The sequence below is a fragment of the Primulina eburnea genome, chromosome 2 (assembly GCF_022965805.1).
Source record: "Primulina eburnea isolate SZY01 chromosome 2, ASM2296580v1, whole genome shotgun sequence".
Lineage (NCBI taxonomy): Eukaryota > Viridiplantae > Streptophyta > Magnoliopsida > Lamiales > Gesneriaceae > Primulina > Primulina eburnea.
In genome coordinates this window covers 14,373,250-14,445,338 of record NC_133102.1, presented here as the reverse complement: position 1 = coordinate 14,445,338, position 72,089 = coordinate 14,373,250, and the positions used below count along the sequence as shown (strand labels likewise).

At 37.7% G+C, this 72,089-nt stretch overlaps 1 protein-coding gene and 1 pseudogene across 1 annotated transcript; both read left to right on the top strand.

Moving 5' to 3' along the window:
- The first annotated feature begins 35,949 nt into the window (after nucleotides 1-35,949).
- LOC140822984 (protein transport protein SEC13 homolog B-like) lies at nucleotides 35,950-37,429 on the top strand (annotated as a pseudogene).
- An 18,071-nt stretch (nucleotides 37,430-55,500) lies between these two features.
- LOC140822983 (GATA transcription factor 9-like) lies at nucleotides 55,501-57,040 on the top strand. Its single transcript, XM_073184032.1, has 2 exons — nucleotides 55,501-55,917; nucleotides 56,181-57,040. Exons 1-2 carry the CDS (start codon nucleotides 55,624-55,626, stop codon nucleotides 56,838-56,840), a joined length of 954 nt encoding a protein of 317 aa, XP_073040133.1. The 5' UTR covers nucleotides 55,501-55,623; the 3' UTR covers nucleotides 56,841-57,040.
- The last annotated feature ends 15,049 nt before the right edge of the window (nucleotides 57,041-72,089 follow it).

Below are 72,089 nucleotides of genomic sequence, written 5' to 3'. Positions count from 1 at the left end.
GAACTGATATTGTACAAAAACGCCAGTGATGATTCAACAGAATTGTTGTATTAACATTAACATCAAGAAAATTGGTCATTTATTCTATAAAATTAATGTCGCCCGTTGCATCATCTTAAGTCCCATACTCTGTATGCATCAAGTATGATAAGAAACTCACTAAGACTCTAAATTTGAGTTGTTCCTGTGGATAGGTAAGTATGTTTCCATCAAGAAGTAGAATGTCATCCTAGGCATCAAACTCATCTAGAAGCAAGGGACGAACACTAACAAGAAAAACTTTCAGATGAGCTCACACCAGAGCTAATTAATGTTCACAACATCATGTAATCACAAATTCATATTACAGAGGCTAAGAGATGCATTCTACAGAAAATTATTGTCAATCCAAATTTACAGCAAGCACGGTGATGAAGGAAAAATTCTGCACCAAAAAATAAAGGATTCTGGAAATTTTGGAAAAAAACAATGCTCCAAATAAGAAAAATGCGAAACTGCAACCCAAGGAAATGGAATTCCTCGAGATAGATTTACACCAGAAAGATGTAGAGCTTGAATAAAAGGTAATCTTAGAATATATCAAGAGAATGATCAAAGAAAATACAATGAGAATCCCTTTGCATGGTGGAAAAGGAACCAACTCCAACACTGCCTTAAAACAAAGGAAGACAAAGAATATGAGTTATTCAGATGCAAGCCTATCCCATGAACAAAGTTGATAAAAAACATATGAAGATTATTATTAAGGAACACTTGGACCTTGGTTTAATCAAAGCATGAATATTATCATCACAGGTTTTTTAGTAAGAAATCATGGTGAAGAAAACAACTCATGTTAGTAATTAATTATCAAGAAATTAATAAAATCTTGGAGTTTGATAGGTATTTTATACATAGTATAGATCATTTAATTAGTTTTATATGCAAAGCAAAATATTCTATAAATTTCATTGTAAGTCTGGATTCTATCAGATTTGAAGAAATCCACAGCTTTCTCCACACCACAAGGTTATTATATTTGGAAAGTATTATAAATTAGATTAAGTAATGCATCTCATATATTTCAAAGAAAGATAGATAATCTATTTCAAGATTATCTTGAGTTTATGTTTGTATATTTTGATGATATTTTTATTGCATCTAAAAGTATGGATGAACATATTAAACATTTAGAGATTTTCTCTCAAGTTTCTAAGCAGTAAAGACTTGTACTATCTGAAAACAAGACAGACCTTGCTAGAAGGAAAATTTATTTTCTTAGATTATAAATAGATTAGTCATGAATAATTATGCAATAACATATTGTGTAAAATGTAGAATCCGGTAAATCAGACTACGTATAAGCGATGCATAATAACTATTATTTAAATTAAAAATTATTTATTTTATATTATGGAGTGTTTAAGGCATTTTAAAATATTTTAAGTCATGATCATTTATTTTAAATTGCAGAAGTTTAGTTTTATATTTTCGGTTAATTACACGAGGCCTGACTGGAGTTGCAGTATTGAGATAAAACTTAATGATAAGAAAATATCCCTAAATTTAATTTCAGCCAAGGAATAATTTATTTTAATGATAAAGAAGGTTTTAAAATTTATTTAGATTAAGTGTATTTAAGTTAGTAAATAAGTTCTTTTATGTCAAATAATTAATTAAAAGCCTAAATTAAAATGTGTAACCAAATGGAATAAATTAATCTAAGCCTAAAATATTCAAGAAATTATAACCTACCATTTTGTTAATTAACTTTTAGACTAAGCCACGCCATGCAAGAAATTGATACTCTAATTTAATTTATTAAGTAACTAAAATATATAATGGGTGATTAAAACTTTAAGAATTTAAAATTCATTGCATCTACACTTAAAATTTCGGTCATCACACTCTCCAATTCCCCCACTCATTTCGTTCAAGACTAGAAGGAAAATGAAACATTTCCTTTACCATTCCACCTCCTCTTATGCAACTTCCTTCTTAATGCATTCTTGACCCACTTAACTTGCAACCTTCCCCTTCACTTCCTTAGCATTCTCCCCACCCATTCCTTCAAAAATATCAGTAAAAAACAGGTGCTGAAATCGTGAGTAGCAACAAGAGAAACAAGAGACAAAATAAGAAAGAAAACTCCGTCTCCGTCGCGCCGTGTTCGTCGTCTTGTTTGTTTTCTTCAAAACAAAAATCTCAGGCATGTTTATATTGTTCTTTGCTCTTCAATAAAGTCCTATAGGTATTTTAAAACATCACATGTTCATGATTTTAATAGAAAAAGCGAAACATGACAGCAACATTTCATAAAAACTGCCCAGCCCCTCTCGGCCACTTCCTTGTGCTTCATGGTTTGTGTGTTTTTTATTATTACAGGGAGTCGATCGGTTCCAGGCGCTCCAAGCTGCATCTAGGAATGTACTAGGGTTGTTTAGAGTCATGTTGGTTCATCGTTTCCAGCCCATGCACGCAAGGAAGAGACTTGACAGCAACTTCTTCCATAGTTGCGAGTTTGAGTCTATATTCTTGATTCTTGTTTGTCTAAGGCGAGGGTTCGAATCTTGGTTGGTCTAAAGCCTGTAACCATGGTTAGAACCTTCCCGTAGCATGTCGAGGACATGACCAAAACGGCCTTTCAAGACTTGGTTTACGGGTACCTCAAAATTGTTTAGACAATAACACAAGTGCCCCTTCGATTTTTTTATTCCCTGCGTGAGTGAAGCTTCGGCTCCTTAGTGTTGGGTGGATTGTGGTTGGCTTCTAGCCCATAGCCATAGTTCATACAACACTTCTTTATGTCTAGATCGACCCTTGGTTGATTATATGGCCATTAGAACGATGCAAAATAGCAGACTTTTCGAGACACCACAGTACCAAAATTTTAGGTGATCTCGGTTTGAGTTTTGTGTTGTCCTAGGGATTTGCTTCGATTTTGTTTGGCCTATGGCCCTTAGCCATGGTTCAAGCCATGTCTTAGGATGTTGGTAAGAGACTTTGGTCGGTGGTTCAAGCCCCCAATGGCCATTGGTTTCATAAAATGATCAAACAAACACAGCTGCTGCCACTGTGTTATGACAGCAGTACGGCTACGGTTCAGAGGTGGTGTTCGATTTCTTGGTTGGCTTTTAGCCTATGGCCTTGGACTTGACAGTACCACAATTAGTTAGGAATTTTTTCATGTTGTTGGCCGTTCATGATTTGGTTAAGTTTAGCAGTCGTACGAGAATTTACGGTGCAATGTGCCAAAATAACTCTCGAAAGAGCGTTTCATGATTTTGCCCTCCATTCACATTTTCGTGTATTACAGCCCTAGGTATATATTTTCCATAGTTTTATTTGTATTTTAATCATGGCTAAATGATGGTTCAATGTTGGTTCGGGTTGGTACGAAGTCATGGTTGGATACTAAGTTGTTGGCCGTAATTGCCTCGTTTTTTGGTTCGGTTATGAAGTGTTTGTCAAGTTGAGAGTATTTGCATGTTCTCATATTAGGATTAGGTCGCAGCGAGCCTGGAAACGATCCAACTCATTCGGTAAAAACAGGGTTATAAATTATATTACGTGCATAAAATATAAAATGTTTGTTTTTTGAGATATATGCGATATGTCTTGTGGCCACATCACGCTTATGGGATCTCTACATGGTGACTTACGACCGGTTCAGGTTCATGTATGGGTACGGACATCCAGTCCAAGGGTTGTGGTGATCTATACCGTCCAGTATACTGTGGTTTAGTCTGATCAAACGCTCATGTTATGTTGCCGGCCACTTGCGTAGAAACATTATCTCTACCAAAAATTATGATATGATATGTTATGACAGAGCTCTATCGAGCAAAGCTTTTACGTATGATTTTCAGATATGCACGTACGATACGATATTTTTACGTTACATGAAACTTTATGATATATTTACTTGTTATTCACGATATATGCATGCTGAGTCTTTAGACTCACTAGACTTGATTGTTGTAGGTATTGATGAGGTCGAGACTGAGGGCGGGGACCAGTGAGCTTGCTTGGGTCAGCAGTAGTAGGAACCCGAGGGCCTCATATTTCAGTTTATTCACATTTTATGTTCAAAATCAGTTTTATTATGTTGAATTATTTTTAAGTTGTTGTTTTGAAACACAATATTTACTTCCGCTGTTACTTTTAAGTTAAATCTATTTATCAGTTTATTTTATAAATGATGCACGTTATTTATTTAAAGAGGAAAATTTTTAATAATTCCGCAAAATTACGAAAATGAAATACGGGCCTCTACAGTTAGTATCAGAGCCTATGTTCTTGTAAAGGGTTGTACTACTACTGACCTCGAGAAGCTCCTGAAGTCACGTCTTCGGTCTGTAAGTTTTACGTTTACGCATTTCGTTTAAAGCATGAAATATTTTAACAGTATGTTTTCATGAAATGTTTTATGTCACGATTATGATTATGCAGTATTTCTCTAAATTTAAAGGAATAATGGAATTATGCATGTTGGTTACGTATGGGTTGTATGTATGGAACAGTATCCCTCCTAGACGTATACCTGAGCGCATGAGAGATGATGAGCATCGTCATGAGGACGGTGAGGATCATAGGCAGAAGAGAGATTTACCACCACCCCCTCCACCGGACATGAACACCCAGATGTTAGCCGGAATGACTCAGTTCTTCGCACAGTTTGCGGAGAACAATGCTGGGGCAGCCTGGCAGGCGGGGCCTGAGGCTACCTATGAGCGGTTCTTGAAGATGAGACCGAAGGAGTTCTCAGGGACGGCAGATCCTATGCTTGCCGAGGGCTGGATTAAATCCCTTGAGGTTATCTTCGAATTTATGGAGCTTGGAGATGACGATAGGGTTCGTTGTGCGACCTATCTGTTTGGAGGAGACGCCCGCTTGTGGTGGGAAGGAGCATCCGTAGCCTTGAATTTGGCAACTCTGAGCTGGACGTGCTTTACAGAGGTATTCCACTCTAAATATTTTACTGACGAGGTTCGTTCCAGGTTGACCAGGGAGTTTATGACCTTGAGGCAGGGAGACATGACTGTTACGGAGTTTATCCGTAAGTTTGAGAGGGGTTGCCATTTTGTGCCTCTGATTGCCAATGATGTTGGTGCCAAGTTGAGACATTTTCTGGATGGTCTACGGCCGATCTTGCGCTGTGATGTTATGGTGGCTGGCCCTACTATCTATGACGTCGCTATCTCCAGAGCTCTAGCCGCATAGCAGGATCAGAATGACATCGAGAGAGACCGCCAGGGCAAGCGACCAGTCCAAGTGCCGCACCGCCCTCCTCATCAACAGCATTAGAGTAAGAAGCCTTTCCACGGCCCACCCAGGAACCGAGGATAGCAGCAGCAGGGACGTGTAGTCCCGAGAGCCCCGGAGTATCCCGTTTGTGCCATGTGCTCACTCCGCCATACTAGAGTTTGTAGATATGGTTCGGGGAAGTGCTACAAGTGTGGTAGTCCTGACCACTTACTGAAGGAGTGCCCTCAGGGGAGTCTGCCTACCCAAGGTAGATTTTTTTCCCTCCATGCAGAGGAGACGAACCCAGAGACAATGCTCATGACAGGCATCTTAAGGCTTTAAGTTGTATTTGCAATTTAATGTTTTGGGTTGAGATCTTGAACTTAGGAATTGTGAAAGGATTACATGTTCTAATCAGTGTTATTTTCGTGAATTTAGGTGAGGAGAACTTTGACCTTCGCATGTCTATAAGTTTAGTTCTTGTAATTATTGTGTTCAGCTTGATGTTCAAACCTTTCAGGGAGAATTTTTATAATTGGTTCAGCTACGAATGCCTTGATAGATTCAGGGGCTACTCATTCGTTCATTTTTTAATATCACCTTTTTAATTTTCCTCAAGGTCAACACCATCGGGCTAGACATAGAATATTCCGTAGTACTGCCTTCTGGAGAGGAGCTGACAGCTACTAATGTGGTCCGAGACATAGACCTCGAACTTCATGGTAATCTTTTCTATGCATATCTGATCATACTGCCGATGCCAGAGTTTGATATCATTCTGGGTATGGACTGGCTATTAAAGAATAGGGTTTAGATTGATTTCCAGCGGAGATCTGTGCTAGTCCGGCCGCTTGGGAGAGAACAGTTCTTATTCGAGCTCGACAGGTACTTTCATTTACCGCGTATGATATCTTGAGGCTAGAAAGCTCATGCATAGAGGGTGTCGAGCGTTTTTAGGGACTTTTGTGTCTATTCCCGAAGCACCCAGTCAGTCAGCCTCCGGTGTCGCGATTGTTAGGGACTTTTCAAACATTTTTCCTGACGACGTCTCTGGTATGCCACCTGTGCGAGAGGTGGAGTTTTCTATTGAGTTTATGCCAGGTACGACACCTATATCAAAAGCACCGTACCGATTAGCACCGACAGAGATGGCAGAACTCAAGAAGCAGATTCAGGAACTTCTCGACAAGGAGTTCATTCGCCCGAGTTTTTCACCATGGGGCACGCCAGTCTTATTTGTGATGAAGAAGGATGGTTCGATTAGGCTCTGCATTGATTACCGGGAGTTGAACAGGTTACAGTAAAGAACAAATACCTACTCCCGAGGATTGAAGATTTATTTGATCAGTTGCAGGGAGCTTCAGTATTCTCGAAGATTGATCTGCTTTCTGGTTATCACCAGTTGAGGGTGAAAGATGCCAATGTTCTCAAGACTGCTTTTAGGACTCGTCACGGCCACTTCGAGTTCTTTGTGATGCCGTTGGTTTGACGAATACGCCAGAGATCTTCATGGATCTCATGAATCACGTATTTCAGCCGTACCTTGATCAGTTCGTGATAGTATTCATAGACGACATTCTCGTCTACTCAAATAATCATGAGGAGCACAACAGACATCTGACCGCAGTTTTGCAGACCTTACAGAAGCACAAGCTATTCGCAAAGTTCAGTAAGTGCGAGTTATGGTTAGAGAAGGTGGCTTTCTTAGTCCACATCGTTTCTAGCAGCGGTATCGAGGTAGACCCAGCGAAAGTTGCAGTAGTCAGAGATTGGGTAATACCACAGAATGCATTAGAGATCTGTAGTTTCCTTGGGCTAGCAGGATATTATCGGAAGTTTATTCAAGGATTCTCCTCTATCGCAGTTCCAATCACGTCATTGACATAGAAGAATGCGAAATTTGTGTGGAGCGATGAGTGTTAAAAGAGCTTCGATACTTTGAAGCAAGCTCTTATCTCACCACCAGTATTGGCCATGCCATCAGGGCCCGGAGACTTTGTTTTGTATACCGATGCTTCGAAGCTCGGTTTAGGCACAGTTTTGATGTAGCATGGGAAGGTGATAGCGTATGCTTCTCGCCAGTTGAAAATCCATGAGAAGAATTACCCTACCCATGATCTAGGGTTGGCAACCGTAGTTTTTTCCTTGAAGATTTGGAGGCATTATTTGTACGGAGAGAAGTGCCAGATCTTTACCGACCATAAGAGTCTCAATTACTTCTTTAGGCAGAAGGAGCTAAATATGCGTCGGAGGAGTTGGTTGGAGCTAGTGAAGGACTATGACTGTGACATTAGCTACCACCTGGGCAAGGATAATGTAGTTGCGGATGCATTTAGCAGAAAAGTCGCAGTGATGGCTCATATGGCGATTCCGAGACCTCTTCAGTTTGAGATGCAGATGTTTGATCTATAGACATATCCTCGAGGTAGAGTTCTCCGTCCAGCTACGTTAACGATTCAGTCTTCTCTTCTAGACCGTATTCGCAGTGGACAGTCAGCAGATGACAGTTGGAGAAGTGGAGGCAGAGAGATGAGGCCAAGGGCAGTATTTTGTATACAGTTAGCGACGGTATTGTGAGATATCGAAACAAAATGTGGGTTCCTAGCAGCAGTTCTATTCGAGCAGATATTTTATCTGAGGTACACATGTCGTCGTACTCTATTCATCCTAAGAGTACGAAGATGTACAAAGACCTGCAGTTGTTGTATTGGTGGCCCGGGATGAAGAAGGATATCAAACGTTTTGTATCCGAGTGTCTGACGTGTCAGCTAGTGAAAGCGGAACATCAGAGACCAGCAGGTATGCTCAAGCCTCTTCCTATTTCCGAGTGGAAGTAGGAGAATGTTGCCATGGACTTCGTTGTCGGTCTGCAGAAGTCAGTCAGAGGATCAAATGCTATCTGGATGATTGTTGATCGTCTTACCAAATCAGCGCACTTCTTGCCTATTGAGACGACTTTCACCATGATTCAGTATGCAAAGTTGTATATCCAAGAGATAGTCAGACTTCATGGTATTCCCGTTTCTATAGTATCTGACCGAGATCCTAGATTCACTTCCTGTTTTTGGAAGAGTTTGCATTCAGCTGTGGGTACGAAGTTGATGTTTAGCAGAGCCTTCCATCCTCAGACGGATGGTCAGTCAGAGAGAGTTATCCGGAGTTTGGAGGATCTTCTGCGTGCCTGTGTCATCGATTTCTCCGGGAGTTGGGAGTCAAAGTTGCCATTGGTGGAGTTCACCTATAACAACAGTTTTCAGTCGTCTATAGATATGGCTCCATATGAAGCACTGTATGGTTGTAAGTGTAGATCGCCTATTCATTGGGATGAAGTATGGGAGAGATCAAAATTGGGTTCGGAGATTTTTCAGCAGACTATCGACGTAGTAGTCAAGATCCGTGGTAGGTTAACGACTGCTCAGAGTCGACAGAAGAGTTATGCGGATCAGAGGAGGAGAGATCTAGAGTTTGCCGTTGACGACCATGTTTTCGTGAAGATAGCACCTATGAAATGTGTCATGCGGTTCGGGAAGAAAGGAAAGCTCAGTCCGAGATGCATCGGACCATTTGAGATCCTCGACAAGGTTGGGACGTTAGCTTATCGTGTTGCTCTTCTGCCGAATCTGGCCGGAGTACAAAATGTGTTCCATGTCTCTATGCCGAGGAAGTATATGGCGAATCCTTAGCATGTCTTGAATTTCAAACCGTTGCAGCTCACTCCGAGCATGTCTTATGAAGAAAGACCAGTGCAAATCTTAGACAGACAGGAGAAGAAGCTTCGTAAAAAACAGGTAAAGCTAGTGAAAGTCAAATGGCTTAATCATTCGAAGGAAGAAGCTACGTGGAAATCTGAGCCAGAAATGAGGAGTCAGTATCCCGAGTTATTCGGTAAGTTTTAATTTCGAGGACGAAATTTTTTTTAAGGGGGGAGAGTTGTAGAACCCGGTAAATCTGACTACGTATAAGCCATGCATAATTACTATTATTTAAATTAAAAATGATTTCTTTTATATTTATGGAAAGTTTAAGGCAATTTTAAAATTTGTTAAGTCATGCTCATTTATTTTAAATCGCAGAAGTTTAGTTTTATCTTTTCGGTTAATTACACAAGGCCGGATTGGAGTTGGAGTATTGAGATAAAGTTTAATAATAAGAAAATATCCCTAAATTTATTTTAAGCCGAGGAATAATTTATTTTAATGATAAAAAAGTTTTTAAGATTTACTTAGATTAAGTGGATTTAAGTTAGTAAATAAGTTCTTTTATGTCAAATAATTAATTAAAAGCCTAAATTAAAATGTGTAACCAATTGGAATAAATTAATCTAGGCCTAAAATATTCAAGAAATTATAACCTACCATTTTTTTAATTAACTTTTAGACTAAGCCACGCCATGCAAGAAATTGATACTCTAATTTAATTTATAAAGTAACTAAAATATATAATGGATGATTAAAACTTTAAGAATTTAAAATTCATGAATTAAGCAATATTTCACCTTTCTCTAGACTTAAAATTTCGGTCATCACACTCCCCAACTCCCCCACTCATTTCATTCAAGACTAGAAGGAAAATGAAACATTTCCTTTACCATTCCACCTCCTCTTATGCAACTTCCTTCTTAATGCATTCTTGACCCACTTAACTTGCAACCTTCCCCTTCACTTCCTTAGCATTCTCCCCACCCATTCCTTCAAAAATATCAGTAGAAAATAGGTGCTGAAATCGTCAATAGCAACAAGAGAAACAAGAGACAAAATAAGAAAGAAAACTCCGTCTCCGTCGCGCAGTGTTCGTCGTGTTGTTTGTTTTCTTCAAAACAAAAATCTCAGGCATGTTTATATTGTTCTTTGCTCTTCAATAAAGTCCTATAGGTATTTTAAAACATCACATGTTCATCATTTTAATAGCAAAACCGAAACATGACAGCAACATTTCATAAAAACTGCACAGCCCCTCTCGGCCACTTCCTCGTGCCTCACGGTTTGTGTGTTTTTTATGATTACAGGGAGTCGATCAGTTCCAGGTGCTCCAAGCTTCATCTAGGCATGTACTAGGATGGGTTAGAGTCATGTTGGTTCATCGGTTCCAGCCATTCACGCAAAGAAGAGACTTGACAGCAACTTCTTCCATAGTTGCGAGTTTGAGTCTCGATTCTTGATTCTTGTTTGTCTAAGGCGAGGGTTCGAATCTTGGTTGGTCTAAGGCCTATAAACATGGTTAGAACCTTCCTGTATCATGTCTAGGACGTGACCAAGACGGCCTTTCAAGACTTGGTTCATGGATACCTCAAAATTGTTAGACAACAACACAAGTGCCCCTTCGATTTTTTAAATTCCCTGCGTGAGTGAAGCTTCGGATCCTTCGTGTTGGGTGGATTTTGGTTGGCTTCTAGCCCATAGCCATAGTTCATACAACACTTTATTATGTCTAGATGGAGCCTTGGTTGATTATATGGCCATTGAAACCATTCAAACCAGCAGACTTTTCGAGACACCACAGTACCGAAATTTTAGGTGACCTCAGTTTGAGCTTTGTGTTGTCCTAGGTATTTTCTTGGTATTTTTTTGCCTATGGACCTTAGCCATGGTTCAAGCCATGCCATAGGATGTTGTTAAGAGACTTTGGTCGGTGGTTCAAGCCCCAATGGCCATTGGTTTCATAAAATGATCAAAAAAGCATAGCTGATGCCACTGTGTTATGACAGCAGCACGGCTTCGGTTCAGAGGTGGTGTTCGATTTCTTGGTTGGCTTTTAGCCTATAGCCTTGGACTGGACAGCACCTCAATGAGTTAGAAAGGTCATGTTGTTGTCCGTTTGTGATTTGGTTAAGTTTATAAGTCGTACGAGAATTTACGGTGCAATGTGCCAAAATGACTCTCGAAAGAGCGTTTCACCATTCACATATTTCGTGTATTAAAGCCGCAGGTACATATTTTCCATCATTTTAGGTGTATTTTAATCGTGTCTAAACGATGGTTCAATGTTGATTCGGGTTGGTACGAAGCCATGGTTGGATACTAAGTTGTTGGGCGTAATTGCCTCGTTTTTTGGTTCGGGTATGAAGTGTTAGTCAAGTTGAGACTATTTGCATGTTCTCATGTTAGGATTAGGTCGCAGTGAGCCTGGGAACGATCAAACTCATTCGGTAAAAACAGGGTTATAAATTATATTACGTGTATAAAATATAAATGTTTATTTTTGAGATATATGCGATATGTCTTGTGTCCACCTCACGCTTATGGGATCTCTACCTGGTGACTTACGACCGGTTCATGTTCATGTATGGGTACGGACATCCAGTCCAAGGGCTGTGGTGATCTATACTGCCCAGTATACTGTGGTTTAGTCTGATCAGACACTCATGTTATGTTACGGGCCACTTGCGTAGAAACATTATCTCTACCAAAAATTACGATATGATATGTTATGACAGAGCTCTATCTAGCAAAGCTTTTACGTATGAGTTTTAGATATGCACGAATTTATAATTACTCAAGACATGGATTTCACCTTACGCTTTACGATACGATATTTTTACGTAACATGAAACTCTATGATATATTTACTTGTTATTCACGATATATGCATGCTGAGTCTTTAGACTCACTAATCTTGATTGTTGTAGGTACTGATGAGGTCGAGACAGAGGGCGAGGACCACTGAGCTAGCTTGGGTCAGCAGTAGTAAGAACCCGAGGACCTCATGTTTAAGTTTATTCACATTTTATGTTCAAACTCAGTTTTATCATATTGAATTATTTTTAAGTTGTTGTTTGGAAACACAATATTTACTTTCGGTGTTACTTTTAAGTTATATCTATTTATCAGTTTGTTTTATAAATGATGCATGTTATTTATTTAAAGAGGAAAATTTTTAATATTTCCGCAAAATTACAAATACGAAATACTGGCTTCTACATAAAAGATGCAAAATTTTGCAGAAAGACTTGAAGACAAGAGATAACTCCAAAGTTTCTTAGGAGTTTTTAACATAGCTATAATATTCATAAAGAATCTTCCAAAAGACAAAAAAATGTTTAGTCCATTATTAAAGAAGATGCAAGATTCGTATAGACATAAGGATACACTAAAAGACTAAGTCAACTAAAAGAGATTTGCAAAAATATTCCAAAAACGGTTTTTCCTCAACACGAAAATGAACTGATATTATACAAATATGCCAGTGATGATTCAACAAAAGAGTTGTATTAACGTTAACATCAAGAAAATTGGTCATTTATTCTATAAAATTAATGTCACCCATTGCATCATCTTAAGTCCCCTACTCTGTAAGCGATCAAGCACGATAAGAAACTCACTAAGACTCTAAATTTGAGTTGTTCCTGTGGATAGGTAAGTATGTTTCCATCAATAAGTAGAATGTCATCCTAGGCATCAAACTCATCTAGAAGCTCGGGACGAACACCAACAAGAAAAACTTTCAGATGAGCTCACACCAGAGCTAATTAATGTTCACAACATCATGTAATCACAAAATCATAGTACAGAGGCTAAGAGATGCATTCTACAGAAAATTATTGTCAATCCAATTTTACAGCAAGCGCGGTGATGAAGGAAAAATTCTGCACCAAAAAATAAAGGATTCTGGAAATTTTGGAAAAAAACAATGCTCCAAATATGAAAAATGCGAAACTCCAACCAGAGGAAATGGAATTCCTCGAGATAGATTTACACCAGAAAGATGTAGAGCTTGAATAAAAGGTAATCTTAGAATATGTCAAGAGAATGATCAAAGAAAAATACAATGAGAATCCCTTTGCATGGTGGAAAAGGAACCAACTCCAACACTACCTTAAAAAAAAGGAAGACAAAGAATATGAGTTATTCAAATGCAAGCCTATCCCATGAACAAAGTTGATCAAAAACATATGAATATTATTATTAAGGAACACTTGGACCTTGGTTTAATCAAAGCATGAATATTATCATCACAGGTTTTCTAGTAAGAAATCATGGTGAAGAAAACAACTCATGTTAGTAATTACTTATCAAGAAATTAATAAAATCTTGGAGTTTGATAGGTATTTTATACATATAGATCATTTAATTAGTTTTATATGCAAAGCAAAATATTCTCTAAATTTCATTGTAAGTCTGGATTCTATCAGATTTGAAGAAATCCACAGCTTTCTCCGCACCACAAGGTTATTATATTTGGATAGTATTATAAATGAGATTAAGTAATGCATCTCATATATTTCAAAGAAAGATAGATAATATATTTCAAGATTATCTTGAGTTTATGTTTTTCTATTTTGATGATATTTTTATTGCATCTAAAAGTACGGATGAACATTTTAAACATTTAGAGATTTTCTCTAAAGTTTCTAAGCTGTAAGGACTTGTCCTATCTGAAAACAAGGAAGGCCTTGCTAGAAGGAAAATTGAATTTCTTACATTATAAATATATAGTCATGAATAATTCTACAATAACATATTGTGTAAAAGATGCAGAATTCTGCAGAAATACTTGAAGACAAGAGACAACTTCAAAGTTTCTTAGGAGTTTTTAACTTAGCTAAAATATTCATAAAGAATCTACCAAAAGACAAAAAATTGTTTAGTCCATTATTAAAGAAGATGCAAGATTCATATGGACATACGGATACGCTAAGAAACTAAGCCAACTAAAAGATATTTGCAAAAATATTCCAAAAACGGTTTTTCCTCAACACGAAAATGAACTGATATTATACAAGGATGCCAGTGATGATTCAACAGAAGAGTTGTATTAACATTAACATCAAGAATATTGGTCATTTATTATATAAAATTAATGTCGCCCATTGCATCATCTTAAGTCCCCCCTACTCTGTATGGGATCAAGCATGATAAGAAACTCAATAAGACTCTAAATTTGAGTTGTTCCTGGGATACGTAAGTATGTTTCTATTAATAAGTTAATTCTTTCATGTTAGGAGCAAACTTATCCTAAAATAGCGTTGTGTATCCATTCATTCCGTAAAACGGAAGGAAAGGCTCTCAATGTAGTTGTAATGTAAGGAAATATTGGTTGGCAGCAATTCTTACAAAGATCATATCTCAAGGAGAACAACTATGCAAATATTGAGTTTATTATTCTCGGATGCAGAAGTCATATGATGGCACATCAATGGAAATGAATTTTATGTAGTAAAAATGGTTTTTGAGAAATAGCCAATATTTTTAATTGCTAAGAAATTTACTTTGAAAGTTGATAATATATAGTTTAAAGTTTTTTAAAAATATAGAATTGAATATAAATTCGAGAATACTTGATTATTAAGATGGTAAGCTTTATGTCAAAATTATATTTATGATACTGTTAATATTAAATCTCATGAAAATATTCTTACAGATTTTTAACAATAGATGGACGACGCTGATGTCGGCGTCATCATGAAAATGCAGAGATATTTAACTGAACACCTTGAAATGCTTCAAAACGAGTTCAATAAACTTGCCCTGAATGCAATAATTGTAGGCTACGACAATTTTATAAGATCATTGTCTCTGATCGCATTACAAGTTGCTTAAAGTCTTGTACTCAGTTATGGTATGCATTGCAAAAGCCTATCCTCCAGGCTATTGAGAAACCACTGGCTTCTCAAAAGATAGTTTTCGAGCACAGGGATCTATACTGGAGCAAGGGATTCAACTATTCATAGCACATGTACTAAGTCGGGATCATTTTTACATGATTCGGCCCAAACTTGATGCTCCATATCTTTATCTTGAGCCATCAATTCAACTTTTTGTAATATCACAACCTTTTATCATTTTATTGTTTGTGATTTTATTCTTTGGTTTGGTGTTTAGGGAATATGATTATTGGATATTCATGGTTTATTCTGGTAAGGTACGGTAATGGATATTTTAAATGATTTGATGGTTGAGATTATGAGGAATGGTTATTGTTTATGGTTGTGTTTATTGGAATGGTAAAGTATGGTTATTGTTTTTGGTGTTGTGTTCATAGTTGTTGATGGTTATGAAGGGGGATGAGTTCATTGATGGTTGTTGGATGGGTTTGAGTTTTGTTCAAATCGTTAGGGAAGACGAGCCAAAAGTGGCTTGATGTGTGTCGTGTGTATCGTTGTTCCTGCACTGACATGTGTTAGGAGAATGAGCATAATGTTTTACTCATACCTTCAAATGACATGAGGCCAATTGGAGATGCAAAAAAATACATAGGGCTACAACTTTCATGTTGATCATTTTGGCCAATTCGGATTTCCCCGCGAGCGGGGCAGCATGGTGCGCGCATATGCGCCGGGTGGCGTCGCGCATATGTGCCGCTTTGTCCAACAGTATAATCGGGTTTTCATAGTTTTGGGCGATGGGAACTCCTATAATTACCCCTTCTAGACAATTCTACGCACTTCTTCGCTTCTCTTTTCTTCTCCATCGATTAAGGCTCCTTTCTCCCTCAAGTTTTCTCTCCTTCATTACCTCACCTCAAGTTCAAGGATTTTAGTGAATTTCTTAGGTTCTCTTACTAAGTTTTCAAGCTTCAAGGTAAGAACTCTATCTTTTGAGTTTAGTAGGGTTTGAGAAGTTGAAGGTATATGATGGTTTGGTTGACTCCTATTATTATTGGTGACGATTAATGGTTGATTACATGTATTTTGTTGTAGGATTCGCTTCAAGATCATCAAAGAAACCATTTGCTTGTTGGGTTATAAGTAGAGGCTCTCCTTTTTCTCACATGATATATATATATGTATAAAAATCATGTTTATTGATGTCTAGCTCCTTTCATTGCTATGTTCTTGATATAATTGTTGTTATGTATTAGAAATACCATTGAATTCATTGATAAAGGAGCTAGTAAGACATTTTTGTTTACCAAGTGTTTGTCCAATTGCCTCAACCAAGTTCCTATGATTAAAGCTAAGGATTGATAGTAATTGCATGCATGTCATTGGCCAATTTTATGATTAAGAGTATCTCTTACAGTTTTGATATTTATATTAAAGAGATACTTATCACAGGTCACAGAACTATCAATTCCTTTCTTTAATTCATGTTACGAGATACCATCTATATTTCCTTGATCTTTATTGTTCATTGAAGATGGTATTATTAAGTTTTCATTGTCGTTGTCATAGCTATGTTCCAAGCCAAGCCTATGTATATGTACTTGTTATTTATAGCTTTCTACTTACTGAGTTTTATCTCATTCCAGTTAATATCTTGTGATGCAGGTGATAAGAAGAAATGAAATGGATTGTCCAAGGGAGAAGAAGTCATATCACATGATAAGGGGAAAACTTTTGAAGTGTAACACTATTTTGAGGGATGAACATTAATGGTTATGGATAGTATGTATTTTGTAGCAAATGAATCCTATTTTGTTGGTGACTTTTGAATATATGGTGATGATATTTTGTGAAATGTGATGTTAAAAGTTTAAAACTCTTTTTATGCAAGCAATATTTAGTTTTCCCCTTTTCAATGAAAAGCTTCCGCAAATGTTATTTCTTTTAAGCCTAAATGTCGAGGGAGGTGAGTTGTTTCACTTTTCATCAAGATGATTGAAGAGAGAGAGAGAGAGAGATCAACCTTAGACCTAAAAAAGACAAGAGAAAATCTCTAAGATTGGTACTAATGAGTTTACAGTTTCTCCATTCCAGGTACATCAGAAAAACTAGGATAAATTGAAAACTAAAGAAAAAATTAACCCAGATACATGTTCGGGTTGACATAGCAGAAAAATATCCAAGGACGTGAATGAAACCCAATGTTCATCCTAAGGAGGTCAAGACATGGTATAATTTTGGGGCTCTTGCCTCGGTCTATACCACAATGTTTCATAGAAATATATGTGGTTCCAAAATGATTCCTAGAAGTTGTTCGTGAAACATGTGAATAACGAGTATTTGTCTACATAAGATATTCTAGAGCTATACTTGTAAGGCCTGAGAGTTATCATTATAAACCGAGATTAATGAATTGACGTGATTATGGAAGGAAAAGACCGAGGAAGACGTGGGAAAAACATATGATTGTGTGGAGGGCAGAACACCTCGTGCATATGCGCGAGACGAGGCGCGCATATGCGCGAGACGCCAATGCCGAGGCAGAAGACCTCACGCATATGTGCGAGATGAGGCGCACATATGCGCAAGCAGATAAATGTTCAAGCGCTGAGACAGTAGGTCTCGCGCATATGCGCGAGCATGGGACGCGCATATGCACGAGCTGGTGTATGTTAATGTGCCGAGACAGTAGGTCTCGCGCATATGCGCGAGCATGGGACGCGCATATCCGCAAGAGGTGCTAGATGCGAAATTTGACACATGTCTTGCCATGCATTTGTGCATGTAAGCAACTTCATTTCATTTCCTTCAGATTGAACAGCAAGAAATCGATAAAATCTCCATGGCAAGAATATTCAAGTTTCTTCATCCCTTAGAAATTTGATAGTGCAAGATCCAGTTAGATTTTCAATCTAAGCATAGTTATGTGCTTCTCTCGTCAAAGGCTTCAAAGGAATGCAAGTTTATTTAAGTTCCTCCATAGTTCGAAAGTTTGATGTTGGAGGAATCATGATTTGATTGATATTATGTTTTCTTGATATTTTAGCAATCGTATAATCAAAACTGGATCGAAAAACGGACACCGTATGAAATTGTTATCATTTTATCGAAGAACAGACATTGTATGAAATTGTTATCATTTTCCAGCTTATATTTGAGTGAGACTATGCAGATTTTGAAAATTTTAGCTTGTATTTGTTATTGGTTACGAGTTGTGATTGGTATCTATTGATATTGAGTTGCCGGGGTATCTCAAGATTGCGTCGTTATGTCGTCGAAAGTTAACTAGATTGAGTATTGATCAAATCAAGTCTTGCATTAGTGGTATGTTGATAGTGTCTATCATAACATGTCATTCCAGATTGGTATTGAAGACTTGAAGTCGAGAATTCAACTTCGAAATCGGTAGAAGAACTAGTCAAAGCCAAATCCTTAGAAAAGAAATGTATAAATCAATGTTAAACTGGGATAGATAACTCGAGTAAGATGTAACTGGAGTTCCCAAAGACAACATACTTAATTATTATTGATTTGATACATTTGTACTCTTTGAATGTGTATGCTTGTTCTATTGATTTATAGAAAAACATAGAATAGAAGATAGATATTGTGAAAGAGTCATTGGCAGAGGTGCCAAGTCACTAGACGTTTGGTTTATATCGATGTGCTTAGGAGAAGATCGACTCCTATTGTAGATACTCGATATAGTGTACCGAAGTTCAGGAATAAGAACGTACCACCATCTAGAAAAGGAGAGTGGATGGGAGACTTGTTACGTTCTTATTCAAACCGGGATCCCTAGATAAGAGTCGAGTCAAAGATTAAGAGTTAAAGAGTGTGGTTTACAGTTTTATATCGATTTATGTTTCTCAGATTATGATACATGCTATTTGATAAATGTTTTATGCTTTTTTATATGCTTATATGAAATGCATGTATACATTGTTTATACAGGGATGTATATTTCTCATTGGAGTTATCCGGCTGTTGTTGTGTTTTTATGTGTGCATGACAACAGGTGGGACATGATCAGGGTCGAGAAGAGGATAAAAGATCGAGATTAGAGTGGAGATCTGGGCCTAGATGTAGAACTGGTTTTCAACACTTGATATGTAGTTGATGAACACTAGTTTGTTATGCATGTAATTTGAACAAGTTTTGTATCCTAGATCATGTTGTAGATATTAAACTTGATCTTGATGTTTAAATAAGATGGGACATAACTTGTTGTAGCATCTTGTACAATTACTCATGAAGTGTTCACCTTAAAAAAAAACAAAAAAAAAATTCGACCTAATTTATTTAATTGATCCACTTAATCCCAATGATGAGATAAGAGAATAAGTTAGCGTCCGGGTCCCCACAATACTTTTTTAGTGTAACACCATAAATATCTAGGAAAGGCTCACACGGGCTTTTCATTTCATCAAATTCAGAAACCAAGATATAAATGTCCAGAAATTCATCAAGGATCCTCCAGTAAATTAAACATCTTTTATTGTTTCATTTTCTAAAGATGACATCTCCAACATAAAAACATGAGGATTATGATTTTGTCCCACAAAGATGGAAAAATCATGTTTCCATTTGAATTTTATCAAAATTCAGTTAACGGATCTTTTTTGTTAATTACAATTATAAAAAAATATAGTATTTGCAAAAAAATATTTGAAAAAAAATATATTCTATGAAATAGCAAGCTTTCGGGAAGCAAAGAGACTCGCCGAAAATTCTGTAGAATATCTTACACTGGAAGATGGTCAGAAGAGATCTTCCAAGAATGCCCGAACCAGAAAGAGAAACAATTCAGAAAAAGTTTCGGCTAAGATCTGACCTGAAGTATATTACATAGACAAGTCTAAGTGGTGAAGGACTAGTGAAACGTCTACTACTTTTAAACTTTAAAATTCTACTAAATGTTTTTCTAAATTCGAAACATCCCATGTAAAATAACTCAGCATTTCCAAAATCCATAAATTAAGTTAACATTTAAAATCTCAAGTGCATAAAAAATATCTAAATCGTCAATTAACAAAAATCATATGTCAACCTTTAACATGATCAAAACTAATTTCAAAATAAAGCATAAAAATCTCTAAATAAATCATTCTCAAAATATTTATTTCAAAACTTCAACTATCAAGCTAATACGGAAAATAAGTCTGTCGGCCTCGATCCACTCAAGCGTCAGCGCCTCCCTCAATCTCATCCTCACCTGCAACAATTCAAACCTAGTGAGTCTAATGAATCAGCATGATCTAACAATGAGCAACAAATATGACATATACAGGCACATGCATAAAAAAAATACAGTTATATAAAATAGCTAGCGTAAATTTTGTAAGCATAAATATATTATAAATCATTTAATCGTAAAGCTTTACATCATCATATATCATTTTTGGGTGAAGTTTGATCCTTGAAAGTGACTAGCTGTAATCGTATCAAGTGGTCGTGTAACGTACCGTACTTTTTACTACTTAAAATTTGCCGAAAAATTAAAAAAATTCTTAAATAAAAGGTGAACCTTCAAAAATTTTGATAAAGTAAAATGTTCCACCCACCACCATTGTAACAAAAGATCTCAAAGTAACGTTTACAAAAATATTTGCTAAAAATCTCATAACCAGTAACGTAACTCAAAGTATTTTAAATTTTCAAAAAAACTTAAAACATGGCGGTCCTCGGGTTTAGCCTCCCGCTCAGTCCAAGCCAGCTCACTGGTCCTCACCCCTCGTCTCCTCAAATGCATCCTCACCTGCATCGATCAAGTATAGTGATTCTAAAGACTCAACACGTATAAACTGGAAGGTAGCAAGTACTACGTAATAAAACCACATGCAACTTCAAAATAGGACGTACATACTTAAAACCTAAACATGCAATCAAACTTGAACATACGTTCATACATAGACGTGACATCAATGCAGAACTTTTTTGTAAATATCATACATACATGAGCATACATAACATCATTTTGCGTAGAGGCATGTTTCAAAGCAAGTGACCCATACATAAATACGCCTGATCAGACTAAACCACATTACTGGGATGATAGGGAAGATCAACTGCCACATACATGAGATCCCCTTTCATTCTTTAACGGGTAGATTGGTCACCATTCATGCTTTAACGCTTTACAATCTTGATCTAAACCCGTTCATGCTTTAAAGGGGTGGAGAGGTCCTCCGCCACGTTCTCCGACTTCCAAACCCATTCATAATTTGGTCACCAGACATTTAGCATACCTCAAAAACTTAAAATATTTTCTTTTCGCACGCCGACATACTTACTTGACGTTAAGGGATTCGTTAAATCTCGCTTGGGGCCATTGCTGCACATACTAACATGAGTTCAACCACTTATTTTTCATAACTTAGACGTAGGTACTCGGGCTCGCCACCGAAGTCAATAAATAGCTTATGACATTCTAAATCACTAGAGACATGACCTCATTTAATCATCGTATTAAACCATGGCATAGAACCCCGAAACAATTCTCAAAGGAAAGCCTAAACTTTGCCCAAACAGGAGGTACACGGACCACGTGCCCAGGTCCGGTTATGGGTCCGCGTAGGTACTGTAAAATGTGTGTGGAGAAAAGAGAAGGCACGGACCCCGTGCATAGGTCCGTGTAAGGGTCCGTGTAGGCTCTGCAAATTGACACGTCGAAGAAAACAAAGGCGCGGATCCCGTGCCAGAGTCCGTGTAGGGGTCCGGCTAGCCTTGGATGAAATCCAACCTGTGGAAATTCTTATATTGTGCTTATTTCTCCCAACTCACCCAAATATACTAAGAATCAATACCTCGAGACCTGTCCTAGGACGCTACGGTATTGACTATCATACATACAAACAACCCAAACTAGCCCAATCACGAATGCAACAAAAAAACGATGAAAATCCAAGATTCGACATCGTTATCTTCCTACGAATTCTATTGTCTCCCAAGCCATCCCCGACTCGAAACAATGCAACATACGGTGCCTAAACCCATCCGCCACAACATGACTAAACTCAGTACTACTGGCCCGGCGATGCCCAACGAAGCCTTTAACTCAAAAACTTCAAGAATGCATCAATAACATATTTTTCAAAAAACGCAGTTTGAGCAGTCCCACGAAAAACACCATAACTCGTTCAATTTCTATCTAAATATTTCTAATTTTATATCAAATCGAAGGTATCAAAAAGTTCTACAATTTTCATGTTGAAAGCTTTCTCAAAATCACGACTAAAAAATCACAGTTTTAAAAAGAACAGTAAATTTCAAAAAATTTCATCTAAAAACGTTTCAAAATCGATCCAACATATTTCTGCTCAAACCTTACACATCATACATGGATTTTTTACAAATAAAACAATGAAACACATATTATGACATGATCGACGCAGGAAAAATAGAATATACGTGCTTTTTGATGATAAACTTTACTGAACCGACGATACCGAAGCGGGGAAAGATGCGAGTTTGATCCGGGAAGCTTGTGTAACGGTTTTCTTGCAATAAAATCAACAAAATTTTGCTGGAAAGATATACGGGAGGGGCGGCTGCTGCTCTTGTGCCAAGAACCCTAATTTATTTTAAAATGATGAAATGGTAATAAGAGAGATGTGTGTATGTTTTATACATGTAGGTGTGTGCTTGCGTTTTGATAAAAAAAAAAAAAAAAAACAATTGTAACGTGTGAGTGCATATTAGTGGGGCAATTAAGGCTAATTAATATGATTATAATATATCTAACAATTATTTAACACGCTAATTTAAAGTTAATTCCATATTAACCTCACTAGCTTTTCTTAAATTTAAATAAAAATGCACCAGTGCTACAACTTTAAAAGTTTGACATCATATAATTACCTAATAATTTAATTAGGATATTAAAATGCTTAAAATTAATAAACCATTTAAAATGCCCCTTTCCAATTTAAAATAAAATACCGTATTTAAAATTACCCAAAAATCGTCACCGGTCTCCTTTCCTCGATTCAGCATCGAATAATCGCCTAAAACGTGAAACTAGAGAAAATATTTTAGCGTGCGTCACTTAAATATAAATAATTTAAAATAATACAATTTAAATGAATCATGACCACTAAAATCATTTTAAACTTAAATAAAATATTTAACAATTAAATAAATGCATGGGATACGTGTACTGATTTTGGGCTCTACAATTCCTCCCCCACTTATATAAATTTTGTCCTCGAAATTAAAGCTTACCAAAAAAATTTGGATAGTGACTTCTCATATCTGCTTCAGTCTCCCAAGTGGCCTCTTCCACTGATTGGTTTAGTCACCGGACTTTGACGAGCTTCGTCGCTTTGTTCCGAAGTCTCCGCTCCTGTCTGTCTAGGATTTGGAATGTTCTTTCCTTATATGACAGATCTGGAGTCAACTGCAACGGCTGGTAGCTCAGAACATGCGATGGCTTAGCTACATACTTCCTCAACATTGAGATGTGGAACACATTGTATACTCCGGCCAGATTCGACGGAAGGGCAACACTATAGGCTAGTGTCCCAAATCTATCAAGAATCTCGAACGGTCCAATAAACCTCGGACTCAGCTTGCCTCTTTTCCCAAATCTCATAACACCCTTCATAGGTGCTATCTTTTCAAAAACATGATCACCTACGGCAAACTCGAGATCTCTTCTTCTCTTATCAGCATAACTCTTTTGGCGGCTCTGGGCGGTCTTCATCCTGTCTCGGATCTTGACCACCACATCTACAGTCTGCTGAACAATCTATGGACCAAGTTCTGCTCTTTCACCGACTTCATCTCAATGAATCGGAGATCTGCACTTCCTTCCATACAATGCTTCGTATGGAGCCATACCTATAGATGATTGGAAACTGTTGTTGTAGGTAAACTCCACTAGGGGTAGCTTATATTCCAAGTCCCATTGAAATCGATTATACAAGCTCCCAATAAATCCTTAAAGATCTGAATCACTCGCTCAGACTGGCCATCTGTCTGCGGGTGAAAACCTGTACTGAATAGCAACTTCGTCCCCATGGTTTCAGGTAAGCTGGACGATGTAAACCACGGGTCCCTGTCGGACACAATAATAACTGGAATTCAGTGCAAACGAACTATCTGCTTGATATAGAGCTCTGCATACTGCGTCATGGAGAAAGTCGTCTTTACTGGCAAGAAGTGCGTGGACTTAGTGAGGCGGTCAACTATAACCCAAATAGCATTGGATCCTCTGACTGACCTAGACAACCCAATAACGAAATCTATAGTAATATTCTCCCACTTCCATTCTGAGATAGGTAGTGGCTTAAATATTCCTGCTGGACTCTGATGTTCTGCCTTCATCTGCTGACAAATGAGGCATTCTGATGCATATCGACGGATGTCTCTCTTCATCCCTGGCCACCAATACAAAATTTGAAAGTCCTTGTACATCTTGGTACCTCCCAAATGAATGGAATACGGTGATGTATGTGCCTCTGTCAAAATATCATCTATGATCGAATCAACACTAGGCACCCACATTCTACCTTTGTATCTCACAATACCATCGGACACTGTGTAGAGTACACTGTCCTTGGCTTCGTCTTTCAGCCTCTATTTCTGCAAATGCTCATCTGAAGGCTGACCTCTACGGATTCGGTCTAGCAAATCGGATTTTACTGTCAGATTAGATATTCTGGGAGCTCTGCCCTTGGGATAAACCTCTAATTCAAACCTCTGAATCTCATATTGAAGAGGTCTCTGTACTGACAACTGTGCGATGACTGCAACCTTTTGGCTCAAGGCATCTGCCACGATGTTAGCTTTCCCTGGATGGTAGCTAATTTCGCAATCTTAGTCTTTCACCGATTCTAACCACCGTCTCTGTCTCATATTCAGCTCTTTCTGCATGAAGAAATACTTGAGACTCTTATGACCAGTAAATATCTGGCATTTCTCGCCGTACAAGTAGTGTCTCCAAATCTTCAACTGCAAAGACAACGGCAGCTACTTCTAGATCAGGAGTCGGATAGTTCTTCTCATGCACCTTCAACTGCCTTTGGAAGCATAAGCTATGACCCGACCCTGCTGCATCAACACTGCGCCTAATCCGAGCTTAGATGCATCGGTATATAACACAAAGTTGCCTTGCCCTGATGGCATGGCTAACAATGGCGCTGAAATAAGGGCTTGCTTCAAAGTATCGAAGCTCTTTTGACATTCATCACTCCGCACGAATTTAGCATTCTTATTGGTAAGTGAAGTGAGTGGCACTGCTATCGAAGAAAACCCCTGAATAAACTTATGGTAGTAACCTGCTAAACCTAGAAAACTGCGGATCTCTGAAGCATTCTTCGGCTCAACCCATTCCTTAACGGCTGCCACCTTTGCTGGATCCACCTCAATACCACTGCTTGACACTATGTGACCCAAAAAGGCTACCTTCTCAAACCAAAATTCACACTTTCTAAACTGCGCAAATAATTTGCGGCTCTGCAAGACCTGCAAAATTGTACTCAAGTGCTGACTGTGCTCCTGATGGCTCTTCGAGTAAATAAGAATATCTTCGATGAATACGATGACGAATTGATCAAGGTAAAGCTGGAATACTCGGTTCATGAGGTCCATGAATATTGCTGGAGCATTCTTCATTACAAACGGCATAACTAAGAACTCGTAATGCCCATACCTGGTCCTGAAGTCCGTCTTGTGAATATCTGAATCTTTCACCATCAGCTGGTGATACCCCGATCGAAGATCTATCTTAGAGAACACTGTGACTCCCTGCAACTGATCAAACAACTCATCGATCCTTGGGAGTGGGTATTTATTCTTGATCGTTACCTTGTTCAACTCTCGGTAATCGATGCATAGTCTCATACTCCCATCCTTCTTCTTTACAAAGAGCACTAGTGCACCTCACGGTGAGAAACTAGGGTGAATGAATTCCTTGTCAAGAAGCTCCTGAATCTGCTGCTTGATCTCTAACATCTCAGCTGGAGCTATGCGGTACGGTGGCTTAGAGATTATCACGGTGCCTGGAATGAGATCAATAGCAAACTCCACCTCTCTCTCTGGTGGAAGGCCTGTGACATCATCTGGAAAGACAGTCAGGAAAATCTCTGGCTACTACTACCTCAGATAGAGACGGAGTGGGTACGTCAGGTGCAGAAATAACCCTTTATAAATAATTCTCTGTGCCTGGATGCAAGAGATCATGCGAGAGAAACTTCTCCATCTGTCTGGTTCAAATAGAAACTGCTCCATGTCCAACGGCCTAATCAATAATGACATTTTTTGAAAATCAATTAGAACTCTGTTCTTTGTCAGCCAGTCCATACCCAAGATAATATCGAATTTCGGCATTGGCAACACAATCAAATCTGCATACACTAGGTGGCCCTGCAGTTCAAGATCAATGTCCTTGACCATGCTAGTAGCTGACAGCTCTTCCCCTGATGGGACAATTACAGAATAGCTCACATCGAGTCCAATAGAGTGACGTCCAGGTGACTAGCAAATGTTTCTGAGATAAAAGATTGAGTAGCTCCTGAGTCTATCAGGGCCTTCGTGGATAATCTCTTTATGAAAATGTTTCCTGAGAGACATTAGCACCACACTAGCTTATATCCCAAAATTCTAAAATAAACCTTATGCAATGAAAGACACCAAAATGCCAACTAGCATCCTAATAATCCCAAATCAAGAACAAATATGCAAGGCAAAAATCGAATACTGTACTGAATTAATAAATTACTAGTCAACAATGTCGTGTCTGGGTTTGCCTCCTGAGCATGCATGGCGAACACCCTCCCTTGGGTCGGCTGCACCCATTGCGGGCAGTCCCTAAGAATGTGGTCGCTGGCTCCACATTTTAAACATTTTCCTGATCCCCATAGGCAATGCCCATGTAAGGTCCAAAACTTAGACGACGTAATCCAACTGCATGCGAATCTATGAAATTATGAAAATTGAATAATTAATTGATTTTAGTTGTTAATTAATTATGTGACATATTTGTTTATATGCTAAATGAGATTTTATTGTCATCATGCATAAAATGGTATTTTTAGGAATATTCAAGTGACGATCGAGGAACGGGGATCGAGGGCTGAAAATGTAAAAAAAATTTAAAATGATTATTTTTAATTATTTAAAATATGGTTGATGCTTTTAAGTATCTTTGAAAATTAGGGTTTGAGGTGATTTTATACGCCGGGGCGTAAATTTTATCGGTGTTGGTTTTTCAAATAAAATTCGAGTTTTTTGGCTATCCTTCTAATAAATTCACACATTTAATTAAAATAAAAACTTTGGCATTATTTTATTTAAATCCTAAATAGACTAATGGGCCTAATTTAATGGCTTATTAGGCCTAAAGTCTAGATTAGTGTTTAGTTAGTATTTAATTTGTAAAAAAAAATTACAAAACCCTAGTCTACCTTTCACCAAGAGATCGGCCACCCCATAATAAATTCTGAAAACTCCCCTCCCCTCTCAAATAACTCACGGCTGCACACACCTTCACTTGGGAGAGGGTTTTCGAAGGTAGCAAGAAGAGTCAAGCCAACGTTTGCGTCCCGTTCTTCGTCGTCAACGTATATTCGAGCGTATATTACGCAAAGGCACGCCTTAATCTTCCTTTTCTAATCCATCATATCATATTAGTGTTTTAAATATTGGACGCATGAAGATCACAAGGAAACTCACTGAAATTTTCGGATTTGTGCACATAATTTTTGTAAACTCATGACTTTGAATTCCATAACTTGTTTTATACATGTAAGGGGATGCCATGACGTTAGGTTATGATCTAGAGTTGTTTTTACATGAGTTTTAAAGGTCCCAAACACACCACAGCCGCTGCACCGTAAGTGTCACGCTGGAATAAGCGTTTTTGCTGTCATGGAGTCATTGGGTTCAGTATTTTGCATGGGTGGCTGGTTTAGGTCGTGGCTTGGGGCCAGGGCTCGGCCATGGGATGGTTTAGTCGGGGAAGGGACCCTAACCACGTGAGGGTTCGGTTCGTGAGGGCTGGGAGGAGTCCTTGTAAACAAGGACTCCTACCCGAGAGTGTGTGATGGTGCGCTGGGGTTTCACGGATTGGGTACGGGAAGGAGTTCGGCCCAAGGCTCCTGGGCAGGTTTAGGGCGAGTCCTCAGGGTCGTGGTTAAGTGCTCAAGGTGTCGGTTCAAGGGCTGGAGTGTTGGCTTGGTCCATAGGTTCATAAATTAGACTCCACGCAAAATAAAATTCTCGGCCACTGCATGGGCGTGGATTAGGACTCACGTTTTTGGCTTTGAGTATAGTATCTCAGTGGGTTAAGGGTCCAGTAGGGTAATTTAAGATGTTGGTCAAGTTTCGGACCAACATGGTTCGGGAGTAACTCAGTGAAAATTAAGAGATGGCTCGAGGTCGAAGTTTAGGTGTCAAATAGAGTTTTAAAAAGAAGAAAAATTGGAAAACGGCTCACGGTGGGGTCGAGTCATGGTCCATAAGGGCTAAAATAATATAAAAAGACTAAATTTAGAATTTAGGAATTTTATATTAAAGTTTGGTATTTTTCGGGATTAAAACACCGTTAAAACAATCAAGAAAAGATATTTGAAAAAGTCTAAGTTCTAAGCCAAATAAAATTACGAAAAAATTCACGTAAGCTTAAATAATTATTTGGGACATGTTAGAGTCATGAAATCAAGAAAAAATCCGAAATTGTAAATGGTCGAGTCTAGGGGTAAAACAGTCTTTTTACACCGGGAAATTAGTAAAGGTCATGGCAGTGCCCTAAATGCTATTTTTATGAAAATATGATTATTTTTAAATGTTTATGAATTTTTCATGATTAATTGATGATTTTTAAATGTCTAAGGGATTTTCATGATTTAAGAAGACATTTAAAATACATGTTGCATGCTTGATTTCAAAAATGAAAAATGTGATGATATTCATGATTTTTCTAAAGTGATGTGAATGAAAAATGTTGAAGGATGTGAAGTGTTTGTGACTAATTCGTTAATGGTGGCGACGTCGTGAGGGTTATGGTCCCAGTGGGAGCCCGACGATCGTGTTTCCATCATTGCGAATATGTGGTAACGGATATGTGGTAACGGTTTTGTGGTAGCGGAAGAATGGGAATATCGTGAGGGGAGAAGGCCCCACAGGGAGCCCATTTATGGGAAAAGGCCCCATAGAGAGCCCCGACGATCGTATTTCTATTCGAATCATGATAGGCCAGGGCCCGGTTAACCGGTGAGAGTGTTGTCGGTGTCCCCCGCCGCCCAGTACTGTGGTTTTATGTAGATGGATCCATCGACCCTCATGAGCATGATCAGGAAAGTCACAATTAACGATCTGAATTCAACAAAGGAAAAGGAAAAGGAAAAGGAAAAGGAAAATGATTATGATCAAGTTAAAATGTTTTATGTCATGATAAAGAAAACGATCAAGATTTTATGTGCATGTCATGAAATGTTATTTTCACCTAAAAGTATTTTCACTGTTGCATGTGGTTTTATATATATTACTCGTTATAAAGATTATGGTGTGTTGAGTCTTTAGACTCACTAGGTGTGATGGATGCAGGTGAGGATGTAAGAGGACTCGACGGATGATTAGATTGGACTGAAGGTGCACACAACCCGAGGACCAGCGCTACATTTTCCGCATTATGCTTTATGATTTAAGTTAAAGATTTTTAAGATTATTTATTTATGCTTTGAGAGATTTATTTATGCAGTACATGAAAACCATTAAAATGTGAAAAAATGAGATTATCATTATCCTTGTTAATGCCACCTATGATATTGATGAGCTTATTCTCAAAATTCTTAGTGGTCTTGATGACAAATACCCTCCACTTGTTTTTGCTGTTAAAGATCGTGAACCCTTGTTTACTTTGATGAGCTTCGTGAGAAGGTCATCAAATACTAAGCCTAGTTGAAACAAGATTAATGTTGCAATCTCAATCTTCCTATCAAATGTTCAATGAAAGAAATCAAAGTTCAATATAAAATGAAATACTTGGAATGAAATCTAATATGTGGTCATTTGTCTTTCCCAGAGATTAACACTTTCCGATGGTTCCTCTCCCCTCACTCTAGCTGTGCTGGGGACAAAACTCTCAGAGAACAACTGCAACTCTCTCCTCACATTCTATTCTTCTCCTTCCCTCATCCACCTGCATTGCAAAAAACTATGGGGCATGGGCCTCCCTGACTTGGGTCTTGATCCTTCTCTTGCAAAATCTGGTAAATTAAACCTCCTTCCAGGTTTTCTCGGCACAATGTATTTGAGTCTATAAAAAAACCGCCCTCTTGAAACCAGTCTTTTCCTAGAGAGTCAAGACTGAAACTTGGACCGTGATTGTCCATTGTTTCAGCATCCTTAAACTTGGAGCATATAATCCAGCAACAAGGTACTTCCCTTCACGGGATAATTGGCCACGCCTTTAGTTGAATGCCTTTCATCTTTCCTGGAACTATTAACGTTGAACTTTATCACTATCCCAATTAGCTTCCTCTTTACAATAGCTGATAGGTTCAAAATCTCCTTGTTCCCTCTCAGCTTTTCATACCCACTTATTCATTTTAGTCGTGGAAGATTTCTTGAGATATCTAAATATAAAAAACAGGGCAGAAAGAAAACTACCATCGTGCCTAGCGGTTTCAATTCAGAGGAGTGGATAAACATATCGATCGCATTGGAAAAGCTAATGTCAGGGTGCAATCAGAGGAGAATAACACAGCATACCCTTAAGCACTGAGCAGCTCAGATGAAGTCCAACAGAATTCATCGGGATGAGAGGAAATTTGTGAGGAATCTTAACCGAGGAATGATGAAAATTAAGGAGGTCAGTGACAAGCTATGTTTACAGAAGAAGTGGAAGCACTCATCAACACCAGAGGCAGGGTGAACATCCCTTGGGGGATAATTGAAGGTGTTCTTGTGAAATATACAGACAGGAAAGTATAACTTTTCCCTTTTCAAGCTAATAAAGCATTATGGTGGCCTTTGAATGCGGCTGAATTTTCATTCTACCTAAATCTGAAAAAAGGATTTTTTTTATTATGGTGCGTCTTTGGATTTTGAGGGTTTTATACGATGGATACGGTAGAGAATTGTTGTAACAATGGATTTGGATTTATGGTCGCCGGCTATCTTCAAAATTATTGGTGATTATTGTGGGGGAATGATGGACATTAGCGCCGATACACTACACTTCCAAGAGATTGGAGCAGCTAAGATAAAGGTGAAGGGCAACAAATGAGGGTTAATTCACACCTAGATGCAGATTCCATTGGAAGGGTGAAATAGAAAGATCAGAATTCGGGTAGAATCATTTGATCCTAAAGCTTATGAGCAGTATGAACGGCAGACTTACGCTCAACTCGTAGGGAATGGGAAGAGAACTTTGGCGGGGTAGGGCAACAACAACATTTATAGGACACAAATAGGGAAGGGGGAATCCGGCAACAAATCTATTAAAGGAAAGAAAGTTTTGGGGGTCTTATCAGATCAAGAAACAAGCACGAATTTGATAATAGGAATTGGATCGGGTCACACGGGAGACAAGATGGAAGAGAAGCATAGGTCTATAATATCAAATAATCAACATACAAATTCAGAAGGGCGGAGCGAGACAACAATACAACCAGTGGGGGGAAAGGTGTTAAAAATATTGAGGAAAAAATTGTTCCAAAAGATGTAAGAAAATTTAGAAGTTATTCAATCGATTCCATGAATAGCAAATAGGCCGAGGAGCAAGATAGCAGGGTGGGTGTTGCAAGCAACAACAAAAATATGACTAAGTATGGGAAAACTTATTTCAGAAGACTAAAGAGAATTGGTGTTGAGGGCATGGAAGATCGCGGCAAAGGCGGGACCTCGATTTAATGCCCCCTTAGCAGGGGGAAATGTAGGAATCTAGGGGTTTTTTATTCGGACGACAGAGATGAGATCGAGTTAGATGATTCACAAGATTATTTGCTAGAGGTGGACATTGATTCCTCGAAGTCTGATAGTCAGGTATCTCTCCGATCAGAAGATTTTGTAACTGTTGAAGAAGACATAGTAGCTATGGAGGGGATGTTCTCACCAGTGAAGGGGCAATCGATCATCACAAGTACATTGCTACCGGAAAATGCGAAACCTAACGTGGGACAGGTACTTAGTGGTATTCAATCTTCTTTTCTAAATCACTCCTTCTTGCTTCATTCTATTTTACCGTCGTCATTTTCAGTCCTAGGTTTGTCTAGTGGTCTAATAGGAGCTGGGATAGCAAAGGTTGATGAAAATTAGGGTTCCGAGAGAGCTATTTCAACAGGGGCTGAGGCTACAGATGGTAAATGTGGGGAAAGGGCTAAGAAGTCGATTGGTCTCTTAAGTAGATAACTCTACAGATTAAAGAGTGATATCAACTATGAGAGAGATTCCACATCGAAGGGTTCCAATGCATTGTCATGAAAATTTGTTCTTGGAATACTAGAGGAGGAGGGGCAGTGAGAAGAAGACAACTGGTTCGGACAGTCATATGTAATGAAAAACCAGATGTAATGGTGCTTTTGGAAACAAAACGTGAACAAGTGGACAAAAAATTCGTTGCAAGTGTATGGAAGTCGAGATTTGTTGATTGAGTTTTCCTGCCATCGGTTGGAAGTCTGGGGTATTCTGGTTATGTGGGATCCCAGAGTGGTGGTAGTCACTAATAGTTTGATTGGGGAATTATCGGTGTCAGTTGAAATTCGTTGGAATGGAGAGATAAATTGGTGGTTTTCAGCCATTTACGGACCAGCTAAGCCGAGAGAGAGAGCTATTCTGGTATGAACTAGCTGGATTGAACTCGATTTGTGGGGATAATTGGTGCCTAGGAGGTGACTTTAATGTGGTAAGAAATTCGGGAGAAAAATTGAATAGTCAATCAAACACTACAAGCATGTCCTGTTTTGACTGTTTGATAGACGAGTTGGAGCTTCATGATCCCCCACTTTTGAATGCCAAGTACACGTGATCAAATTTTAGTATGGAGCCGATTTGTTGTCGCTTAGACAGATTTCTCATTTCAGGGGGTTGGAGGGACATATTACCCACATTTATACAAACTGTGCTACCCAGAATTACATCAGACCATTGCCTTGTCTTGCTTGATACCGCTAAGTTGAGGTGGGATCATGCTCTCTTCAGATTTGAGAATGCTTGGTTGTCACATCCTAAATTCAAAGAATTGGTTCGGACATGGTGGAACAATGGGAGAATTCAGAGGTGGGAAGGATATAATTTTATGAAAAAATTGAAAGAGATCAAAATAAGGTCTCCAAATGGAACAGAGAAGTGTTTGGAGATGTGGGTGTCAGACTTAAAGAGTTGACCAATAAGATTAAGCGGTTGGATGAGATAGAGGCCGATGGCTTTTGGTCGGAATCGCTAAACGACGAAAGAAGGGAAGCAAGGTGTGAGTTGGAAAATGTGTCATTTAGAAGATTCCAAATAGAAAGTCAAAAAGCTAAAGTCACATGGCTCAACGAAAGGGATCAGAACTCTAAATTCTTTCACTCGTTACTCAACAACAGAAGGAACAGAGCATTGACAGACAAAGTAGAGTTGGAGAATGGATCTGTGGTTACCGAGGAGAGATATATCGAAGAGAAAATTATTAATTTCTACAAGAATCTGTGTAGGAAATCGGACGGGGAAGAGGGGGTTTTTGATGGGGGAGGGGGGTCTTAATGGTTTGGATTGGAGTCCTTTACAGAGTATTGATGCAGAGGAGTTGGAGAAACCATTCGTGGAGGAAGAGATTAAAAAGGCGGTGTTTGACACCGATGGTTCCAAAGCACCAGGGCCGGACTGGTCACATTGGCTTTCTTTCAAAAAAAATTGGGATACAGTGAAAGCAGATCTAATAAAGATGTTTGCTGAATTTTTTGAAGATGGATTGTTAATGGAATCACAAACGAAATATACATTTGTCTCATTCCAAAGAAAAATGATGCTAGTAAGATCAATGACTTCAGACCGATCAGTTTGATAATGAGTTTGTATAAGATATTGGATAAGGTCTTGAAAAGTAGATTGAAGAAAGTCTTGAGTAATATCATTGCGGAGAATCAGTGTGCTTTTATTAGAGGAAGACAGATTCTGGACTATTGCCTTATCGCGGATGAAATTGTGGAAGAATATCGACGCAAGAAAATGAAAGGATGGGAGCTCAAATTTGACTTTGAAAAGGCATACGATAACGTCGATTGGAGATTTCTAGACTTTATGATAGATGGAGGAGGTGGATTAGGGGTTGTGTTTCTAATGTATCTTTTTCAATCTTTATTAATGGAAGGCCGTGTGGGAAAATCAGAGGAGAGAGAGGATGAAGACAAGGGGATCCATTATCCCCGTTCCTTTTTAACCTCGTCGTCAATGGGTTGGGGAGGATGGTAGACAATGCCAGGGCAGTGAATTTAGTAAGAGGGCTCGAAGTAGGGAAAGAAAAAAATGAAACTTTGCATATTTAATTTGCGAATGATAATTTGTTTTTCCCAAAATCACAAAGTCATGTGTTGGCAATAGTGGATAGTCAAATTGTTTGGTACCAATTCGGGGTTGAAAATCAATCTGGAAAAAAAGTGTTGTGTTGGGATTGAATTGTTTGGAAGAGAAACTCGATGAATGGGCATTAACAATCGGGTGCAAAAAAAAGGTGGCCGATTAAGTTCTTGGGGTACCTTTGGAAGGTAATCCTACAAATATGGACTTCTGGGAACCTGTGATATCTAAAATATCCAAGAAATTAGCAAGTTGGAAAAAATTGTTCCTATCGAGGGGGCCAACTGACTTTGATAAAGGCCGTGTTATGTGCAATGCCATCTTACTTCATGTCTCTCTTTAAAGTTCCTATTCGGGTGGCTAAAAGATTGGAAAAATTGATGAGATATTTTTTGTAGGATGGCACAGACGGGGAGAAACAGTGTCATGTTGTCGGGTGGGGAGTAGGTGTGTAAACCGATGGACAAATGAGGATTGGGATTGGGGAATATATGCTTCAGGAACAAGGCTCTTCTTGGAAAATGATGATGGAGATGTTCAGTGGAAAGGGGGACGTTGTGGAAAAAAGTAATTAAGAGCATCTATGGTCTTCATGACAACGGGTGGGACATGGGTTTGGCGGGTAAAGTGACATTCAGAAGTCCTTCGAAATTTATCTATCGTTCTTACATGGCTTTTCATCAACTGATTAGGGTGGTGCCCAAACAGGGTAATATCATTCGTTTTTGGGAGGATGTTTGGGAGGGGGGCCTCGTTTAAAGACCGATTTCCATCTTTGTTTCGAATTTGCATTTCAACCAACAAATCTATTTGTAACTTCGTAGATGTTGTCAATAGCATTGTCAATACTTCTTTCATTTGGGATGTGAGGTTTAGAAGAGATTTTAACGAGGGTGAGTTTGGTGAGTTCACTAATCTTTTAGGAGTCTTAGAGAGAGTCAGACTGGAGGTGGGTATCGAGGATTTTAGAGTTTGGTTGAGGGACCCTTCAGAGTTGTTTTCTGTTAGATCTTTTTACAACTATTTCTTCCCGATCTCAAATTTCCCATTATTCTCCTATTTTCATAATATCTGGAAAGTACACGTCCCACAAAAGGTTCAAATTTTCTCATTCATCGTGGCCTTGGGGAAATTGACCACATGTGACTCGGTGCAGAGAAGGTGGCCGGATTGCGTTTTATGCCCGCAATGGTGTTGTTTATGCCGAAAGCAAGAGTATAATCAAGATCATCTACTTCTGCATTGCTCATTCTCGAGTGGTATTTGGACGAAATTTTTAAAAGAGCTGGGATTTCAGTGGGCATTTCTATTTATTATGGAGTCGAGGTGTCCCATAGCGAAAAGATTCTCCGGATTCTGGTATATGATAACTCATTGCATATTTTGGTCGATATGGTTGGAAAGAAATAACAGAATATTTGAAGATGTGTCGGAGTTCGTGGACGAAGTTTTGGAGAAAATAAAATTCAGAGTCGCCAATTGGACGACAAAGTTGCCAGAGTACAATCATTTATGTATTTCAGACATAGTTAGGGATTGGAAATTTGCATGGTCATGAGGATAGTGTGATAGTGTCATAGCGTAGTGCTTTAGCAACTGCTCTTGTAACGCTTTTTGCGGATTACTCATTCGCGTTTATTGTAAAACTTTTCACTATTATAATAAAGTTAGTTTATATCAAAAAAAGAATTAGAATTAGTAAAATGAACTAGGATTATCAAAGAAACTTTCAATTTGTGTTGTTAATGTTCTTTTTATCCATAGTTTAAGCAGATAGTTTTGGTTTTTGTTGTTTTTCATATTAATCAGTTATGAATTTATTGCTTTAGAGTGACCTTTTCCCCTCCCTTCTGGTTGGATTGGATTTTCATGACTTTTGAGGGATTTGCTATTATAGAAATTGACTGCTTTTGTTTTGTTCAAACTTCAAAGTGCTGCGACATTGAACCAAAGAACTGACAGCGTTGTAGGAGCAAAAAGATCCGGTCTCCAATTTGTGGGTGGCACTTATTTGGAAATTAAGCATGCCTGGACAAAAGATTGAGACTGGCCACCAAGATGTTGTTCACGATGTTGCAATGGATTACTATGGTAAACATCTCGCTACAGGCTCGTCTAAAATATGATCAAGATAAGATAATTGGAGTTACGAACTCTGGATCTCAGCATCTTTCTACTTTAACTGGCAGGAAGGGCCTGTTTGGCAAGTAGCATGGGCTCCGAAATTTGGGTCACTTCTTGCTTCTTGTTCATATGATGGAAAAGTTGTCATTTGGAGAGAAGGAAATCAAAATGAGTGGATCCGGGCTCACGTTTTTGATGATCACAAAGCATCTATCAGTTCAATATCATGGGCACCTCATGAACTTGGCCTATGTCTCGAATGTGGATCTTCGGATGGTAATATATCGGTCTAAATGGCAGGTCCTGATGGTGGATGGGAGAAATTACGTATAGACCAGGCTCATCCAGTTGCCGTCACCTCTATCTCATGGGCCCCATCAACCGCCCCTGGTGTTGTAGTAGGCACTGGCCTACTCGATCCTGTTCAGAAGCTAGCATCCTATGGCTGTGATAATACGGTGAAAGTGTGGAAGTTTGACAATAGAACTTGGAGAATGGATTGCTTCCCAGCTCTTAGCATGCATAGCGATTAGGTGCGGGATGTTTCTTGGGCACCAAACTTAGGACTTCCCAAATCAACAATTGCAAGTGCTTCTCAAGACGGAAAGGTGATAATATGGAGTACTTTGAAGGAACGTGATCAATGGAATCGCAAAGTTTTGAAGGATTTCGAGACTCCAGTTTGGAGGGTCTCATGGTCGCTCACCGGAAACATTTTTGTTGTGGCTGATGGGCAAAACGTTGTGTCTGTGACACTCTGGAAAGAAGAAGTGGACGGAGAGTGGCAGCAGGTGAGCACTGTCTACTCATGAAATTTTTAGCTCAATGATCATCTTTTTAAGGCTTAGGAGGTTTATTGTGTTTCCATATACTGCTTTTATGGAGCCTATTGCAACTAGCTTGAGACCAAGGTCTGACTATTTCACCTGAGATCTTATTGTTGACTAATTTTACATGTAGAAGCAGACTTCTGCAACACCTTTGACTAGAAAATTTATGGGACATCATTTTCAGACTGTTTATTCACTTTGTCTGGCCCATTTTCAAGGCTATCTCTTCTCTTTGTTTTGAAGTTCCATATTTTCTCAGTGACATAAAAGTGTTAGAGTAGATGCCCTGCAAGCCAACGGTTGGCTAGGGAATTTATTGACTCAAGTGAAATAAAATCTTTATTTTAATATAATTTAACTTTTAATGGTTTCGTTATACTTTATCTGTATACCCATGCAATCAACATAGATAAAGTTCTTGATTATGCTTTAATACAAATGAATCTTAATTCGATGTTGAAACTCTTTTGTAAACACTGCATATTCTAAATTCGTTCCTAGTCGATTCAGCTGCCTAAAACATGGATAAAGGTCGCTTGAGCTTGAGACTAGCATATGTGATGTTGTGTAATGCGTTTCTTGGTAAGGGCATAGAGATGTGCAAACATGCAGATGGGTAGTCATATGATGATTATACCGAACAACCCTCCATCGGACTTTCCAAGTGGTTATCACTCATCGAGAGGATAAGTCTGTGGTTATGATTGTACGCCATTAGTCCTTACGACCCCGGACAACACTGAGGCTCTATATGCTAGGGTTGTGCTTTGACTCGTTTACCGGCTCTATGAGAGTCATTAGGTGGCGAGGTTGGGTACAGTTGCGACACATATAGGAGCCAGTGCATTGTAGTCGGGGATTCACCGCTCACTTTCGGGTGTGGATATCCTGTGTGATCTAATGAAATAATAGCGCATGGAATCTCTGGCCAGAGTATGAGATGTACGTTAGTGAAGGAGTTCTCAAATAGTACACGTGATGCCACTATTATAGTTATCACATAGTTATCGAATTAATATGCAACCCTCGATGAACCAATGGTTGCAGATTCGATCGGGATATATGAGATTAAGGGACCATACTGTACGTTAATCATAGTCGACTGGTTCTTGCAGGCACTATCATTGATACCTAGAGGATCATGGGGCAATGCTACTAGACGCTCTTACCATGATCCGATGGGTGCAATCAAAAATGAGTTCTGACATTCTTGATCAAGGTGTTGATGAAAAGAATGGGGCTAACTAGGGTAAGCCGAATAAAGGATTATGTACAGAATCACAAAGAGTTGTGAACCCCACGGCTAGCTGTATCCCTGAACCATTGACGGTCACACAAGCACCGGAACGTTTGTTCCCGTTGAGAGAATAAATTCAAGAAGTTGAATTTATATCATATAGTAAATTCAATGAGTTGAATTTATGATAATTAAATTTTGAGAGAATAAATTCAAGGAATTGAATTTATAAAATTTGAAAATTTAATTTATTAAACTCAAATGTTGGGTTTATTAAATATTAAATTTTGGAGGTGATGAAAATTCAAGTAGTTGAATTTATAATTTAAATAATAAATTCAAATGTTGAATTTATAATGTATTTAATTTATTAAGCTCAAAATTTTAGTTGATTAATTAATAAACTAAATATTGTGGGTAATATGTTTAATGGGCTTGTAGGGGTACAAGTCAAACATAATAATTAATTAAAGTTTTAATGGACCTTGATTAAATTAATTAAATTAGTTGGACTAGTTCAATTAATTAAATCAAGCTCATTAATGTTAATTATGTAATTAGGCTATGGCTTAATTATAAATAGGGGATGCAAGTCAAAACCCTAGCCTACCAAAACAAAAAATTTCGAAAATCACTCTCTCAAACCCTAAGAATTTCGGCCACCTCTTGTAGGGAAAGGGTTTGAATCGTCTCTCAATTATTTTCTCTCCTACGCAAAATATTTTCCTCATTTTCTAGTGCAAATTCGAAGAGGTATAGATCATCCAGTCGTGGACCTAATTAGAAGGAAAGAAAGGAGTCTCTTGAAGAAAGTTCGTAGAGATTCATCAAAAGCTAGATCCGTAATACCGGATCAGTTGGTGCCACGTGAATAATGTACAAAAGTATAATTTTCTAACATCTTATGTATGTTTTTGTTAAAATCATACGAGCGTCCAAAGCAAATCATATTTTGATTGTCAAAATAAACAAAATATTTAAAACTTCCGCTGCGTTTGGGCGTGTAGAAAACCAGATCCAACAGTAGTATCAGAGCCAAGTTTTTTCTAAATCGTATGGTTTAATATTGAATAATTTATTTATAACCACACAAGAAAATTTTTCAGAAAATTTAGCACCAGGAAAATTTATTTTTTTTCAAATTTTCGAAACAAAAAAAAAATATTTTTTGGATCTGCCCGGAACTGTTCCAGGCAGACCGCGCGTAGAGACGCGCAGCGTGCGCGCGCGCGCATTGCGGCACAGCGTGCGGAGCGTCCGCCCGCTGTGCGCAGCCATGCGCGGCGCAGCGTGCGGACGCGCACAGGGGTGCCGCCACTTCCCGAAACGTTCGGGCAGCGGGCGGGCAGCGAGGGCGGCTGCTCGAGATAGTCTCGGGAACTGTTCTGAATGATGGGCTTGAATTGTTTGGGCCTAGGTGCAATTTTCTGATTTTTCAAATATTTTGGTAAAATTGATATTTTTGTAAATTGGTTCAATTTTTCTTTTGAAAATTAATTTTTTAAAATTTATAATTTTCTTGTAAAATAAATAATTAGAATATGATTTTAATTATTTATGATAAAAATGAATTTTTACAAGAAATCAATTATTATTGATTTAATTGGAATTAAATAAAAGATTTTATTTAATTTATTAAATCATTTAATAATTATGGTGGTTAGTGATAAATTATTAGATATATGATTTATCAATTAATTAAATTGTTTAATTAAATTGATGTTAATATTTGATATTAAATGCATGAAGGATGATCGAGAGCTTTGAGCAATGTGTTAGGTGTATGTTATGATATTTTACTGTTTTTATTCATTTTGTTAATATTTGATATTATTAGTGGGCCTGGTTTATGACTCGTTCTCACTCCATGATATGTATCTCCTATGTGCCATGGCTATTTAAATGTAATTATTAGAAATAGTGGAGATCAAGACTGGAAGATGGTGGGCCCGATGAACGAGATGAAGACATGTAAAATATTGGAAGCTCTTGTAATAGTTGCATTTACATCCCTGCATTCACCTAGGTTTGGACCTGGATCCATGTATGGCTCACATGGATCTATTAGTGTTGGCGATCGATCATCCTTATTTATTCTTGAATGTCATATTATGATATATGCGATATATAGTAGTATGCATGTATGTATATTATTAAATAATATAGTTGCATGAATCCGGCAAACATACAAACTCGTGGCACACGATTTTTAAATTAAAATGATGAGACAATTTTTAAACTTAAAATCCCTCATTTTGAATAAGATTCAAAATTTATATCAAACCGAAGAAGTAAAAACTAAAAGGGTTTAATTTTTTCTTGCCTTCCATCAATCGTGGTTGCATGTTGATCGCTACCCGCGGACAGTGTCTGGCACATATTATTGGGGAGGCCTGTACGCCGGAAAGCTGTGACTTCCACCGAACATATGATGTGAATTGAGTGGAACTCCCATAACTTCGGCTCATATTATTGGGGGAACTCATGGCGACCATCTACTACAATTCAATATTGACGGGTTGGTTTGACACGCGAAAATAAACGACGTCATATTATTGGGTCCTTATTAAACGTGAGGCAAAACACGCGGAGGTTGCATAGGGATGCAATTGGATTCTACCTTTTAGAAATTATAATTGGCTGATATTATTCGGGATTATAATTGGCTAATTGGACTCTACGTGCCCACTAAGGAAATACGATTTATTTTTTTCATCAGAGGGTGGTGAAAATGTCAAAATAGTGGGAGTGAGATTTATAAAATAAAAATCCAAAGTTTATATCTTAAAATTATTTTAAAATAATCAGCAACCATTATTCTGTTTCCATATCAGTATTTCGATTTCGTCACATAATCCAATTTTGTTATTAACAAAGCTAACCGAATCTAATTTTCAAGACTAGTTGGGAAAATTGTTCTGAATTCAGAGAAAATGACATACACACTAATGTCAGTCCTGTTGAACTGACAAAGCATGCAAGATGGTAGGACCATAGTATGCAAGCTAAAGTGTAACATGCTCGCTTTTACGTCAAATGAACTGTAGGGACAGTTTGAGGAAATATTGAATGCTGCTGACATTTGAATACACATGCAAGAGTTGCATGGTACATGAAACTCGTACAGTGATGCACACCACTTTTAAAAGCTCATGACTACAAAAATGCAAGATGGGGCTTTGGTCCATGAGCGTAGTGTACGGACTGGACTTATTGAGGATGTGGTGGGCCTGGAATATGTGATTCCTAACGAGTTACTAGGTAACATGAATTTGTTGTCTTTCTCTTCCTCATTTGACGGGGTTATGGTGAATTTCAATTTGAATAAGATAGATGATAGCCTTGAAGATCTAGTCAATACGCTTATAACTTATGAGATCACCATAAAACAGGGAATTGTAATTTTTCTAATTGGCCTCTCGTCAGACGAAAAATAGCCCACAAGGTAAGGGAAAGAACTGTTCTGCCCCTCACAAGAAAAACAATCCCAAGAAGAGGCAAACTCTGAAAGACACTTAAAAGGCCTACAAAGCCCGATAAGTTAGAACATATTTATTTCACTGCAAGAAGTCGGGACATAAGAAATTATATGTGCCAGAAATGTTCTGGAAATGATAAGTGAATGTCCAAGTAAACATGATTTCAACAAAAAAAACCAAAAGAAAGTTAGATGACCCAAATCTCACACAAATATGGCACGCTAGACTAGGTCATATTTCCCAAAGAAGGATGCACAAGCTAGTGGGAAAAAACATGTTTGACTTGTCAGACATAAATTCTCTACCTACTTGTAAGTCCTGTCTAAAAGGAAAATTGACCAAGACTCCATTCAATGGAAACGTGGAACGTGCACATGGTCTACTGGATTTGATCCACACAGACGTTTGTCGCCCGCTAAGTGTTAGTACAAAATATGGGCAATCCTACTTCATTACCTTTACTGATGACCATTCGAGGTGTTGGTATGTTTATATGATGAAACACAAATCTGAAGCATTTGAAAGGTTCAAAGAATTCAGATCTGAAGTAGAAAATCAGCTAGAAAGAAGTATTAAGGCATTTCGATCTGATCGAAGTGGAGAATACTTGAGTGCTGAATTTTTGGGTTATCTAAAAGAATGTGATTCTCACAGTGGACTCCACCAGCAACACCACAATTGAACGGTGTTTCTGAACATTGTAAGCGAACCTTTTTGGACATGGTTCGATCAATTATGAGATTCACTGAATTTGTAGTAGCCCGAATTCCAATTGGTAACGGAGTTTGGTGTTAAGAAGGTTAATAATTTTGACCGGTCATGAACACCCGAAGATGTTCGGAAGCCCGAGATTCTAAGTCAAGTGGTTCGGTGATCCGACCTTAGGTTCAGAGTTGATCGACTTGTGGAGTTCGGACGTCCGAAGTTAGGTTCGGTGAGACATGAGTGTCAAGAGCAGCTGACACGTGCTTTGGACGGTCGAGTGTATGATCGGAGGATCCGATTGACTTCAAGAGCAATGACACGTGCGTTCGACGTTCCGAAGTGTTTTCGAGGATCCGACATGGCCTATAATAGTGCTCGGATTTCTCATTTTTGACTTGCCATTTCTTGAGATTGAGTCTTTAGTGAGAGATTTGGAAGGTTCTAGGGTAGTTGTTGGTCGAGCGATAGCCAAGAGCTGCCAGGAGTAGTAGCGTAGCGGCGCCTGAGTTACGAGGCAATCGACATCAAAGGGCTGTCGACGGACGAAGGTAAACCCTAAACCTTTGGTAGTACTAGGGAGTGCTGGTTTTGCTAGTCTAGCATGGTAGTATTGTTCATTGGGTGCTTTTGATGCGTAGGCTTGTTCTAGACCTGATTAGCGGTGTTGCGTAAGGCTAGGCTTGCTGTGATAGAGGTACGAAAGTACTATCCGAGATATCCTGGTTGAGTATACATTCATATATGTGTTGCATGAGTATTTGCTGCATTGTTATATGTCATATGATGCATGCTATTATGTCACGAGTTATGATGCATATTGCATATCATGTTGAGCCGTATCTCCTTCGAGATAGCCTTTGCTGTTGAGCTGTATCTCTTTCGAGATAAGCTATATCTTGGGGCCGCTCAGCCCTGTCTTGTGGACGCATGGACACCGAGAGTACACAGTGGCCGACGGGTCGGGAGGGCTTCGGTGGTCCGGGACATTTTAGGTCCACGTCTGTCTTGTAGTGGATGCAGTGACCCAGAGGTTGGACCGCGCGGCACTATCCACTTGGCGCCTCTAGACTGAGCATTGTTGAGATCCTTTTGTGACTCCTGTTTCTTGACTACCCCGGTATCATGATCATAGCATGTGCATTTCATATAGGTCTGTATACTCATACTTTTGTACTGGGCGTTCTTATCGCTCACGTCCTCGGTTTTGTTTATTCTTGGACACCCCATTCCCACGGGGCAGGCCTCAGGTTGGACAGCTCAGGAGGAGCAGGAGGAGGACGTTGAGTAGCTGGGTGGTTTAGTTTATCGGTATTGTTTTGATTCGATATGGTTGTATTGGATATTTTATTTTGAGTTATTCTAGACTTCGATTGGGTTGTATAATCGGTATTGTTGTTGACTTTTCCGCTGTTATCTCTGATTATTGTTAATTAGGTTATTTGCATGCTTAGTTTTTGATTAGTAGGTGATTCTGGAATGGGTCACTACATTTATGGTATCAGAGCATGCGTACGATTTTGGGATATAGATTTCTGTTTTAGGATTTCCGTTGACCAATTTACTAGTTCCCCATTCTATTGTTGTAGCGATGGCTGACCACTTTGGTGATGAGAGTAGTCAGGGAAGTGTAGGTCGTTGGGGTGACCAGGACGATCGTAGGCGTCATCGTGAACATCGTCATCGTCGGGATGGTCCTAGGCGTTTTGATTTGCATCGTTTCATTCAGATGGGGCCTAAGCCTCTAGTTGGTGGAGAGACTCCTGATGATGCTGAGGATTGGATAGAGCGCATGGAGAGTTGTTTCCGTGCATTCCAGTGCACCGAGGAGCAGAAGATAGAGACTCTTAGTTTTCTCCTCGAGGGCCGTGCTCGCAAGTGGTGGCGATCGACTTCTGCGCCGATAGTTCAGTCGCAGGGTAGAGCGACTTGGGTCGATTTCCGTGCAGCGTTCATGCAGCTGTACTTTCCTCCAGCCCTTCGCCAGGCCAAGACGATTGAGCTCCTGAACCTTAAGCAGGGGAGTATGTCTGTTGATGAGTATCAGCAGAAATTCTTCGAGTTGTTACCCTTTGCGCCTCATATCAGTGGCAGTTCTGAAGCCAAGTACGATCATTTCCTTCAGGGCCTTAACCAGGAGATCTTTGATCGAGTCACTGTCTGTGATAATCCTACTTCGTACGATGGGTTGGTGAACCGGTGTCGTCAAGCAGAGATCAGTCTCCAGCGTGGTAGGGCTATTCTTTCTTCTAGACCTCCGAGTGTTTTGAGCCCTCGACCTCAGTCTTTCAAGAAATCTGGTTCTTCTTCTTCTGGATCTGGATCAAGGTCTAGCGGTGTTGTTCGCTTTGGTGAGAAGAAGGATTCTTGTGCGCATTGTGGGAAGAACCATCCATCGGAGCAATGTCGAGTAGCCGCAGGAGCTTGTTATCAGTGCGGAGAGATGGGTCATATTAAGAAGAATTGTCGTCAGTTGCGAGGTGGAGCAGGATCTGGTTCTGGATCCCAGACGACTGTTCAGCAGAGGAGACAGGGTCAGGCAGTGGGTAGTTCGAATCTTCGACCTCGTGCCCAAGGTCAGGTTTTTGCGCTGAACCAGGATCAGCCTGAGATGTAATTGTTATACAGTTGTAATGAAGAATATTTGCAGTGTATTGCAATGGTGTTTTATTCTCTTGCCTAGATTTCGAGGACGAAATCTTTTTAAGGGGGGGAGAATGTAGTAGCCCGAATTCCAAATTGGGTAATTAACGGAGTATTGGTGATTAAGAAGGTTTAAGGTGTAATTTTGACCGAGTCATGATCGGACGGACCGAAGATGGTTCGGAAGCACCGAAGAGTTCGTAAGGTCCGAAGTGGGTTCGGTGGATCCGACCATTAGGTGTCAAGAGTTGATCGACACGTGGGAGTTCGGACGTTCCGAAGTGTAGGTTCGGTGGATCCGATCATGAGGTGTCAAGAGCAGCTGGACACGTGCATGTTCGGACGGTCCGAAGTGTATGATCGGAGGATCCGATCATGAGCTGTCAAGAGCCAATGGACACGTAGCGTTCGGACGTTCCGAAGTGTTGTTCGGAGGATCCGAACATGGCCTATAAATAGTGCTCGGATTTCTCATTTTTGACTTGCCATTTCTTGAGATTGAGTCTTTAGTGAGAGATTTGGAAGGTTCTAGGGTAGTTGTTGGTCGAGCGATAGCCAAGAGCTGCCAGGAGTAGTAGCGTAGCGGCGCCTGAGTTACGAGGCAATCGACATCAAAGGGCTGTCGACGGACGAAGGTAAACCCTAAACCTTTGGTAGTACTAGGGAGTGCTGGTTTTGCTAGTCTAGCATGGTAGTATTGTTCATTGGGTGCTTTTGATGCGTAGGCTTGTTCTAGACCTGATTAGCGGTGTTGCGTAAGGCTAGGCTTGCTGTGATAGAGGTACGAAAGTACTATCCGAGATATCCTGGTTGAGTATACATTCATATATGTGTTGCATGAGTATTTGCTGCATTGTTATATGTCATATGATGCATGCTATTATGTCACGAGTTATGATGCATATTGCATATCATGTTGAGCCGTATCTCCTTCGAGATAGCCTTTGCTGTTGAGCTGTATCTCTTTCGAGATAAGCTATATCTTGGGGCCGCTCAGCCCTGTCTTGTGGACGCATGGACACCGAGAGTACACAGTGGCCGACGGGTCGGGAGGGCTTCGGTGGTCCGGGACATTTTAGGTCCACGTCTGTCTTGTAGTGGATGCAGTGACCCAGAGGTTGGACCGCGCGGCACTATCCACTTGGCGCCTCTAGACTGAGCATTGTTGAGATCCTTTTGTGACTCCTGTTTCTTGACTACCCCGGTATCATGATCATAGCATGTGCATTTCATATAGGTCTGTATACTCATACTTTTGTACTGGGCGTTCTTATCGCTCACGTCCTCGGTTTTGTTTATTCTTGGACACCCCATTCCCACGGGGCAGGCCTCAGGTTGGACAGCTCAGGAGGAGCAGGAGGAGGACGTTGAGTAGCTGGGTGGTTTAGTTTATCGGTATTGTTTTGATTCGATATGGTTGTATTGGATATTTTATTTTGAGTTATTCTAGACTTCGATTGGGTTGTATAATCGGTATTGTTGTTGACTTTTCCGCTGTTATCTCTGATTATTGTTAATTAGGTTATTTGCATGCTTAGTTTTTGATTAGTAGGTGATTCTGGAATGGGTCACTACAGAATTGCCTACATCGTTTGGGGCTTTGCGCTTAAAACTGCGACAATGTTGTTGAATAATGTCTATACTAAAGCAGTGGATAAAACACCATATGAGATATGGATGGGAAAAACTCCCAAATATTCTTACATGAGAATATGGAGATATCTTGCTTACGTGAAGCAGACAGTGGGAGACAAATTAGATAGTAGATCCACTTTATGCTACTTTGTGTGATATCCAAAGAATTCTGTTGGATATTATTTCTATCTTCCTAATGAAGCAAAATTGTTTGTTTCAAGAAATGCCACCTTTATGGAAAGGAAATTTCTATTAGATAGAAAAAGGCAAGATGATAGAACTTGAAGAAATTCAAGATACTCCCTCAACTATAGTAGTTGAACCTAATCTCCAACAACCAGTAGTTGAAGTACAAGCTTCTAGGAGGTCTGATAGTCTTCATGAACAAGACCATGATGAGTCTTGTGTTGGATATAATCCAATGAACTTTAAGGAAGCAATATCTGATACTGATTCAACCAAATGGCTTGAAGCCATGCAGTAAAAATTGGACTCTATATATTCAAACCAAGTCTGGACATTGGTGGATCAACCTGAGGGAATCGTTCCTATAGGGTGCAAATGGATCTACAAAAGAAATCTTGGAGGGAATGGGAAGGTAGTGACCTTCAAAGCAAGGCTGGTTGCAAAATATTATACTCAAAGGCAAGGAGTTGACTATGAGAAAACATTTTCACCAGTTGCTATGTTTAAGTCCATTATAATACTACTAGCCATAGCATCATGGTATGACTATGAGATATGACAAATGGATGTCAAGACTGCATTCCTCAATGGAGAAATAAAAGAAGAAATTTATATGTCTCAACCCGGGGGATACACATCAGTAGGAATTGAGCATAAGGTATGCAAACTTCAGAGATCAATATATGGTCTCAAGCAGGCATCAAGGAGTTGGAACCTCGGATTTGATAGTACTATCAAAGAGTTTGGTTTTGCTAAGAATCCTGAGGAACCGTGTGTGTACAAGAAAGTTAGTGGGAGTGCAGTGACATTCCTAGTACTTTATGTTGATGATATCCTGCTCATTGGGAATGATGTAGGATTACTGCAATCAACTAAAGTGTGGTTAGCCAGTAAATTCTCCATGAAAGACATGGGTGAAGCATCCTACGTATTGAGAATACAAATCTATAGATATCGATCGAAGAGGATGCTCGGACTCACCCAAACCACCTATATCGATACCATTATAAAACGATGCTCTGTGGAAGAGTCCAAGAGAGGATACTTACCAATGTGTCATGGTATTACTCTATCTAAAGCTATGTGTCCCAAAACTGATGAAGAGATAGAGATGATGACACGTATTCCATATGCGTCAGCTATTGGTAGTATTATGTTTGGTATGATATCGACTCGTCCTGATGTTGCTTACGCTTTGAGTGTTACAAGCAGATATCAGGCGAACCCTAGTCCAATGCATTGGAAGGCCGTGAAAGACATTCTTAAGTACTTGAGAAGGACTAAGAACTTGTTCATGGTCTGTGGGGGTGGAGAATTAAAATTGGAAGGCTACACTGATTCTAGCTTCTAATGTGATGTAGATGATTCGAAATCGACCTCTGGTTTTGTATTCATGCTTAATGGTGCGGCTGTCTCTTGGAAAAGTTCCAAGCAAGACACCTTTGCGGATTCCACCACTGAAGCTGAGAACATTGGTGCATCTGCTGCAGCCAAAGAGGCAGTTTGGATGAGGAATTTTGTCCAAGTGTTGGGCGTTATTTCTAATGGAGTTGATCCAGTACCATTGTACTGGGACAACATTGATGCCATTGCGCAAGCAAAGGAACCAAGGTCTCATCAGCGATCAAAACATGTACTGAGGAAGTTCCACATCATAAGGGAGATAGTGGGAAGAGGAAACATATCAGTTGAAAGAGTCCCCTCTGTAGATAATGTTGCTGATCCACTTACATAGCCCTTGCCAGGACCATTGTTGGAAAACTTGTTGGAAAAGCATCGCGAAGCAATGTGATTAAGGGTTGTTGGCTCTAGGGCAAGTGGGAGATTGTTAGAGTAGATGTCCTGCAAGCCAACGGTTGGCTAGGGAATTTATTGACTCAAGTGAAATAGACAATCTTTATTTTAATATAATTTAACTTTTAATGGTTTCGTTATACTTTATATGTATACCCATGTAATCAGCATAGATAAAGTCCTTGATTATGCTTTAAAACAATGAATCGTAATTCGATGTTGAAACTCATTTGTAAACACTGCATATTCTAAGTTCGTTCCTAGTCGATTCAGCTGCCTAAAACATGGATAAAGGTCGCTTGAGCTTCAGACTAGCATCTATGATGTTGTGTACTGCGTTTTTTGGTAAGGGCATAGAGATGTCCAAACATGCAGATGGGTAGTCATATGATGATTATACCGAACAACCCTCCCTCGGACTTTCCAAGTGGTTATTATTCATCGAGAGGATAAGTCCGTGGTTATGATTGTACATCATTAGTCCTTACGACCCGGGACAACACTGAGGCTCTATATGCTAGGGCTGTGATTTGACTCGTTTACCGGCTCCAGGAGAGTCATCAGGTGGCGAGGTTGGGTACAGTTGCGACAGATATAGGAGCCAGTGCATTGTAGTCGGGGATTCACCGCTCACCTACGGGTGTGGATATCCTGTGTGATCTGATGAAATAATAGTGCATGAAATCTCTGGCCAGAGTATGAGATGTACGTTAGAGAAGGAGTTCTCAAATAGTACACGCGATGCCACTATTATAGTTATCACATAGTTATCGAATTAATATGCAACCCTCGATGAATCCATGGTTGCAGATTCGATCGGGATATATGAGATGAAGGGACCGTATTGTACGTTAATCATAACCGACTGGTTCTTGCAGGCACTATCAGTGATACCTAGAGGATCATGGGGCAATGCTACTAGACGCTCTTACCATGATCCGATGGGTGCAATCAGAAATGAGTTCTGACATTCTTGATCAAGGTGTTGATGAAAAGAATTTGGCTAACTAGGGTAAGCCCGAATAAAAGATTATGTCCCGAATCACAAAGAGTTGTGAACCCCACGGCTAACTGTATCCCTGAACCATTGAAGATCACACAAGCACTAGATCGTTTGTTCCCGTTGAGAGAATAAATTCAAGAAATTGAATTTATATCATATAGTAAATTCAAGGAGTTGAATTTATGATAATTAAATTTTGAGAGAATAAATTCAAGGAATTGAATTTATAAAATTTGAAATTTTAATTTATTAAACTCAAATGTTGGGTTTATTAAATATTAATTTTGGAGATGATGAAAATTCAAGTAGTTGAATTTATAATTTAAATAATAAATTCAAATGTTGAATTTATAATGTATTTAATTTATTAAGCTCAAAAGTTGAGTTGATTAATTAATAAATTAAATATTGTGGGTAATATGTTTAATGGGCTTGTAAGAGTACAAGTCCAACATAATAATTAATTAAAGTTTTAATGGGCCTTGATTAAATTAATTAAATTAGTTGGACTAGCTCAATTAATTAAATCAAGCGTATTAATGTTAATTATGTAATTAGGCTATGACTTAATTATAAATAGGGGATGCAAGTCAAAACCCTAGCCTACCAAGACAAAAAATTTCGAAAATCACTCTCTCAAACCCTAAGAATTTCGGCCACCTCTTGTAGGGAAAGGGTTTGAATCGTCTCTCAATTATTTTTTCTCCTACGCAAAATATCTTCCTTATTTTCTAGTGCAAATTGGAAGAGGTATAGATCATCCAGTCGTGGACCTAATTAGAAGAAAAGAAAGGAGTCTCTTGAAGAAAGTTCGTAGGGATTCATCAAGAGCTAGATCTGTAATACCGGATCAGTTGGTGCCACGTGAATAATTCACAAAGGTAGAATTTTCTAACACCCTATGTATGTTTTTGTTAAAATCATACGAGCGTCCAAAGAAAATCATATTTTGATTGTCAAAATAAACAAAATTTTAAAACTTCCGCTGCATTTGAGCGTATAGAAAACTAGATCCAACAAAAAGATGGTTTTTGTCGAGTGGCCGAAGCTTGCTAAATCATCATGATTTCGTTTAAGCTTCATGTGTTAGAGAAATCTCGATTCGTGCCACGCCCTATTTGTAAAAAAATGTAACCGTATATGTATATGTTTTTTCTTTCTATATGTAAACATGAGTAATAAATTACCCAGTAATCGCTCTTTTTTGGAAAATGTCACGCTCTTTTTCTTGCATGGTGCCCTTATACATCCAAGTTTATGTCTTTCCAACTCATTCATGAGGCTTGTTTTTGGAAGTGTCTTTTTGGTAGTTATCCTAAAGTCTTCAAATTCAAGAGATGATCTTTGAGTGTTACTTAAGTTATTATTTTATCCACAAGGTTAGTTAATATAATTGAGAATGGCCATTTTCCTTTTTTGGTGTTTGGTTCCAACATTGAGCGAGCATTTGGACTTTTACCCACCCTTGAAGGTGATAGGTTGGCCTTTAAGGAACAAACTCAATGCTAAATAAGTGTATGTACAAGACTCGTTTTTTAATATTATTTAGTGGTCATATATATACACACATATATATATATATAGGAATTTGTTACCCTGCACACCTGGTGTGCAGGGTATCATGAGCACCGCCTACGTGGCGGTGCATGATTGGTCAGCTTTTTTTAAAAAAAAACAAAACAAAAAATTTTGTGTGGTTGTGGGCGTGCCACGTAGACAGGCGCTCATAAGTGTGCAAGGAAGAGGTTGTGGGCGTGCCACGTAGACAGGCGCTCATATATATATATAATCTTTGTGTGTGTTTATAATAAATTAATTGAGAGCAATTTGATTTATTTAAAGGCCTATCACATGATGGCTGACAATGCAACCTCACCTTTGTCACGTGCTTAGTTGGACCCCACGAACTAAAATTGAAAAGATATATTTTTTATTGTTATATATAGAATATTAAAATTATTTAAAAGTGACTGCTTTTTACAGGGATTTTTTATACCAAAGATAAATGATAAGCCGTTTAACTTCAATCTAGAACTCTATTTAATTGTAGTTTTTGTAAGTTAATTTAAGTATTTAACTAATCGATTATGGATTATAGTAAATTAAATAGATAAATTATTAACTTGATTGCAAAACTTAAACATGTTGCGCTAAATTAAATTTCCGTCTAGATACCGGTTTATTTTATTTGAATCACTATATTCATCCCAACGTAATTAGCCATGTTTAAGTGAAAACAATGTTATCTTATTTTTATAACATTGTGATTATGGTGAAACATTTTAAACACATATTAAATAAATTAAATTAATCAAACAATTTTAAAAGAATGAAGATGATGGATGACACGCAGCATACAATGCCGCACTAAAAAATGGCACATATACCTTGTGTATCTAATCATGCAGGAGAATTTGTGAAAAAATTGAAGAATATTCAAAAGCCAGTTAAGTTTTCAGAAAATGAAAATGAATTCATAAAATTGAAAGATTAATTTTTTTTTTTATACTGCGCCATGTTAAATTGGTGCTCAGCAACCCAAATTATGGTTTGAGTTTTATTGACTATTGTGTCAAAATAATCTTAAACATTTTACGATTTTATCCAATTATGACATTTATTTTATCTATATACACGTGTAAGTTGCATATATAAAATCTTTGAATATACAATAATACAATGAGGTCTACGAGTCATGTCTATAATGAAATTCATTAATATGTACTTTATATTCGAAAGTAGTTCTTAGTCAAGTTAGTCGTCTAAAATAAAGATAATGGTTGCTCGAGCTCGATTCGAAGTTCCAGAATTTTAAAACTTTTGGCTCGAATTCGGTTCGAATTAAAGCTTGAGTTCGAGTTCGGATCGAAAGATTCGAGAACATATTCGCGAACTATTTGAATTATTGCTCGAAATAAGTACTCCAAAAGTTCGAAATGTATTTATTTAATATATAATTATATTATATTATTAAAATATTAAAGCTCACAAACAACTTGCGAACTATCGAACAAAAAAATTTGAGTTCGCGTTCGGCTCGAAAAAAATTCGAACATATTTGAGTTCGGGTAGAATTCGATAAACTCGAATATGAATCAAATATTTTTTCGAGCCGACTCGAAAAGCTCGCAAACTTGTTCAGTTCGTTTATATCATTATTTGTGATTATAATTAAATATTTAAACACATATAAATTTAATTAAAATGATCAAACAAATCTAAAAGAACAAAGACGATGACACGCGGTATAGAATGCCGCGCCAAAAATGGCATATATTACTATTCATCGAGAGCCTTGTGTATCTAATGATGAGGAAAGTTTGTAAAACAAAATTGAAGAATATTCAAAAGCTAATTAGTTTTTCATAAATGAAATGCATTCATAAAACTTAAAGATCGAGGCTCAGGTGGTCTCAACCCTTCTCCTCTCCCTAGGTTATAGGATTGAGTCCTCCCGATGTAATAAAAAAAAAATTTGAAAGATTGATATTTTTTATGATATGAGAACTTTCGTTCGATGCACGTTAAGTAAATCTCATATTGATACAATGATATGCAAATAACGTTAACAGATGATTAATCTTTACTTTGGGGGCATATGTCATGTCTTTGGGATTTGTAATAGTAAATGCACATGATATTAAATGAAACATGTGATGTAAATTGGCCAAAATAATAGACCTTGCAACTGTTGAAAACTAAGCCGAAAGCCAGCTTTCATTTTCATGTTGTTTTCATTTCAATTTAAGATGGGGCATTACCATTATGGGAACCAACATTTTAATGAATAAGTTGACACGTGATGCTCAACATCAACAAATTAAAATAAATGGAGCGTAAAGAAAATCGCTCCATTCAACAAATTCTCGAAACATTATTACCATCGGTTTATCTAGAGCAACTTTTAACATGTTATGCATAGAACAAAATGATGCAAGAATACATAAAAAGGATACAAAATGTTACAAATGATACATACATAAGAAATGGTAAAAATTAATTAGTCCTCTAAGCCTAATGAGTATACAAGTGGAACAATAGTGATCATCATTAGATTAAGTCCAAGCTGTACCCATCGTGCTTAAACGTGGGTCAAGGAATATAATAACATGTGTAACACTTGCTATATCGTAAATATTTATTTAAATTTACTGATTGTAGATTTATTTCAAAACTTACCGGAGAACAAAAATTAATTAAAGTTGTGTTTAGATTGATGGATTTCAAATCTATAGATTCCAAATATACTGAGAGTATTTTTGTTTTTTAGAGAAAGAAGACAATAAACTTCAAATCCGCATCTTTCATGTTTATATAATGCTTCTTATTAGTTATGATGAGTTTCAAATTTACTCAATAATGGAAGTATTTGAAATTTATTCAAATTTGTGTTATAACTGTTTCAATAAGTAAGATATTATTTATAATTTCATCTATCATTTCATTGTTGACAACAAAATATAATCAAAATCTGTATATTTTAAATATATTGATTCAAATGCAACCTAAAGAAAATCATAATGGCCAAAGCGCTCTTTTTTTTTTTCTTCAGGATAAATAATTAAAGAGAGAATCAAGCTGTAAACTTGGACATTAGTGGTGTAGTCTCGTCGAGAGATCGATTCTCAAGGGTAAAGGGTTGAATTTTTTTTAGTAAATAAATATTTACTTTATCAATTTCCATTGATTTTGTTGCATAATTAACGTGTAATGGAATATAATATTTCGACCACTTGAAAATTTTCAAAATTTAATAATATTTACTTGCTTATACGTGCATGACATATAAGAAGTATAACGAAATAAAAATATTTATTTTATTTTACATAAAGAATACACGAGTAAAGTGTAATCATGTTTTTTTAAAAAATTATCACGTTTAGCTATGATAAAATGTAGAATATAATATACATTTTCTTTTTAATTCTTGGTATAAGTGGAATTAAAATATCCTTTTTCTAAAAAAAGAAATAAAATAAACTAACATAGATAATTCCCAAATATTATTCCTTGCTTGCTAGTCTCTCGCAAAAAAAGTAGGAGTAAAAAAAAAAACAAATGGGATAGAATGAGAAAAACAAGGAAAAGAAAACCAAAGGGTATTAAAGTAAATTAATCGTGTAACTTTTTTTTTAGACCAAAAGAAAGACAATCAACTAAACTTACTTTACCAATGAGTTGGCGTCGACCCAAGTGGGATTGTCTCTCGTTTATTTAATAAATATATAATGAATCATTTTACATATGAAACACAATTTAATTTGATGGTAATTAAATCATATGAGATCATAAGCTAAACCGACATCGAAAAATATTAATATTTTTAATTATTATTTTTTACACATTTTAGTTAGTTATTCAGCGATTACTTTTATGATTAAGTTTAAAAATCAAATTGATTTGAAAGTGAGATATTTGAACCAATGTAAACGGCTAAGGTTAAATGAATTCATGCATTCATTTTAATTAATAAAAAATAAAAAAGTTTTTTTTATTTATTTGTGCATTTAATATGTAAGTAAATATTTGTTTAATTCCTGTTTTGCCCCTACTCTCACTCATCAAAAGCCCATCCTTCTTACCCTCACTTTCATCACACACGCACAGTCTTCTTCTACAAAAGAAGCTCTTTCCCTTTTTCTCTCTACCGTTACTCTGTTTTTGTCCATTTTAATTTCCTAAAATTAGTTCAACAAAAACCGGGAGGTTGAATTCATACGTTCATGGAGTATTTCGTGGGAAATTATGCAGAATTTTCTTCTGTAGAAAATGGAAATTTGAACAATAATGGCGCTCATTTCATGGTGGATGATTTGCTGGATTTTTCCAAGGCGGATGAAACTATGACCGACTCGTTTCTCGACAACTTGGGAGGGAATTCCGGCTACTCATCCACCGTCACGGCGGTTGACAGCTGTAATTCATCGGTTTCCGCCGGCGAAGGCCAGTTCAACGGTAATGTCAGCTGCCGCAGCTTCAACGAATCGCAGTTTTGCAGCAACGAACTCTGTGTTCCGGTAATTGTACTTATTTTATTTCGGCGAGAATTTTCCGTTATTATTCCTGTATTTTACGATTCTCTGCATGGAGAATGTGTTCTGTATGTATCACGCGTGCGTTTTTGACAGTTTTTTGTGCGCGCCGACATTGATTTTTCCTGATACCAAGTGTGAAATTTCAAAAAGATGTAGCTGGGATTACAGTAATGATGAATTTCTTTTCACACAATTACAAATTCATGTTTAACTAATTTTTTTTTTTAATTTTTTCCCCTCTACAGTATGATGATTTAGCTGAGCTAGAATGGCTGTCGAATTTCGTGGAAGAATCCTTCTCGACCGAGGACCTACATTTCATCCCCACAAACACAACAGCACCCGCCGCCAAAAGCGCCGCCGCCGACACTTCTTCTTCCGTCACCACCACCCACTCGCCACCAATTTTCTCCACCGATGTCTCAGTCCCAGGCAAAGCCCGAAGCAAACGCTCACGCGCCGCACCCTGCGATTGGTCTTCTCGCCTCCTCCTCGTTTCCCCTTCCCCAAACCTCAAAACGACACCGGCAAACAAAAAACAACCCGCAGAAACCCATGGCCGGAGATGCCTTCACTGTGCTTCGGAGAAGACCCCACAATGGAGAACTGGCCCGATGGGCCCGAAAACCCTGTGCAACGCCTGTGGGGTCCGCTTCAAATCGGGTCGCCTCGTACCCGAGTACCGACCCGCCGCGAGTCCGACTTTTATCACGACGAGGCATTCGAATTCACACCGGAAGGTGATGGAGCTCCGAAGGCAAAAGGATCTCCAAAGACAGCAGCAGCAACAGAACCAGAATTTGCTTAGTCAAGTCTCCATTTTCAACGTATCCAACGGCTGCGATGAGTTCTTCATTCACCATCGTGACAGTATCAACGGTCGTGATTACAGGCACATGATATAGTGAGTGTGCAATCACGTATTAGTCAAGTCTCCCTAGTTTTGCCAAGTAAAAAAAAAAAAAACTATCCTAATTCATAACCCAAATTTTGTTCCCCTAATTCACCATTAGATATTTGAATTTTGAAGTAGAAGTGGAGGGAGAAGATGGTCAATTCAATTGTAGAAGTTATAATGCATTTTATTCCTAGCTTTTGCAATCAATTCATTAGTTTTTTTATTTAATTTTTATGTAAATCATGATAAAAGAAAGTTGAAATATAACATTATCGATTATGGAAAAAAAAAAAAAAATTACTCCATAACCCAACAAATAAAGGTTGTCTCTAATTCGAATCATTATTTTAATTAAAAGTACAAATTTAAATAGATCTTAGTTGGAAAAAGTATAGGGCTCCTTCTCTTTTTCGTGTGTGTCTGTGTGTGTTTTGGCTAGTTGACAAAGTAAAATTGAAAAATATTATAGGAGGGTGGAGAAAAAAAAGATGCAGATGAAGAAATATGAAGCTGGAAAGTTGTTGCTTACAATCATGGGAATGGGTGCAGAGCTTTTATCAATGAGCAATGGGCCATGGGATTACGGGAAGATTGTGTCTATTTCTTCAAAGTTTGGAAATTTGCACATGGAGGGCCTCTCTCTCAACCAAAAATTAGGACAAAAATCATTTTCGTGCTCCAAGTTAAGAGATTACGTTACATAAATGAATAAATTCATGTTCATTCCTAGATAAAATGGAAATTGCATAAGCTTCTAGATTGAACTATTTTTAAAAATAGGAGGATAAAATTTTAACTGAGAATCAAAAACTATTTTTATCTCTAAATATTCATTGACTCGTTATATAGATAATAAGAAGTAAAAAATTAACAAAACCATGGATTTCAGTGATTAATTTACTTAATCATATTTAATTAACGTGGTTGTTCGTAGATATAAATTAATAAAAAAAAAACATCGTGTGGTGTACGAAGCATGCTCGCATGGAAATGCCTTTAGAATCAACGTGGGGAATTTTCGGAAAAAAATGGTCAAACAAAATTTCATTATTAGCTCGCTAAATAAAAATGCTTAGATCTTAATTATGCGTAAATTAAGATTGGTCTTATTTGTCAGCTAGAGAACTGTCTACTCAATCCTAGACATTTTACCCTTCCTCGGGGCCCACCATTAATATCCTAGTCAACTTGGGAAAACTCCATTTCTTTTTCCTCAAATAACTAAAATATCAATTAAAGGAAAATTTATTTATTTTATCATTATATGTATATATATATATGTGTGTTTGTTCTTTGCGATTATTATTTTTTAAGTTATTGAATTTTGGTTTTAATTTTAATAATTTATCTTTTTATCTGATCTGATATTGTTGTGACATCGATGATGTATTAATACAACGATATCATGTATAATATGACATTAGGACTCTTAATTAATAAAGAATAAATTACCAAAAATTAAAAAATATATTAATAAGATTGAAATTTAATAACAAAATAATTAAACAAACATACATGATGATGAATGTTCCAACTCGACCTATATAACATATATTTGTTTATTAAATATCATTCATAAGTACTTACTATATATATATATATATATATATATATATATATATCAGTTTTGATATGCTGCACACCTACTGTGCACACCAATGTGGGCACTGATGAGGTGTCACTCACCCATTGGAAGCGCAATTTTTCTATATTTCATCACATCCAATGGGTGAATGACACCTGATCGGTGATCATATAGGTGTACCCGGTAGGTGTGCAGCATATCAAAACTATATATATATATATATATATATATATATATATATATATATATGCCGGACTAATACTTTTTTAACTTTAAATTTTATTATATTCAATCACATTTTTGATATTTTTATTAAAAGGTCATAAAAATTATCGATAAATTATATTCTTAAAGTCAAATGGATATAATTAATGTGTTCTATTAAGCACAAGTACTAATTTATGTGCACGTACGAATACGATTATCATTATTATTATTATTATTATTATTATTATTATTATTATTATTGAAAATGAGTCTACGTACTCCACAATTTACTTCAAATTTCAATAAATGGGACGACTTTTTTTGATAGAATCGATCGAACCCTAAGTTTAGATCCAAAGAAACTAATTACTCCTCGGTGTTGAAGAAGTTGATTTGCTAGTTGCTACCATACATGATACATGGAAGGTTGAACGATGAATATGTATTTTCTCAACAGAGTAAACTTTATTTTATTAGAAGTTATGCATACATACATACTGTTAGAATTGATGTTCAGCAAGCCAACGGTTAGCTAGGGAATTTTAATTTGACTCAAGTGTAATAAACAATCTTTATTTTAATATAATTTAACTTTTTATGGTCTTGTTTTACTTTATCTGTGTACCCATGTAATTAGCATAAATAAAGTCATGGATTATACCTCAATACAAATGAATCGTAATTCGATGTAAACTCATTTGTAAACACTGTATAATTTAAATTTGTTCTTAGTCGATTCAGCTGCCTAAAACATGGATAAATGTCGCTTGAGCTCGAGACTAGCATCTGTGATGTTGTGTACCGCGTTTCTTGGTTAGGGTATAGAGATGTCCAAACATACAGATGGTAGTAATATGATGATTATATCGAACTACTCTCCCTATGACTTTCCAAGTAGTTATCATTCGTCGAGATGATAAGTCCGTAGTTATGATAGCACACCATTAGTTCTTACGACTCGAGACAACACTGAGGCTCTATATGCTAGGGTTGTGCTTTGACTCGTTTACCAATTCCAGGAGAGTCATCAGGTGGCGAGATTGGGTACAGTTGTGATACATGTAGGAGCCAGTGCATTGTAGTCGGGAATTCACCGCTCATCTATGGGTGTGGATATCCTATGTGATCTGATGTAATAATAGTAAATGGAATCTCTGGCCAGAGTATGAGATGTAGGTTAGAGAAGGAGTTCTCCAGTTTTACATGCGATGCCGCTATTTATTCTCAAATATGTGTCACATAGTTATCGAATTATTATGCAACCCTCGATGAACCAATGGTTGCAAATTCGATCGGGATATATGAGATGAAGGGACCGTAGTGTACATTAATCATAAACGACAGGTTCTTGCAGACACTATCAGTGATACCTAGGGAATCATGGGGCGATGCTGCTAGACGCTATTACCATGATTCGATGGGTTTAATCAGAAATATGATTCCTTACATTCTCATGATCAACAGTTGATACATAGAATGAAGGAAATTAAGGTAAGCCCGAATAAAGGATTATATCCTGAATCACAAAGAGTTGTGAACCCACAGCTAGCTGTATCCTTGAATCATTGAAGTTCACACAAGCATTGGTTTACTTGTTCCCGTTGAGATAATAAATTCAATGAGTTGAATTTATAAGAGATAATTTTGATATGATCAATTGATAAGCTTATAAATAAAGTTTATAAAAATTTTGAGAGCATAACTGTTAAGACAATCAAAGGAGTACACCTACCTTATTTAGACATTGGTGATCTCGAAATTAAAGTGTGCATCATAATAACAAACAAGTTGAAAATGTCACATCGATGATATTGAATCATTGATCCGGATTATGATGAGATTAATGTAATTGAGCATGGATCATGGACTTGTAAGAGTATAAGCTCATCATGCAAATTTATGAAAGTTCAAATGAGCTTTAATAATTAATTATATTTTAACTAAGTTAAAATATAGCCATTAAGTTTTTATAAAATATAATATTGATTTATGTAATATGAAAATATTCATGATACCATAGTTTAAAACTTGCACACAAAAACAAAATAAGTTAATGCATGATATTCTTGAAAAGATATATGCATAAAGTCGAGATTGGTCTTGGATATGGAATGAAATTAGAATCTATAATTAACTCAATTAATACGATTAATTAAGTTAAGGATGGATTAGAAAAATAATAAGGATTTTATTATTCTTATAGCACAAGGATATTTCATTCGAGAATTAAAAGAATGACAAAAGATTTATTGAAATCTAATTACTTGATTAATATGGTTAATTAAGGAAACAATTATTAGTTAAAATAATTAACTATATACTTGTTATTTTAATTGATTTTATGAAACATATGTCCTTTTTATTGCTTAAAAGTACTAGATTTTTTTATTTTTTATTTTTTTAAAAAAAACACTCAATTTCGGCCATGAGAATAAACCCCTAAAAATATTTTACAAAATATGTTGGAATATTTCATGTTCGCAATCTTGATTTTGATGTTAACAAAACTTGTTATTGTGTTTCTAACATATTTACTCAAGTGTGAAGTTGCAAACACAAGAAGCAAGCTGAAACTGAATTCTGCACAAACTGAATTTCTAGCAAGCTTCGGTGTTTTGATGATATAACTTAACTGGATGATTCAAATGACATTCCGCCAATTTGACTTATCAGAAACTCAATTTAGAACAAGTCTTATTTCACGTAAGTTGGGTAAAATCGGAAGTTATCATGGTCTAACTGATCGCTCAACTATCAAACTGATCACACGAAAACAACAATCAGTTGGGTTTGAGCAGCTGCGGTATTTTGGTCATATCTCTCAGCTCGGTTATTGAAACGAAACGATTCAGTATGCGTTGGAAAGATAAGATGAAGATCTACAAATCATCTTCAGAAGTCAAAGTCTGAATCGAAGCTTATGATGCTAATAAATGACGATGCTGACCTGCTGACCAACCATCTGCTGACCTGCTGACCAACCAACTTAACTGAACCAGCAGTTGACCAACTGAACTGAACCAGTTGCTGACCAGTTGAACTGAACGACCAGTTGAGTTGACCATAGTTGACCAGTCGGGAAAATGCCCAGCAAGCTGAATTTGACCGTTGCAATCTCGGAAACAGTACAGAAACTTCTCAAACGGTCATATTCTTGTGTCTAACGTATATATCATTGTTGGGGCTTATAAATACAACATATTGAAGATCAAACAACAGCTTTTGAAGAGGATTCAAAGCATGGGCAGTTAGCATGAAGAAATCAGCTAGTTGAGAGCACAAGCCCTTGTGTGAGGATACATTTGAGATGTACACTGTAACTGATAAATTCCTCACACACGATCACTCACACATATACGAGAGAGTTGAAGTTCAAAGATTAGTTGAGTGAGTCTTGCACAAAAACGTAAAACTTGTGTATGTAGTCTTTGCATATGAGACATTAAACAATATGCTGATTGTGAGGTGCTGCCTACAATTTTGAGTGCTAGGAGTTCAGTTTAGGCAGTGGGTAAGTCCTAGCTGAATGAGTTTGTACAAAAGTGTTGTATAAATCAAAATCTTCTAGTGAACCCTTCCCAAGGAGAAGAAGGGATGACGTAGGAGCATTTGAAGTTTCTGAACATCCATAAACAAATTCGTGTCTATTTGTTTATTGCATTTACTTATCATTTTCGTAGTTTTTAAAGAATGCATTGTTGAAGCATTTTATGTGCTCTTCAAATACCAAAATATTGCATACCAAGTGTTTGATAAAATGCTTCAACTAAAATATTTTTACTCATTCAACTTGCATATATTTTAAATGGTTTACAAAATATTTATTCGGTTTCTACGAAAGATTATTTCGAGTGTTTTCCGCTTGATTTCATATCAAACTTTATTTAATTCATCGGTGTTCAATATTTCAAGACCGAGCTATCGTAGCCCATCGATTTTCCCCTTACCCGATCCTAACAAGTGGTATCAGAGCCGGTTGTTCTTGAAAGAACATTGAAACTGATTTTGATGTTTAAAATTCAAATTTCAGATTTTTTACACATATATATGCAAAACTGAATTTTCGCGCAGCTTGCAGCGACCGTGGGAAAAATGACATATCACCTGGCTCGAGTGTCCAAATGACAAAGCGCTTTTTGCGTTGCAAACTAGACTCGTAGAGGTTTACATCGGTATAAAATTTGCAGCCTAATTATGCCCGAGAAAATACAGTTTATTTGTTGAAAACAGAGCATATGTGCTGCAGCAGAAAATGAGCCATCGAGAAAATTTGTTAGTTATCCCTCCTCTTTTACATTTTTCAAAATTTCAAAAATATAGGGGGAGAAATCATTATAGCTTTAATGAGTAGATTATTTTTAAATATTGAGGGAGAGAAAATTTTGTTTAAAATGTTTTGAAATATGACTTTTTGATTCACACAAAAAGGGGGAGAAATATGTTAGTTGAGTTGATTGTTTATCCAAGTTTTGTGATCATTAAAAAGGAGGAGATTGTTGGAATATTTCATGTTCGCAATCTTGATTTTGATGTTAACAAAACTTGTTATTGTGTTTCTAACATATTTACTCAAGTGTGAAGTTGCAAACACAAGAAGCAAGCTGAAACTGAATTCTGCACAAACTGAATTTCTGGCAAGCTTCAGTGTTTTGATGATATATCTTAACTGGATGATTCAAATGACATCCGGTAATAGGACTGATCAGAAAACTCAATTTGGAACAAGTCTTATTTCACGTAAGTTGGGCAAAATCGGACATTATAATGGTCTAACTGGGCTGATTTCAGCACACCAGCTGAAACTGAACCAACTGAACCAGCTGCTGACCTGCTGACCAACCAACTGAACTGAACCAGCTGCTGACCTGCTGACCAACCAACTGAACTGAACCAGCAGTTGACCAACTGAACTGAACCAGTTGTTGATCAGTTGAACTGAACGACCAGTTGAGTTAACCAGAGTTGACCAGTTGACCAGAGTTGACCAGTCGGGAAAATGCCCACCAAGCTGAATTTGACCGTTGCAATCTCGGAAACAGTACAGAAACTTTTCAAACGGTCATATTCTTGTGTCTAACGTATATATCATTGTTGGGGCTTATAAATACAACATATTGAAGATCAAACAACAGCTTTTGAAGAGAATTCAAAGCATGGGCAGTTAGCATGAAGAAATCAGCTAGTTGAGAGCACAAGCCCTTGTGTGAGGATACATTTGAGATGTACACTGTAACTGATAAATTCCTCACACACGATCACTCACACATATACTAGAGAGTTGAAGTTCAAATATTAGTTGAGTGAGTCTTGCACAAAGACGTAAAACTTGTGTTTGTAGTCTTTGCATATGAGACATTAAACAATATGTTGATTGTGAGGTGTTGCCTACAATCTTGAGTGCTAGGAGTTCAGTTTAGGCAGTGGGTAAGTCCCAGCTGAATGGGTTTGTACAAAGTGTTGTATAAATCAACATCTTCTAGTGAACCCTTCCTAAGGAGAAGAAGGGGTGACGTAGGAGCATTTGAAGTCTCCGAACATCCATAAACAAATTCGTGTCTATTTGTTTATTGCATTTACTTATCATTTTCGTAGTTTTTAAAGGATGCATTGTTGAAGCGTTTTATGTGTTCTTCAAATACCAAAATATTGCATACCAAGTGTTTGATAAAATGCTTCAACTAAAATATTTTTACTCATTCAACTTGCATATATTTTAAATGGTTTACAAAATATTTATTCGGTTTCTACGAAGGATTATTTCGAGTGTTTTCCGCTTGATTTCATATCAAACTTGATTTAATTCATCGGTGTTCAATATTTCAAGAACCGAACTATTGTAGCTCATCGATTTTCCCCTTACCCGATCCTAACAAAATATTTTACCCTTTTAAAATAAAACACTAACCAACTAGCATTTTACAAATCAAGTGAAATAGTCATAAAAATGAAATCGTCGCATGTTTTACCAAACCTAAAAAAAATGAACTTGAAAAGTATAGCTCATACTAAACCTCTCAAAATCTCTCAAAAACATAAATAAATAGTCTTAAAATCATTAATGTAAATCATGAATCATAAATCGTAAATACGAAAAAATGGGTGCGCTGGTCCTCGGGTTGTGTGCACCTTCAGTCTAGTCAAATCATCCATCAAGACCTCCCTCAAACTCACCTGCATCCATCACACCTAGTGAGTCTAAAGACTCGACACACCATAATCTTTATAACAAATAATACGTATAAAACCACATCAACAGTGAAAATACTTTTACGTAAAAATAACATTTTCATGACATGCATAAATAAACCTTAACTTTCCTTTTCCTCAACATGACATAACATAAAACCTTTTAACATGATCATAAATATTTTCTTTTTCTTTTTTCTTATTGTTGAATTCAGATCGTTAAGTGTGACTTTCCTCAAACCTCGAAAGTCGATGGATCCATCTACATGAAACCGCAGTACTGGGCGGCGAGGGACACCAGCAACACTCTCATCGGTCAAATGGGCCCTGACCTATCCTCTTTCGAATAGAAACACGATCGTCGGAGTTCTCTCTGGGGCCTTCTCCCATAAATGGGCTCCCTCTGGGGCCTTTTCCTCTCACGACATTCCCATTCTTACCATTACCTCATACTGTTACCTCATATTCGTAATAATGGAAACACAATCGTCGAGCTCCTACTGAAACCGTCACGCTCACGATATCTCCAACATTATCGAATTAGTCACAATTACTTCACTTTCTTCAACGTTTACATTCTCATTACTTTAAAAATAATCATGCATAACATATAATTTTGTTTTTTTTTAAACCAAGCATGCAACATGTCTTTTAAATGTCTTCCTTAAATAATAAAAATCCATAGACATTTAAAAATCATAATTTAATCATGAACATTTCATAAAAATTTAAAATTAATCATATTATCATAAAAAAAACATTTAGGGTACTGCCACGACGTTTACTAATTTTAGGTGTAAAAAGATCGTTTCATCCCTAGACATAAAATTCCTCGATTTTGACTTTTTCTTGAATTTATTGACTCTAACATGTCCTAAATAATTATTTAAGTCTAAATTAATTTTCTCATAATTTTATTTAGCTTAAATATTAAACTTTTTCATTTATCTTTAATTAATTGTTTTGACGGTGTTTTTATCCCGAAAAATCCCAAATCTTCATATAAAATTCCTAAATTCAAAATTTAGTCTTTGGCCATTCTCGTTTTCTTTAGAAGCCCTATTATGACACATAAACTTCGACCTCGAGCCATCTTTCGATTTTCTCGAGTCACCCCCAAACCAAGTTGATCCAACACCTGACCAACACCCTAGAGTACCCTACTGGACCCTAAGTTCACTTAGAAACCACCCCAAAATCGAAAAACGTGAACCAATAGCAAGGACTCTAGTTTCTTGTGTTTAGGACCTAACCAACGAGCCCAGCCCTGAACCAACACATTGTGCACTTCCCTAAGACCCTTAGGACACGCCCTAGCCCAGCCTCTGAGCCTTGGACCGAGCCCTTCCCTCCCAGCAAGCTGCGCAAACCCTGCGCAACTCTTGACAGTTTCTCGGGTAGGAGTCCTTGCTGTCAAAGACTCCTCCCAAGCCCCTTAGCTCGAGTCCTAGCATGGCTAGAACTCTCCCCTTGACTCCCCCACGACCTTGGCTAGCCTCTGGACAGAAGCCAACACCAAGCCCGTCATGGTGTACAAACCCGAACCCTCAAACCCCATGTAGTATCCCGATGCCTAATTTGAGTTAATTATTGGATTAATTATATTTCGGTGGGATCGGAAGGACCGAACAGGGTTCGGATCGTCCGATCAGGGTTCGGATCGTCCGATCAGGATTCGGATCGTCCGAGACAGGTGGATGGAACCGTGGAAGACATGCAGGATTCGGATCGTCCGATCAGGGTTCGGATCGTCCGAGACAGGTGGCTGGACTCGTGGAAGACATGCATGGTTCGGATCATCCAAAGTGTACCGGTTCGGATCTTCCGAAGTGGATCGGATCGTCCGAACGTTGGCTATAAATAGAGGCGCGAGGCTTCATTTGTTACTCGCCAATTCCGAGCGTTCCAGAGCGTTTTAGTCGTTTCCGATTGGTTTCTAGTCTTTTCCCGAGGTTCAGGCACTAGCGGGGAGCTACTGGTTTTGTAGCGGAGCTGTGCTCTAGTTGGGAGCTAGCGGCATCAGTGGGCTGACTGCGGACGCAGACGTGAGTCTAGAGCTGATCGTTAGGATCTGCTGGTTTGAGGTACGAAAGTACTATCCGAGATATCCTGGTCGAGTATACATTCTTATATGTGTTGCATGATTATTTGGTGCATTGATATATGTCATATGATGCATGCTATTATGTCACGTTTATTACTGCATGTTACATTTCATCTTGAGCCGTATCTCTTTCGAGATAGCCTTTATTGTTGAGCTGTATCTCTTTCGAGATAAGCTATATCTTGTGGGGCCGCTCAGCCCTGTCTTGTGGACGCATGGACACCGAGAGTATACAGTGGCCGACGGGTCCGGAGGGCTTCGGTGATCCGGGACATTTTAGGTCCACGTCTGATCTTGTAGTGGATGCAGTGACCCAGAGGAGTACCGCGCGGCACTATCCACTTGGCGCCTCTAGACTGAGCATATTGAGATCTTTTGTGACTCTTGTTTCTTGACTACCCTGGTATCATATCATAGCATGTGCATTTCATATAGGCTTGTATACTCATGCTTTTGTACTGGGCGTTCTTATCGCTCACGTCCTCGGTTTTGTTTATCTTGGACACCCCATTCCCACGGGGCAGGCCTCAGGTTGGATGGCTCAGGAGGAGGATGTTGAGGACGTGGAGTAACCGGTTGGTTTAGATCTTCAGTACCATTTGATTCGATATGGTTGTACCGCATACTTTCATTTTAATTTGAGTTGTTCTGGATTTTCGATTGGGTTGTATAACTTTCATTTGTTGACCTTTTCCGCCATTATCTCTGATTGTTATTAATTAAGTTAATTGCATGCTTAGTTCTTGATTAGTAGGTGATTCTGGAACGGGTCACTACACCCCATGACAGCAATATTAAAACCAACTTCTCGTTCCTTGATGTGTGGTGTTCGGTGTGTGTCTGGGACTTCTTTTAACGTGTAAGGACATCACTTTATCAAGTCTTAACATCATGGCGGCCCCTTAGTATAAACAAAAACGTGAATCATGGCATAAAATCGATGGTGTATAAATCATGCATATAAACACGAAAACAACAATATGAACTTCATATTTTCATACACGCCACTTTTGAAACTATATTATGACATGATGGATGAGAAAAGGAGATGTACGGCGTGCCATATAACGCACGAAAAACCGTTGACATCGAAGAACGGAGTGAAACCTTGGGCTTGTTCTACCTTGCACCCTTAAAATTTCTTCCAAAGTGTGTGTGTGTGTGAGCCGTGTGGTTGAGGGTTTTTTTGGAGAGTTTATTCTGAATTTTAAAGTGGGAGGCGTGAGGCATGGTGTAGGGTTTTGGTGATTAACGTACACTTTAAATAATAATTAAATACCAACAAGCTTTTAGGCCTATTAAGCCTCTAAATTAAGCCCATTAGTCTTAATTAGGATTTAATAAATATTATCAAAGTTTTTTGTTTAAATAAATATGTGAATTTAATAGCCGAGTTGCCAAAAAACTCGCATTTTTTTTGAAAAACAACACCGATAAAATTTACGTCCCGACATATAAAATCACCTCAAAACCCCTTATTTTCAAAAATATGAAAAACCATCAACCATATTTTAAACAATTAAAAATAATTATAAAACATTTTACGTTTTTTCAGCCATCGATCTCTGTTCCTCGATCGCAACTTGAATATTCCTAAAAAAATATAATTTTATGCATGATGATAATAAAATCCTATTTAACATATACACATGTATGTCACATAATAAATTAGCAATTAAAATCAATTAATTACTCATTTTTCATATTTCCTAGATTTGTATGCAGTTGCGTTACGTCGTCTTAATTTTGGACCTTATATTTTAAGATGACCGAAACTTGGGTAAAAAAGATAAGGAGAATGTCTCCAAAATCATCAATCGGCCATTTTTGTTGTTGTGCTCTAAAACGTTTTGAACCAATTTTGTTCTTTTAATCTCTACGTAAAAAATCTTCTACACTTTATAGTGCAAATTAGAAGAAGAACATATATTCCAGTCGTATACTTGATTCGGAGATCGAAGAAAGTCCGTAGGGAATTCAACAAGAGCTATATCCGTCAATACCAGAATAGTTGAATCCGAATGAATTAATTCACTAAAAGTATAACTTACTAAGCATCATTTGTATGTTTATTCAATTTAAACCATACGAGTGCTCAAAAAAATATTTGATTGTAAAAAAAAAATTTAAAACTTCCGCTACGTTTTGGGCACAAAAAAACCGAGATCCAACAAATATACATACATACATACATACATATATATATGAGTAGATCTTATGTGCTGTAGTATCACGGATCTATATCTATAATATTTTTCACTCAATCATCATATATGATACAATATACTTTTCACATAAAAATTATTAATTTTCATTTAAAACAACATATATTATACAATATTTATTAATAACATAACTAAAAAAATGATACTTTTGAAGCGAAAATAATATTTTTTTATAGTTTGAGTCAGAGATCTGTTCTTCAAAGTTTTTCCGTGAAACAATTCCACATATATTTTTGTGTGTGAATATATATATGGTTTCTGAAATGAGACTATTTCTGAGACGTCTATTACTTAAACTACTAGAATTTTTTTTTAAAGATAAATCTCGAAATATACATTTTATACACATGCATGCGATAACAGCTGAAATTTACACGTTTTAAAATAAAAGTATTCAAAAGTAAAACATGCGAAAATCCTGACAACCATCAACATATAAAAATGAAAGAGTAAGAAAATATCCAATATCACCCTAACTCATAAAACGTAATGAGCGGAAATATGGTCTTCGGGTTATCGTGCGCACATCCAGCCCCGCATACTCGGTCTTCGGCGCCTCCAATCTACTCATCGATATGCTCACATATATCATTCACACATAGTGAGTATAAAGACTCAACATACCTAAATCGGTATAAAAAAGTACATATACATAATATGCAACATTGAAAAGTATTGTACTGAACATGAACTTCATGATCTTAAAAGCGTGAACACAAAACGTAACATAAACATAAACGTGTCAAAAAAATTCATCAACATATTAGCATACGTATTTATTTTTTTTATTTGAATTTCGTTCATTTGCTATGACTTTCGTATCATCGTATTAGTTGATGAATCCATATACTTATAACCGCGGTACCCGGTAACGGGGACATCAATGACAATATTACCCATCCCTGAGTCTTGGCCTTAACGCGTCCTGAAATTCATCTTATGCACGTAAGACTCCCTCACCTTCAGCTGGTGGTATCTTGATCGGAGATCTATTTTCGAGAATACTGATGCTCCCTGAAGATGATCAAATAGATCTTCGATTCTGGGCAGTGGATACTTATTCTTTACCGTGACCCTGTTCAGCTCTCTGTAATCAATGCAAAGCAGCATGCTGCCGTCCTTCTTCTTAACAAACAGTACCGGTGAGCTCCATGGAGAAAATCTCGGGTGAATGAAACCCTTATCTATCAAATCATGTATCTGATCATTAAGCTCTTTTATCTCTACAAGTGTTAGATGATAGGGTGCCTTAGAAATCAGCACTATACCTGGCATCAGCTCGATAGAGAAATCAACCTCCATGTCTAGTGGAACACATGAAACATCGTCCGGGAAAACGCTGGGGAAATCCCTGACCACCTCGACGTTCTCTAGCCTCTGACTGACTAGCTCTAGCCTCTGACTGACTGTCACGATATTGGCCAGGAATGCTTGGCAAGCTCTTCTCATGAGCATACTCGCACATATGTAAGAAATGATGTGCGACATTTGCTGACGTCTTGCTGCCTAAAAAATAAGTGGCTTCTCGCTGGGCGGTCGGACAGATACCGACCTCCGTCGAAAATCTGTAGCGGCTTTGTTCGAAGAAAGCTAGTCCATACCCAAAATAGTATCGAACTCCAGAAACGGTAGCACTATCAAATCTTCTTGCACCGTATTTTTCTGTAACTGAAGCTCCAATCTCTTCACTATCTGTGAGGTAAACATATGATCTCTGGACGAATCCAAAACTCTGAATCCCAAATCCATAGCTTCTAGTATGATTCCTAGTCGTTTGACAATGACTCAGATATAAATGAATGTGTAGCTCTGGAATCTAGCAAGTGACAAATGACTCGGATATAAATGAATTTGTAGCTCCGGAATCTAGCAATGCATACGTGGCTACACCTGAAATATATATCCTCCTGCGACAAAATATACCATCAAATCTGTTCGTGTTGAAACTTAAGAACTTTTCTATTAGTAATTAACCCAAAATCCTCAGACAATCACTGATTTATTTATGTTGTCCAATCCAAATTTCGAATTTTACCCCAAAAATTTCAGAAATTGCAAATTGACCCCTAAAGTTTCGACTTCTTAAAAATTTGGCTCTTGAAAATTTCAAAAATTGCATCTTAATCCTCATGAAATGTCGAATTTAGTCAATTTAAACCTTAAAATTCTTGAAAATTATTACCTTGGCCCCAAAATTTTTGAAATAAGCAAAACAGTCCCTCTACTTTTGAATTTTTAAGTTAGGTCCCTGCAATTTCGGTTATTGCATTTTGATCCTTAAAGCTCTTAATTTCATCAATTCAACCTTAAGTCCACCTATTAGAACATGCAACCTAATTTATTCTAGCTTATCAATCCCGAAAATAATTCCCACAACCAACATAATAATTCAAGAAATTGAGGCGGTAAATAAAAATCTTAAACGTAAAGGTTACCGGTGATCAGTGTAGAGTATGGCTCAGCCTCCGCCTCCTTTGCATGCATCACATAGGCCCTGTCGGTCATGGGGCCATTGTTCCTAGGACAGTCAGCTGCTTTATGGCCCTCCTATTTGCATACGAAGCACCTGAAGGTTCCCCACGTACATCTGATGTAGTGTAATTTGTTGCACGGCTGTCCTTCCTCTGGATTAGGATCCCCTGGAGCCTGTGGTGACATCTGCTGTCCGGGCTTCTTGAACTGACTTTGGGGCTTCTGCTGACCTTGATGCCTCGGTGACCCAATAAACTGTCTCTTCTGTGGCTGCGAGCTAGACTGAGCCTGATGCCTCTTCCGCTGCATCTCCATTTCAATGTCCCTCAAGGCCTGCTCCGCCTGAAATGCACAGGCGGTGGCCTCATCATAGCTAGCCGGTCTCATCAAAATAACATCCCGGCGCAAGGTGGGTCGGAGGCCATCCATAAAGTGCCTCAACTTCTGAGTGGCATCCCTCGCAATAAAGGTGTAAGG

Coding starts and splice junctions, on each gene's coding strand:
- LOC140822983 (XM_073184032.1), top strand. CDS start 55,624: ATGGAGTATTTCGTGGGAAATTATGCAGAATTTTCTTCTGTAGAAAAT. Junction 55,918..56,180: donor GCAACGAACTCTGTGTTCCG/GTAATTGTACTT, acceptor TCCCCTCTACAG/TATGATGATTTAGCTGAGCT.